The sequence below is a fragment of the Schistocerca serialis genome, chromosome 5, assembly GCF_023864345.2.
Source record: "Schistocerca serialis cubense isolate TAMUIC-IGC-003099 chromosome 5, iqSchSeri2.2, whole genome shotgun sequence".
In the NCBI taxonomy this organism is placed as follows: Eukaryota; Metazoa; Arthropoda; class Insecta; order Orthoptera; family Acrididae; genus Schistocerca; species Schistocerca serialis.
The window spans coordinates 460,498,626-460,570,714 of NC_064642.1; the positions used below are offsets into that span (position 1 = coordinate 460,498,626).

The window sequence follows — 72,089 nt, forward strand, 5'->3', positions numbered from 1 at the left end:
CCTTGGTGCCAATGATGGTCGTATGCGTGTTTGGCGCCGTGCAGGTGAGCGCCACAATCAGGACTGCATACGACCGAGGCACACAGGGCCAACACCCGGCATCATGGTGTGGGGAGCGATCTCCTACACTGGCCGTACACCACTGGTGATCGTCGAGGGGACACTGAATAGTGCACGGTACTTCCAAACCGTCATCGAACCCATCGTTCTACCATTCCTAGACCGGCGAGGGAACTTGCTGTTCCAACAGGACAATGCACGTCCGCATGTATCCCGTGCCACCCAACGTGCTCTAGAAGGTGTAAGTCAACTACCCTGGCCAGCAAGATCTCCGGATCTGTCCCCCATTGAGCATGTTTGGGACTGGATGAAGCGTCGTCTCACGCGGTCTGCACGTCCAGCACGAACGCTGGTCCAACTGAGGCGCCAGGTGGAAATGGCATGGCAAGCCGTTCCACAGGACTACATCCAGCATCTCTACGATCGTCTCCATGGGAGAATAGCAGCCTGCATTGCTGCGAAAGGTGGATTTACACTGTACTAGTGCCGACATTGTGCATGCTCTGTTGCCTGTGTCTATGTGCCTGTGGTTCTGTCAGTGTGATCATGTCATGTATCTGACCCCAGGAATGTGTCAATAAAGTTTCCCCTTTCTGGGACAATGAATTCACGGTGTTCTTATTTCAATTTCTCATCGCTGAAGACGACACGTCTCCATTCGTCCCTCCATTCACGCCTGTCGCGACACCACTGGAGGCGGGCTGCACGATGTTGGGGCGTGAGCGGAAGACGGCCTAACGGTGTGCGGGACCGTAGCCCAGCTTCATGGAGACGGTTGCGAATGGTCCTCGCCGATACCCCAGGAGCAACAGTGTCCCTAATTTGCTGGGAAGTGGCGGTGCGGTCCCCTACGGCACTGCGTAGGATCCTACGGTCTTGGCGTGCATCCGTGCGTCGCTGCGGTCCGGTCCCAGGTCGACGGGCACGTGCACCTTCCGCCGACCACTGGCGACAACATCGATGTACTGTGGAGACCTCACGCCCCACGTGTTGAGCAATTCGGCGGTACGTCCACCCGGCCTCCCGCATGCCCACTATACGCCCTCGCTCAAAGTCCGTCAACTGCACATACGGTTCACGTCCACGCTGTCGCGACATGCTACCAGTGTTAAAGACTGCGATCGAGCTCCGTATGCCACGGCAAACTGGCTGACACTGACGGCGGCGGTGCACAAATGCTGCGCAGCTAGCGCCATTCGACGGCAACACCGCGGTTCCTGGTGTGTCCGCTGTGCCGTGCGTGTGATCATTGCTTGTACAGCCCTCTCGCAGTGTCCGGAGCAAGTATGGTGGGTCTGACACACCGGTGTCAATGTGTTCTTTTTTCCATTTCCAGGAGTGCATATGTACTATATCTGCGACATATTTATACTATCCTCTTGATAATTTCTTATAGTTGTAGTGTAGTCAAGGGGACGTGTACATGGTTGTTACTTAAAGAACGTTCGAAAAACGACTATAAGAACACACGGAGAACTACATAAGGTGAGAAACATACGGATCCGCTGTTGTGGAACGTGCTTTGTAGTCAGCAGACCACCAGATTCGTTTCGATAAGACTCAGCTAATGGTAGCCACAAGCGGACATTATGCAAGGCTAGACAGGGCACAGACGTTACTAAACATCCACTAATTTTAATCGGAAGGAGGAGGATGTTTAGGTAGACTAAATCTGGATTCCGGTGCTGAAGGAGATGTGTACCAGTCTTTCACCATCGGATGATAATAATAACTGACAACAGCAACCGACAACGGCCAATTCCGATCGAGTATTCAAAGGCTGTGATATCACGCGTCAGCACAGGAGCACACTGAAACGAAATTTTACTTCAGTTAGAAGCGACTCAGGGTGTGAATCGGTATTTCGAAAAAGATATAACCCTCCAGTGAAGGTGTCCTCCGCAGAGGAGGACGAATTGCTGGGTGTGAACAAGAAATTCATTTGACCATGGTGTAACACCCAGAATACGCTATCGGAAAGAAAGTTAATACACCTGGAAAGACGAAGTCGATTTTGTTCGGATGGCTTCATAAGCCACCTGGAGGATAATAGATGTACTGATAACTGTTTCAATCTCGTCCGCGAATACATAGCGTAGTGGCAGAGCTACCAGAGTGCCATCTGTGTGTATCCTTTAATAGGGAATGTTACACCCAGAAGGTCCAGTGTTGTGCAGACATGTGAAGCAAGCAGGCAGCCATGCCACGTAGACGTATTCTTGCTTCCGACAGCCGGTAGCGAGTTTGAAAGGGGTCAAATTGTGGCCTACCGAGTGGAGAGATGGTTCTTTTTGGAGAAATGCCACAGATTTGGTCGTGCTGCGTCAGTTGTGCAACGATACTAGTGTCAGTGGTCACGTGAGCACTCTCAAACATGTAGACGAGGGTCTGTACGTCCACCCAGCAGACTCTCACCAGGGTAATCGTAAGAACAGCAGTGGCAGATCAGACAGCTACTACAGCACAGATAGGAGGGCTTGTGAGTCCAGACATGTCAACACGAACTGTTACGAACCGGTTATTAACAGTGGGGCTTCAGGAAAGCACACTTCTAGCTCGTCATCCACTCACGCCACAGCGTCGAGCTGCACAACACAACTTGTACCATCAGATCACTTGGAAGCTGAAATAACGCACCGTGTTTTTCAGTGACAAAAGCCCATTCTACCCGCAAGCAAGTGATGGTCATTTGCATGTGCGATGTATATCCGCTGAGCGCTGCCTCGTAGGGTGCATTCGTCCAATAGAGACTGGCCTTACCAAATGTTCAAATGTGTGTGAAATCTTATGGGACTTAACTGCTAAGGTCATCAGTCCCTAAGCTTACACACTACTTAACCTAAATTATCCTAAGGACAAACATACACACACCCATGCCCGAGGGGGGACGCGAACCTTCGCCAGGACCAGCCGCACAGTCCATGACTGCAGCGCCCCTGACCGTTCGGCTAATCCCGCGCGGCCTGGCCTTACCCCAGGCGCTACAGTCTGGGATGCTCGAAGCAAAAACTTGTCGTTTCACTTTTGGTGTTTCTAGAATGCATTTGTCCAAGAGAGACTGGCCTCATCCTAGGTGATGCAGTCTGGGATGCGACAAGCAAAAACTCTTGTTTCACCTTTGGTGTTTCTGGAGGCGATGCTGACCAGCGCTCGGTACGTGTAGAATGTCTCTGCACCTGTTCTTTTGCCGTTTTTGCAACAAGAAGGTGAAGTGCCGTTCCAGCAGCATAATGCTCACTTAGACAATTACCGTGAAACTGAAAGTGCTCTGCAAGACGTGCAGCTACTCACTTGGCCATCACGATCTCCAGACCTGTATCCAATCGAGCACGTGTAGGATATGATGGGACGAGAAGTGATTTTCAGTCAGGAACCACGCGACCGCTACGGTCGCAGGTTCGAATCCTGCCTGGGGCATGGATGTGTGTGGTGTCCTTAGGTTAGTTAGTTTTAAGTAGTTCTAAGTTCTAGGGGACTGATGACCTCAGATGTTAAGTCCCATAGTGCTCAGAGCCATTTGAACCATTTGAGAAGTGACTCATGTCACTTGTCAACCAAAACCTATTATAGAACTAGACGAATAGGCTGTGAAGGGGTGGAATAATGTATCCCAGGACAGGATTCGCCATTGGTACGATCGACTGAATGCCAGGGTGAGCGCCTGCATTGTCGCCCGTGCGGGCTACACCACGTGTTTATACAGGTGTTTCAGCATGGGTTAATACCTGGTACCTCACAACCGCTTGTGCTATTGATTTGTAAATACAGTCGTTTCATGTACTCCATATGCCCTGTTGCAATAATACACTACGAGCCATTAAAATTGCTACACCAAGAAGAAATGCAGATGATAAACGGGTATTCAGTGGACAAATACATTATACTAGAACTGACATGTGATTACATTTTCACGCAATTTGGGTGCATAGATCCTGAGAAATCAGCACCCAGAACAACCACCTCTGGCCATAATAACGGCCTTGATACGCCTGGGCATTGAGTCAAACAGAGCTTGGATGGCGTGTACAGGGGTACAGCTGCCCATGCAGCTTCAACACGATACCACAGTTCATCAAGAGTAGTGACTGGCGTATTGTGACGAGCCACTTGCTCGGCCACCATTGACCAGACGTTTTCAGTTGGTGAGAGATCTGGAGAATGTGCTGGCCAGGGCAGCCTTACACGAGGCATTACAACAACGTTTCACGAGGCAACGCCAGTCAACTGCTGTTTTTGTATGAGAAGTCGGTTGGAAACTTTCCTCAAGTCAGCACGTTGTAGGTGTCGCCACCGGCGCCAACCTTGCGTGAATGCTCTGAAACGCTAATCATTTGCATATCACAGCAACTTCTTCCTGTCGGTTAAATTTCGAGCTAGTAGATAGTGTCGGAGGGTCCATGCGGCTTTTCGCCGATATGCTGTAGTATACAGAGAGGTTGCAGCATTAGAAAATTGTAGCGAAATGCAGGAAGGTCTGCAGCGGATAGGCACTTGGTGCAGGGAGTGGCAACTGACCCTTAAGACAGACAAATGTAATGTATTGCGAATACATAGAAAGAAGGATCCTTTATTGTATGATTACATGATAGCGGAACAAACACTGGTAGCAGTTACTTCTGTAAAATATCTGGGAGTATGCATGCGGAACGATTTGAAGTGGAATGATCATATAAAATTAATTGTTGGTAAGGCGGGTACCAGGTTGAGATTCATTGGGAGAGTCCTTAGAAAATGTAGTACATCAACAAAGGAGGTGGCTTACAAAACACTCGTTCGACCTATACTTGAGTATTGCTCATCAGTGTGGGATCCGTACTAGGTCGGGTTGACAGGGGCTATAGAGAAGATCCAAAGAAGAGTGGCGCGTTTCGTCACAGGGTTATTTGGTAAGCGTGATAGCGCTACGGTGATGTTTAGCAAACTCAAGTGGCAGACTCTGCAAGAGAGGCGCTCTGCATCGCGGTGTAGCTTGCTGTCCTGGTTTCGAGAGGGTGCGTTTCTGGATGAGGTATCGAATATATTGCTTGCCCCTAATTATACCTCCCGAGGAGATCACGAATGTAAAATTAGAGAGATTCGAGCATGCACAGAGGCTTTCCGGCAGTCGTTCTTCCCGCGAACCATACGTGACTGGAACAGGAAAGGGAGGTAATGACAGTGGCAAGTAAAGTGCCCTCCGCCACACACCGTTGTGTGGCTTGCGGAGTATGAATGTAGATGTAGATGTAGATGTAGGTCATCTTCGTGGTGTACCAATTTTAATGCCCAGTAGTGTAAATCTGGAGTGAACTGGAAACCTGTAAAAGGGAGTACTATTTTTTTTCCCGCAGTCTAATAAGTGATTTCAGCAGGAGTTCCACGGCTAGAAAAACTCCCACACGTGGAGCTCAGTGGTTCGATGCTGCATCACGTAAACAATGCCAGGTATAGTGATTCCCCATCCTTCCATAACGCCTGCGCCTTTCCTCCGCCAGCAGACGCGGCGTAATTCCGGCTGACGTAAGGCGGTGGAAGCTCTCAACGGCGCAGTGGCGCAACCGCGGTGACCGCTGCCGCCTAAACCCGAGGCATGCAGGGCGCCTGGCTGGGGCTATGCACGGCGGGGCGCTGAGCCACTGGAAGTCCTTGGGCGGGCGGGGAAGCCAGCCCAGGGCGGACGACCGCGCCGCGCCGGCTACATACATCCCACGACGGCCGCCCCGCTGGAGCAGTCAGACACCGACAGCCGCCGAGAGGACAGCCGCAGGACGCACCGGCACTACCAGCGACGTCTCTCGCCATGGACGCGTCTTCTCCGCTCAGAACGCTGACACTCGTAAGTAGTGCTCCCGTCTACATCTACACGTCGACACGGTACATTCTGTGCCAGGAGATTCTTCTGGCACTGCTATCAGTCCCCCTTTTCCGTGTTCCATTCGCGAATGGAATCTTGGAGCAATGTCGGTAGATAAACTCCCTTAAGAGCTACAGCTTCTCTGAGTTTCATATATATCACTTCTACATCTACACTGCATTTATACTCCGCAAGCCACCCAAAGGAGCGTGGCGGAGGGCACTTAACGTGCCACTGTCATTACCTCCCTTTCGTGTTCCGGTCGCGTATGGTTCGCGGGAAGAACGACTGCCGGAAAGCCTTCGTGCGCGCTCGAATCTCTCTAATTTTACATTCGTGATCTCCGCGGAAGGTCTAAGTAGGGGGAAGCAATATATTCGATACCTCATCCAGAAACGCACCTTCTCGAAACCTGGACAGCAAGCTACACAGCGATGCAGAGCGCCTCTCTTGTAGAGTCTCCCACTTGAGTTTGCTAAACATCTCCGTAACGCTATCACGCTCACCAAATAACACCGTGACGAAACGCGCCGCTCTTCTATGGATCTTCTCTATCTCTTCAGTCAACCCAACCTGGTACGGATCCCAAACTGATGAGCAATACTCAAGTATAGGTCGAACGAGTGTTTTGTAAGCCACCTCCTTTGTTGATGGAGGAAGTAATACGTTGCTGACTCATTTAGGAACGCACGCTTTCGGAAATGCAACAGTAACTCTCTCTGTGATACGCAACACCTCTCTTGTAGCGTCTGCCACTGGACTTCTTTGAGCTTCTTCGTAACTTTGTCGCGCAAAGTAAACGATTCCACGATGAAAAAGCTTCGCTTTTCGACGGGTCTTCACTATATTTTCTACCAATCCAAAGTGCTCAGGTATCCAGACCATTGAGTAATACTCAAGAATCGCTCTTAAAAATATCTTGTAAACCCCTTTTTTCATGGATGAATTAAATTTCCTTAAGGGGGTAGGACGTCAAACGGGCCGACTTGGAGCAGGAGAGGCACCACAGGACATTTCAATTTCCACTGTCTATACTTTTACAAATAAATTCATAAAACTTTGTCAGCATGACCAGGAAGAATTCCGAATTCACACTCATAGCAGTCGACGTTCGAAAACATAACGAAGTAATTTTATTTACATGTGAAATTTCATCATTTTCTTTTCACTTACTAATGGCAGCATTTGTTGCTATAGGTACACTTTTCTTCATAAGTAAGAGAGATGGTTCGATGAATTTTGCACAGCATATAAACCATACTTAAAGGTGTATTAAATTATAGAATTTTCCAAATCTGTTAAAAACTGTGGTAAAAATTGAGGTAATTAACTAAAAAAATTGTGTTTTTTTCTAAAGATGAAGTTTAAAATACAACAGATCATTTGTTTTTTCATAAATTAAATAAATTCTAGAGTTTCATACACTTGTAAGCATGGATTGTATGCTGTGCAAAATTCATCGAAGAATCTCTCTAACTTATGAAGAAAAGTGCACCTATAGGAACAAATGTAGCTATTAGTAAGTGAAAAAAATGATGAAATTCCACACGTAAAAAAATTATTTTGTTATGTTTTCGAACTTCCAGTGCAATGAGTGTGAATTCTGAATCCTTCCTGGTGACGCTGACAAAATTTTATGAATTTATTTGTAAAAGTATAGACAGTGGAAATTAAAATGTCCTGTGCTGCCTCTCCTGCTCCAAGTCGGCCCGTTTGACGTCCTACCCCACTTAACGATACATAAAAAAAAAATAGTTCAAATGGCTCTGAGCACTTTGGGACTTAACATCTGTGGTCATCAGTCCCTAACCTAAGGACATCACACACATCCATTCTCCAGGCAGGATTCGAACCTGCGACTGTAGCAGTCGCACAGTTCCGGACTGAGCTCCTAGAACCGCTAGACCACCGCGGCCGGTCCTTAACGATCCTCCAGTGAATTCTTGCCTTGCATCTGGATTTCCGACAGTAAGCTTAAACCGGTCATCCCACTTCGGATCGTTCTGGAGGGGTACGCGACGTTTCTTACGAGTGTCACTGTTTCCAATGATTCATCGCCACCAGTGAAATCGAACAGTATGGGGTCGCCTCGCTCATTTATGCACAATATATTTCATACTGCAATTTCAAAAAATGACCGGGTCTGGAGAACGTATCATCTCAACCCTTGCGTGCTACAAGCGCACTTTAAGAAGGTAAAGTATGATTACGGTTCAAGATCCTGTCACCGACCTGATCACGAACTAGGACTGCGAAAGGGCGGAGAAAGAAATCATTCGTGTCCTTCGCAACGAAATTTTCTCGCCCTTAGGCGATTTAGGTAAACCACTGGAAGCCCAAGTTTCGGTAACAGGACGGGGATTTGAACCTCTGCCCTCCCAAAAGCGGGTCCTATGCCGTATTACAGCGTCCCTTCGCTCCTTATGGCTGCAGGGAACATAATGACATTGGCCTGTACTGACTGCTTTCCGGTGGCCAACAATTTCAGTTAGCAAAACAAGTGTTTAACGCATATAGTGTACATCGATCAACTGTACTCCGCTAGCTGCTGTACTGTGCTTTCGAAAATTATGGAATAAACAGTGCTCGGCAGAGTTCGACAGTGTCAGACTACATACACCATTAACGGCAATCTTTTGGAGACCGCCATATCGTTTAAATTCGTTCGGCTAGCACTACGAAACAATACGAAATGGAACGAACAACTGGAATCGGTTGTAGGAATTTCTCTTTTTTAGAATTAGTGGTAAATGCAGTGTGTGTGTGTGTGGGGGGGGGGGGGGGGTGTATGCGTTGAGGAAACCGCATACAGAACTATAGCGTGACTAATATTTCCTATATGGCAGTCACTTTAGACGCCTTTTATACTGACGGAAGAAAATCGCAACATGCTCGTCCCCGGTAGCTGACTGGTCAGCGCGACAGAATGTCAATCCTAAGAACCTAGGTTCGATTCCCGGCTGAGTCAGAGATTTTCTCCGCTCAGGGACTGGGTGTTGTGATGTCGTAATCATCATCATTTAATCCCCATCGACGCGCAAGTAGCCGAAGTGGCGTCAAATCGAAAGACTTGCATCCGGTGAACGGTCTACCCGACGGGAGGCCCTAGTCACACGACATTTATTTATTTATCGCAACATCAATAAATAATTAATGTAGAGTAAATACATTTCAAGAATATATTTTTATAGGTAACATATTTCAGTGATTAACTTTGCAAGATCACAGATTAGTGCAAGCGCAAGAAAAGCCATTGCAAATGTGAGATAGTGGTATAGGAAAAACCGGTCTAACCGTGAATATGTCGAATGCAAGCGTGAAAACATATATGCACTGTGTAGTACAGGTGCCAGATGTCAGTCTGTGGGATGCAGTTCAATGGCTGTTCTACCTGGACGGTCAATGCAAGGACGATTAATGCACTCAGTTCTACCTGGTCGGTCAATGCAAGGACGATTAATGCACTCTGGGGATGACGCACAAATTAGCATCCGATGTAGTTCCGTATTTGATCGCTTGGAGACAGATCTGGTGATCTAGCAGGCCAAGGCAACATGTCGACACTTTACAGCGCGTGCTGGGCTACAACAGCGGCATGTGGACGAGGGTTAGCCTGTTGGGAAACATCTCCTCCAATGCAGTTAATGAATGACAGCAAAACAAGTCGAACCACCTGAATGACGTTACAAATTTGCAGCAAGTGTACGTGGGGTAGCCACGAGTATTCCTACTGCCGTACGAAGTCGAACCCCAGACGATACCGCCAGGTGTAGGTCCAGTATATCTAGCACTCAGACAGGTTGGTTCCAGGCGCTCAACTAGCCTCCTCCTAACCAACACACGGCCATCAGTGGCAGAATCAACTTTCATCAGAAAACACAACAGACCTGCAACCTCTCCTCCAATAAGTTCTCTTTTGAGACCTGTGAAGTCACAAATGGCCGCGGGTTAGGGTCAGTGGAACGCACGCTACAGGGCATCTGGCTCGGAGCTGTTCTTGACCGATCTTTATCGGTTCCTTGTGTCGCTGTGTTACCAACTGCTACTCAGGTCATTGCTGTAGCTGCAGTTGCACCAAAGAAGTACGCCGAACACGATGGTCTTCCCCCTCGGTTGTACCCCGAGGCCGCCTAGAGGCTGCTCTTCTTGGAAGCGTGTCATCATTGCCAGCCTGTAAAGTGGCTACTTTCCTGCAAAGTCTTTCTGCAGTATCGGAGAAGGAACATCCTATCACACGACCTCGTTCAAACTCAATGAGATGTAGATAATGGCGTTTTTGACGCCTTAAAGACATTCATGACCACGTCAAGTGCCAGAGATAACTAACGCTCGTGACTGTCACGTCGTGCATTTAAAGTAAACCTGATTTGCATTCTCATAGTGACGCTGGTGGCGCTGTTGTTATGCCAATGGCCCAAAACTTGAACAGACATCATCTTTCAGATGCATAAACACGATTACCAATTTTATTTTGTGTCTAACACCCCCTTCTTGGTGTTGCATTTTTTCTCCAGCAGTGCATTTATGACAAGATACATCCTTTTCGACAGATGGCTGAAAGCAATAAGACATCCATTTTATTCCACCCACGATTAGGCTACTCATGCAATTACGAGGCGATTTTCAAACTTCTTATCAGATGTCGTAGTCTAAAATCGAACCACAGTGTGCCAAAGTATTGGACGCCGTGAAAGGTTATGGCAGAACACAAATTCGTCACAAGAGGCTTCCATTTATCGATCCTGTGTACAGCCACGAAATTTGGCGCTGTCGGATAGTTTGGCTATTGCTTTGGATATCAGATCATGAGATGTGCTAAGACGGTTCTGATTCCCCTCAGGATGGTACACAGGCCGACATGGAATGAAGTGGACATGGGTTACATTCATGAGAATATTAATAGCTCAACCACGCTTTTAGTATGTCTACATAGAAACATGCGTTTCGGTAGAGCATAGTCGCACTATCAGACACAAACCATCACAAGAATCAAAATGTTGCATCGAACAAAATCTGCAGACCGATTCATAAACATGAAAAATTCGGAACACGGTTGTCTGCGTTTACTTTTGGCACTTGTCTTCTCGGCCACTGCCTTCGCCGAACAATACAGTATGTTGAACTGTGCAGCGTCGTTCGTCAAGGCTATCACAAGCTTGTCATCCTACACGATCAAAAACCATATACGACTTGTATAGGCTGGTTATAATTAAACTTCCGCTACTTGAGCCAGTATAGTTTTCTGCCCAGAAAACTATTTACCACATGAGAACCCAATTTTATAGGATGCTCAGACTGAATGCAGTAGGATTTGCGTTGTTAGTAGTGTTAGTCTCATTACTCGCCGTTGGGCACCAGTACTGGTGCGACGGTGCAGGGCTGAAACAAAAGCATTGGTGTGCATTACAGTTGCAGACAGTCTACATGGGTCTGGACAGGGCGAGAATGGCTTTACTCGTAAAGCAATTTTATCAAAACAACATCAAAAGTGTTTGCTCTCCCTGAGTATCGACACATTAACTCGATACGGAGACGTCCTCTTTCCGCAATGCGGTAGAGTACCTGATTCGGAAGTTCTAATTGACTGGCTATTTGGAAATTTCTCCTGCGCCAAAAGTTGTTGAAGTTACTGTAGCCATGGCTAAGCATGCTGCACGCAATGTGTGATCTTCAAGCAGTGCACGGCCTGTGTCACAACAGCTGAACATTCCATGGTCCACCGTTCGAAAAGTACGGCGATCAGCTGTGAAATGATATCCGTACAAATGGGATCCGTACAAATTTCTAAGCTCTCGTCGATGCAGATGGCCATCACATTGAGAACGCTTGTAACATGGGACATAACCATGGTGCGCCATTAACAAATGTTACCTTGTCATGTGGAAATTAAAATGTATTTCTTTCAATGGGTGACTCGTTATCTTTTTTGCGTATGTCTTTAAAAACGTTCCCACAAAGTCTCGTTGTTCTACGATCACCAGTATTTCATGAGCGCTCTCTCAAATACCGATAGTTTAATTACGAATATAACGCACATATACGGTTCTTCAAATCTTCTGAGAAAATTTGTTGTAGTTGTCGTGGTCTTCATTCCGAAAACTGGTGTGAAGTATCTCTCCATGAATCGCTATCCCGTGCGGGCTTCTTCATCTGCGAACTACTGCAAATTACAGCCTTCTGAATGTGATTACTGTATTCATCTCTTGGTCTCCCTCTGCAATTTTTACTCCCCACATACCCCTCCAGTATTGGTAATCCCTTGATGTCTGAGAATGTGTCCCATCAACCGATCCCTTATTTTAATGAGTTGTGAAGCAAATTTGTCTCCCCAGTTCTATTCAGTACTCATTTATTAAGTGGTTTAACCATATAATCTTCCACATTCTCCTGTTGCTCTACCTTTCGAAAACTTCTGTTCTGTTCTTGTCTAAACTGTTATCGTTCATGTTTCACTTCCTTACCTGGCTACACTTCATACAAATACTTTCAGAGAAGACTTCCTAAAACTTAGATCTGTATTCCATGTTAACAAATTTCTGTTCTTCAGAAGTGCTTTACTTGCCATTCCCGGCCTACGTTTTATACTCTCTCTACGTCGGCCATTATCAGTTATTTTGCTGCCCAAATAACAAAACTCACTTACTGTCTCGTTTCCTGATCTAATTACCTCAGCATCACCTGATTTAATTCGACTACATGTTGACGTTGATTTTATATTCTCCTCTTAAGGCACTCTCCTATCCTTTAGATGCTCTTCCTAGTTCTTTCGCTGTCATCGGCAAACTACGAAGATTTTGCTTCTTCTCACTGCACATCAATTGCGAATCTAGACGTTTCTGGCATGTGTCTTACCTGCCATTTGCTTTATGTGGTCGTTTGACTTTAAATCGCTCCGTACGCGTGCACGTAGACATTTTATGGATGCGACTGCTTCCAATGATTGTTCTGCATTCGTGTAATCATATAATAATGAGTCTTTCTGCCCAATACGTTACATTTATGTTGAGGACTAACTGCCAATCGCTGCACCAAGCATCGACCTCTTGCAGGTTTTCTTGCATTTCGCTACAATTTTCTAGCGTTGCAACTTCTATGTATACAACAGCACCATCCGCGAAGAACCTTTTGGAACTTTCAACCTTATTCACTAGGTCGTTTATATACGTTGTAAAAGTATTGGTTCTCTAACACTTCCAAGGTGTACTCCCGAAGTTACTTTTACGTCTAAAGATTTCTCTCTGTTGATAATGATATCCAGTGTTCATTCTGCTACAAACTCTTCAGTCCGATCACACAGGTGGTCTGATATTTCATTCGCCTGTATTTTGTTCATTATACGGGAGTGCGGATAGAAGACTGAAGAGATACGGAAGATCCAACGAAGAGCGGCGCATTTCGTCACGGAATCGTTTAGTCGGCGTGAGAGCATTACAGAGATGCTAAACAAACTCCCAACACCAGACTGTTTCACTTAATACTCTCAAATGCTACACAGGCATCGACAGTACTACTGCCAGCCAAAGATCACATTGCTTGTACTCAGAACCAGTGTGGTGTAACATATCGACTATTAAAAGCTTCCGTCTGAAAAATATCTAGTATACATGAGGGAAGTATGACTCATCGAATAAAACTAGAAATCACATCACTCTTATCGAATACAAAGAATAATCTAGAGATCTTACAATTAAACAGCACTAAAGTGACAATATTGCCTCTTACATGTTGTATTGCGATAACCTGGACCATACTATATTTGACTAATTGCTGGTTCTTCCCGGTGTCCACAGATGTTGGCGATCTTGCTGCTTGTCGTGTTACTGTCGTTTGCATCCGATGCTGAAGCGTACATGGAAGTGGCAGCTACTAGGATTAGGTAAGTAAATCATTCAATAGCTATATCTGTCTCAAAAATCTGCAGTACCGTTCAATATTACAATTATGCCTATATCAGAAAACCCAGTATATAAATCACCTTCAAAGTCTACAAACTGAAACTAAAGATTACCTGTGCTGTGATTTAAGATAATAATAGATACCAGACACTTTGCATCTAATCGTGCAATCACACCATAATCAGTAACATGCATACTTCGGATACTGAGCGTCAGATAGTGACATTAGGGCTAAAGTATGAGTCACAACGCAAAGCACACATAGACAGAGCTGAAGAATGTAGTTTCTCTTATTTTGTTTCCCCTCTGAAAACGACTGTTTCTCTGGGTGACCCCCTCGCCCACACCAAAACAGTGACCTCTCTTATCATAACACAGACGTTTGGAAGTACCTCGAGCTCTGTCCTCTCACCAGTTATGTAGCATGTGATGGCAATGATGTATGTATTGCACCAACTCTTAAATAAACTACGCTACTTTAACGTTACTACGCGGACAGACGCATCCACTGCATACACCTTTTATTTCGTGAACGTGAGTCATTCCTTGCGTCCCTGTATCGGAGCTCCCATGGCGTTGTAGCCGCGGCCAAAACCTTCACGTACTATTGAAGATGTGCGGCCCTCGTGACATTACGCGACGCAGTGCTCCGCTGATTTAACTGAACGTGTGGGTGGATACTTGTCTTGCTCTGAAAAAGCCAGTTTCTTTGTGTGGTGTGCGTACTGTAAGATCTTCGGTACACACACCATCAGATTATTTGACTTGTCGCTCTAACGAAGTAGGCGAGTGTCAGCAATATGTCTCGAGGTCTTATCGTGGCGTGTTTATCTTCTGCCGTTAGGTCTGACGATAGAAATGTCACTTGCACACTTAGAGTAGCAGATTGACAGTGACAACTTTAAACAGAACTTGATTGATTTTCACACACATTTATTAAAATAATAAGCATAAAAATAACTTAACTTGGTTCTGGATGCTATTTACAATTGACAATCTGAAGTTCCTTTGGTCTTGGTATGTTAATCTTATTCTCACATATCTCTGATACTTGAGGAAGTGTCTATTCATTTATTTTCATGGCTATGTATAGGAATATGGTAATCTTATTAGGCGCAGACTGAAACTTGACTACAGACTAATGCAGACTGACTAATCGGAGGTCTGTACACCCGTTATAGTACCTCACGCATTCGGGTATCACTGCGCGAGTGTGATCCGTGAGGAGAAAAGGTTCTACGTTAGCAGCGATCTCATTGGCTGCGTTACACATTAATACGCGGATCGGCGGAAGCAGAATTTGGTCCGTCTCTAAAACAGCGCCATCACGTAGTGCGGAGATGGACGAGCGCTGCGCCTGCGCTGTCGTGCGTAGCGGGACGCGCTCTATTGGGAAAGTTGTGTACGCGCTGACTACGCGGGACTATGTACACGACACTTTGACACAAGATATCTGACACGGCTGTTCTACCTTGCAGGGACGACCAAACAGCGTCAGTCCTATAGGGCGTTAATCAGGTAGGGCCTTTGAGAACCCGGATGGCGTTGTCTATGCCCCCGCGAACCCACCGATTCCAAATTCACATTAAAGTCGTGGGACCTGGACCAACGCGAGCACCAGGACCGCGGATGATAAACCGAAGTCTGTATAAATTTTGTACTGAACAACAAATTATCTCGCTCATTTGTGTATACCTAATTATAGATCGTTGATTGATACACGTTGCATGTTCTGGCTTTCCTTGAGCGTCTACTCTTCTTCCTTTCACATCCGTGGGTGCATTCGTTACACACCTGACTTGAGGCAACGGCGAGAAGAAATTCGTCTGTCGACATACTGTATAAGATTTTCCTGAACGATTCCCAAACTCTTTGTCTCTGTCATTAGCCATGGACGTAATAGATGTACTGCGACTTAGTTCAATCACAGTGTCGTCTCTGCAGAACTGGGACACGGAGGCAGCAAATTACTTTCTCCTTCTAACCTTATCTGAGTAACAAGATCACACACACACACACACACACACACACACACACACACACTATACGCATGCGCACCCCCACAGCCATATGAGAATGCCTGTGATCAAGGTTATTGGGAGCCATGACGTAATTTTGTTTTTACAAAGCCTACTAACAGGAAGGAAAGTCGTTTTTTCATTAGATCCCACTGCCAATTTCCGTCTAACCGCTACACGAAAAGGCTTCGGGCACTTTCTATGGAATCGTGTATACAGCGAGATATTCGTTATGACGATGTAAAAGCGGTGGGAAATTCGTCCTTTGTTCTCTTCCAGACATAACGACGCTATCGCGTCATTAGCTCCAGGAAGCACTCTGCCCTTTTTTATTACGCCTGCCATTAACGCCAGGCCAGGCATTAAGGTCAGCCACATGTGTGGCCAGGTGCCGGGCGCACTGCAGCTCACAGCTTGAACGACGACGGAATGCGAAGTAAATTATGAATCAAATTAAGCCGGCCGAAGTGGCCGTGCGGTTAAAGGCGCTGCAGTCTGGAACCGCAAGACCGCTACGGTCGCAGGTTCGAATCCTGCATCGGGCATGGATGTTTGTGATGTCCTTAGGTTAGTTAGGTTTAACTAGTTCTAAGTTCTAGGGGACTAATGACCTCAGCAGTTGAGTCCCATAGTGCTCAGAGCCATTTGAACCATTTGAATCAAATTAATTCTCATTTGTGAAGAACAGCATAGTTCATAAAGTGGGAGATAATGACCTTATAATGAGATCCAGGATGAACCTTTCACATTACAGTTGAGTGAATGCTGTTTTGAAACTGTCTGGTAGTAGAACATTGAATGTCGGACTGGAACTCAAGCCGAGAGACTTACCTCTTCTAGGCAATACTCTTACCAGATGAGCTATCCTGGCACTCCTCACAGACCAGGTGTAAAATTCGTCGTGCCTTTTCCTCACACGATATTCGTCAACCATGAATGAAGCGCAACAGGTAGATTCCGTCTTCCTAGATTTCAGGAAAACATTTCACACAGTGCCACACTACAAATAGTCAACCGTGGTTCGAGTATATGGAACAGATTCTCATATGTGTGAGTCGCATGAAGACTTTGTAAGTAATAAAGCCCGGTACGTTACTCTGGATGGAGAGTGTGTATCAAAGACAAAGGTATCGGCAGGAGCGCCTGAGGGGAAAAAGGGACCAATCTTGTTCTTGACACGGAATAATTTTGCTAAATGGGGAAAAAAACTGCAGGAAACTATACCTGAGAGGATAATGAACGACAAAGGTCATATGGACATATGGTCAGAGATGTGTTACGATGGAATCACCCATTTTAAGATGGAGGTAAGATATCTTTGACAGTGATCCAGTTATCAGCACCAGGCAGGCGGTTAGCCAGCATCAGGTAAGCCAGACGACAGTATGGGACATTCTCTAAGACGACAGCCACTATCTGTATCACATAAAGAAATGTATACATTTGAGTGGTGTATGTCCTATAATACATGTCCGTCAGTCTACCTTTGGCACTGAAGTAGCGCAGACCTCTTGTTTATGTCCTCACTGCAGTAGGTTGGAAACTTGAGTCGGTCAGGAACCGTGTCAGGATGGCCGAAGTGGTAAACGCAACTGCTCATGAGAAGTGGCAAATCAGGATTCGAGTCCTAGTCCAGCACAAACTTTTAATTCTCGGCATTGCATTACCACAGTGCTCGATGTGGCTGGTAGTACCTGTGTTTCTCTTATTACATTTGTTTTGTTGCTGGTTCATTGCACAGGCCACCATGCTGCCACGATTGCTCTTACCCAACCTATCCGCAGACGAGGCTACCTTTATATGGGTTGCATCATAACCTTCACAACAGTCACATGTGAGCTACAGAGAATTTCCTGTAGTGCTAGGAGTTAACCATCAGCCGTGGAGCAGTCTCAATGTGTGGCGGGAGATTATTGGCGACTGCCTTGTGGGGCCACTCATGCTACCATAATGCCTCACAGGTGAGGCATGTCTACAGTTTCTGTGGCTGAACTTGCCTCTCCTGCTGGAAGACATGTACTTGGTGGTCAGGTAGCTGTAACATGATGGCGTGCTCCAGTTCCCTAGCCTCTTGAATGTGAAAGTAAAACAATACAGACAGAATAGCCCCTCTTATCCGTGGTTTCCACATGTGCTACAGATCATTGTAACACAGGCTGTGAAAGATGCTTTAGCACCAGCTTCAAATGGGTGACCTCCTTTGCAGTGCATTTTCGACTATATGCCCATGTGACCTTTTTTGCTCTCATCATTTCAGGAATCGTTTTCTGGTGTTTGTTTCCATTTAGCAAGATCACCTTGTGGTCTAGAACAATCTGACGGATAGGATAAGTAGCAACACGTGACTGTTTGCTGATGACGCTTTACTGTGTGGAAAAGTGTCATCACTGAGTTACTGTAGAAGAATACGGGATATTTTGGACAGAATTTCTATTTGGTGTGATGAATGGCAGCTTGCTCTTAATGTATAAACATGTAAGTTAAAGTAAATGAGTAGGAAAAGCAATTCTGTAATAATCGAATACAATATTAGTTCAGTGCTGCTTGATACAGTCACGTCCATTAAATATCTGGGCGTAACGCTGTATAGCAATATGAAATGGATGAATACGTTAAGATCAATTGTAGGGAACAAGAATTATCAACTTCAGTTTATTGGTAGAATTCGAGGCAAGTGTGCCTCATCTGTATGTAGAGAGACTGTGCGACCCGTTATGAAGTACTGCTCTCGCGTTTGGGATCCCCGCCAGGCCGAATTCAAGGAGGACATCGAAGAAATTCAGAGGCGTGCTGCTAAATTTGTACCGGTAGTTTAAAACAGCACAAGAATATTACAGGAATGATCCGTGAACAGGACTGGAACCGCTGGGGGAAGATGATGTTCTTTTCGCGAAACACTATTGATAAGTACAATTAAGATTTTCACGACTGCATATCCTGATTGCTGATGAATTTTCTGGCCTGTATGGACATGTTCGAAGAAACTTTCCGGTTCCTCATGTTGTTATCGTTGACAGGTGACAATTGACACTTAAGTTTTATCTCTGACTAGTATAATCTCTGCTGATCACGTGGAAACTCGACCATTCCCTCTTTGCGCAATATTTATGTCGCTCTCCGACGTCTGACCCGTCAGTCAGCAAGACTCAGCTTTCTCATAAGCACCTCGGAAGATGTCCAGCGCAGCTCTAAAAGGAACGCCAGGAACCTAAAGTTTCTTCGACCACGGAGTACAGCCCGGAAGACTCATCAGCAACTATTGAGAGAGTTTAGAGAACAGACGTTTGCAACAGAATGCAGGACGATTCTACTGCCTCCAGCATGTATCACACATTAGGACCACGAAGCCAAGATGAGAGAGAGCAGGGCTCATATGGAAGTAACAGGGCGCGACGAAAAGTAATGCCTACAAATCTTCATGTGAAAAGTCTTAAGGCTTTTTAGATAAAACAAGCGTTATTAACATTCTACAGCTTTATTCTTCGTATCTACATATTTATTGCTCGGTTAGTCATTCTAGAGACGAAAACCTTTATCCCAAGTGTACACCAATTTATTGACACCGTCGCTAGAGAATGGCTGGCTTCGTTGATGAAGTCACAACTTTACCTTCGCTTGCACTGCTTCATCACTGTCAAAGTGAAGTGTTCGAAGGTGTTCTTTAAGTTTTGGAAACAGATGAAACTCGGATGCAGCGAAGTCGAGACTGTACGGAGGATAATCTATGACACCGAACCCAAGGCGTCGGATTGTTCCAGATGTCTCAGCGCTCGAGTGCGGTCTGGCCTTTGCATGCTGAAGGAGAGGGTGTTCTATGTGTGGTCGAATATTTCGCATTCGAAACTCGATTACAACACCTGTTTCTCACTCTCCGACATAGTTACGTTACACACCACCATCCTACACGCTACTATTCGGAGCTGTCTCTCGGCACAGAGTTGCAACTGGCGTCAGGCGAAAAGTGGGCCGAGTAATATGCATGACAGCCCGCCCAGTTGGACGTGCGGTCTATCGCGCGACTCTCCGGACGGGAAGGAGCGCCGGTCCCCGGCACGAATCCACCCGGCGGATTTGTGTCGAGGTCCGGTGAGCTGGCCAGGGTGTGGATGGTTTTTAGGCGGTTTTCCATCTGCCTCGGCAAATGCGGGCTGGTTCCCCTTATTCCGCCTCAGCTACACTACGTCGGCGATTGCTGCGCAAACAGGTTCTCCACGTACGCGTACACCACCATTCCACTACCACGCAAACATAGGGGTTACACTCGTCTGGTGTGAGACGTTCCCTGGGGGGGGGGGGGGGGGGGGTCCACCGGAGGCCGAACCGCACAACAATCCTGGGTTCGGTGTGGGGCGGCAGAGGGGTGAAGTGAACTGCTGTAGTCGTCGTGGGGCTGCGGACCACTGTGGCTGCGGCGGGGACGGAGCCTCTCCGTCGTTTCTAGGTCGCCAGTTAACATAACATAACATAACACAATATGCATGACACGTAATATCTCAACCGATATTGAGAACAGAATAAAAAATTCGGAAGCGTTACTTTTCAGCACATCCTTGTAATAGAGGTGATCCAAAAGTTTCTGTTTGAGGGCGTTGCTGCAGCACATATACGACACCGCTACTCCGATTCGCTTGTGTAAAGGCATCGACACGTAAGCAAGGGGTTGGTGTGGTATTCGAACAAGATCATTTTGATCGTCGCTTATATGGGGTGATTGAGGTGCTCCTACCGATGGGCTTTATGCTACGTGTAATGCCTTCAAAGACTATGGGCAAGATTTTCATATTCTCTCGCACGCTTTTATTCCTACAGAAAAGTGAAGAGGACATTTTTGTAGGAAATTTAATACTGTTAAATTTTGTTCTAGGATACGTTTACGCCAGAGGCCCCAGTTTTCGTGTTAGTCAAGAAAAACGTGTTTGAAGATCATTTCTTTTTTCTTGAACAACTCGAAAATTATGTGTTCTAGCGAGAATGTGTGCCAGTACAAAATTTAACTATATTAAATTTCGTGCAAAAGGATCCTGTTCATTTTTCCTGTAGGACTAATTGTTCACACGTAGCAAGTGAGACAATATGAAAATCTTACGCTAGGTTTTTGAAGACATTGCGGGTTGCATAAAACCTGTCGGTAGCGGCAGGTGATTCACCCTGTATGCAGACGGTTGTCTTTCCCTCGTTCCATTTGCTAGTGGAACAGAAAAGAGAATGACTATCAGCGTTACACCTTATGGTGACTTGTGGAGTATGTATGTAGCAGTGGATGTGAACCAGCCTTCACAGCTTCATGTTTGCCAGTGCTCCTCTTAGGAAAGCTGGAAGCTCCGCGAATAGGAGAGACGTACTGGTGGAGGTGAAGCTATAACTGTGAGGACAGGTCCTAAGGCGTGACTGGACGGGCTAGGCTTGTGGTTCCAGTCTTCATCCAGAACATGTTTTTAAGATGTCTGTGAATTGATACCTGTACACACAGCTCACTACTTTTCGCGTCAATATTGAATTATTAAAGTGATTTCTGGCAGCCTTTCATTTCTAAGGACGTAGCAATGATCGCTTACAAGAAAAAATACGGTTCTCCTCAATATCAATTTAAAAATATATGAGAAATGTAACTAAATTGAAAGCCCAATATTATGAAAAGGATACATTGCCACTCACTGAATAGTGGGGATGCTGAGTCGCAGAGAGGCACAACAAAAAGTCTGCTAAGCAAGTAAACTTTCAGCCAAAAGGCCTTCCTCTGAAATGGACAAGACGCACACACATTGACGCAAACATGGCTCACACACACATGACCACTGACTAGACTCTGATCTGGTCTTGGCGGCCAGAGACAGTGATCATAAGTATGTGAGTCGTGTTTGCGTCAATGTGTGTATGTGTGTGTGTGTGTGTGTGTGTGTTTTGTCTATTTCAGAAGAGTGGGTTTGGTTGAAGGCTTACTTTGCTTTGCCTGTCTGCGACTCACCATGTCGGCTATATGGTGAGTAGCAATCTACCCTTTTCATATTATTATCATTATTCCATCCTGGATTTCCATCGTTAAATTTAAAAGCCTAAATCTGACATTTCCCTTTATGAGACACTCATATGCACACGCTACCGGAGATGTAAATTATTTTTCTTCAGTCTTAAGGTACTGTAACTATCGCTAACGTACGTAGCGAATTGGTACATTTCCGCGATTTCCCAAAATTCTAGGATGGTTACGTTGAAAACGTTACTGCCAATTCGTCGCGCTATCCTTGTTCAATGCGAGTTTCCATTTAGTCTCCAATGACCGTGATAGGACGCTAAAGTATATTTTCCCTTTGTTCTGTAACGGCCGCTCTGTGTTCCATCGAATGTGTTGTCGTGATGACACATACCTGTCACATTTATCAGAGACCATCGAATTAATCAACTTGAATTCTATATTTATTCATTTAATTTAATTTTATGCAATTACTTATTTATTCCATGTGCTGACATTATGGTCTCTGTATTTGGGGATACGACTCGGCTGGTTATCGACTCCCAATCAGAGATTATCTCTGTAGTGATAAGTTGTAACAGCACATAAGTCACCTGGACTCACTGAGGAAATATTGGGGAGATATTTCAGCTATGCAGCAGTGAAACCAGAACTCCCTTGCCTGATGCTTCTCTGGTTTGCAGTTGCAGTCAGTTTCATTATGAAAATAATAGAATCATACTTAGAAGCTGATTCGTATCTCTTTCTATGGCCTGACGGCATAGGAAAATTTCAAAGCCTGAAGATGACATAAAGGGAAGATGAGAGATCCAGCAAAATTCAGTCGCTTTAGAAGTCCAACAGCATGAAACAAATTTTCCGGAGAAATAAATAACTCTAAAGTTAGTAAACAGCTAGCTGTTGAATCACTCCGAAACGTACTTACTGAAGACATAGATAAAATATGGTTGAGAAAATAATCCGAAAATGTGGGAAAGACGAAAGAAAAAGCCAATAAAATATATAATGTTTTTCCTTTATAAAAAGCTTGTTGCCGACTCTATGGAAATTATGAATAGAATCTTAAGTATCACTTGCCAACGTCACATGCGAGCCACTATCAATAGGTAATGCAACAATGTTGCCACATATAGACTGGTGGTAGAAACGTCGTTTCGGTTTCCAGACGAGGAGTAAAACGAGAATTTAGTGAAGAACGTGACAAAAATATATCATTGTACTAGAATTATTTTAATAATAATAGTAATAATAACAATATTAAGTAAGATCCAGTAACTTTGTTGCATGATGCACTCCTGTAAAGAAACTTGGAAAGATCTGGACGTGTGTCCAACAGAAAAAGGAAATTTGTAAAGATGGATGTCATGAATATATATATATATATATATATATATATATATATATTGTTGGTTCTCTGTCAAAATCTTTCATTTGCTAACTATGACTATCAGTAGTTAGTGCCTTTAGTATTTAGAATCTTTTATTTAGCTGGCAGTATTTGTGAGGTGATTCACAAAAGGTATAAGTTGTTATTAGTCAGGGCCATTATTTTGTAAGCATTATTGAAAGTCAGATTGCGTTGAGCTAAAAAATATTGTGTGTCAGTTTAGTGATGATCATAATAAGTAAAGAGAAAACTGTTTGAGGACGTTGTGTTTTGCTCAGATGTTTCTGTAGCAAATAGCGTGGAAGTTTACCAGCCCAGTCATTCTTAATTTTTCTAAGGGGACGTTTCAGAGCTTAGACTATTAAAGGAAGGCTTCTTCTCGTTTTCTGTGGGGTGGTGAGGCATTTAACAGTTTATCATTTATTTAATAAAAATAGTTTTTTATGCTGTGTACTATTTGGTATAAAAGAGACTCGTTGCTCTGTATGGATGAAAAATAAACTATCCAACCCATTAGGTAATGCTGCCTTTTAACTGGAGAACGACAGGGACATGCCAGATTATAGCGACACTGTGCAGTACATAGTGCTGCACTTCTCTGGGAAATAACACGTTCATGACGTAAAATATATTTACATGCCATCTACATACATTAAGCGAAGAAATGCGTCAGAACATGTTATCTGGCGTAATACAGCAGGTTATGGACTACGTAAGCTAACTAATTTTTCTTCTGGGGCTCTCAAAATAACAAGAAGCCTGCATTTCTTATAACGAGACATTATAAAGATGTTTTCTTAAGTTGTTGCCCACTATTTATTTGAATGGGTGTTTGCTTGAATAGTACAGAAAATTGACATTAAACGGTCACTAACTTTTGGTTAGAGATGTGTGAAAACTAGCGCGATGAATGTCTGAGGAGTTCTAAGACCCTGCGCTGTAGTACTTCCGCTTTCGTAGATATTCCTCTGCACTGAAAGCACATCATTTTAAGTCTGCTCTCTCGCGACTAATGTTAGAACGATCACTATTAGCCGCTGCGTACTACAGAAGATGCAGCTCCTGAGCACTGAGACATACATAAATTGTAAGAGAAACAGCGATAAATAAAATAAAATTGCTTCATTCATCATTGCGGTGGTGAGGGTACAAAGATGCTTTAAGCTTTGTTCGTTATCTCCTTACGGTGGAAATCTGACTTCGGATTCACATACTTCCAGCTGTATCAAACTCTGTGTGCCTGTGTGCCTGTATGCATACTTTCATAACTTAGTTACAGTAATGCTTTAACCATCAATATGACGTTTCCCGTCATTTTATTACAATAAATCACACAACTGACGATGAGTTTTCGAGAGTGCTTGGGAATGGCATTTATATCACATACACATGTGGAAAATATCACAACACTGGACTCGCATTCGAGAGGACGACGGTTCAAACACGCGTTCGTCCATCATGATTTAGGTTTTCCGCGATTTTCTTAAATCACTTGAGGTAAATGCCGGGATCATTCTTATGAAAGGACATGGACGACTTCTTTTCCCATCCTTCTCTAATCCGATGCAACCAATGACCTCGCTGTTTGGTCCCCTCCCACGAATCAACTAACCAGCCAACCAAAATATCGCACCCCGCGAGTCTGTACTGAAGAGAGGTGGCGTCATGTGACATAGATGGTGTCCTTGCAACTCACTGATTTACGTTCAAACGAGCGTTCAGAATGTCTGACATGCTAGATATTGCGCCGCACGTTCGGAAAGACTCTTCAAAGTGCTTTATCCAAGCTACGACGTCAAAACCTCGGCACGCTCAATGCTCGCGTTCGAAAGCACTATTCGTGTACCGACTGCTTTAGAGATGACGAAGTTAAATATTACGTGTTTGCAGAAAATATTAGTTTACATACTTATCCTACCATTTCCATAAGTCATGAAAAAATTATCAGTGCCGACAGGAACTGGTTAAAAAGTTGTTTTAATTTTTGGACATACACTACTGGCCATTAAAATTGCTACACCACGAAGGTGACGTGCAAAAGACGCGAAATTTAACCGACAGGAAGAAGATGCTGTGATATGCAAATGATTAGCTTTTCAGAGCATTCACACAAGGTTGGCGCCGGTGGTGACACCTACAACGTGCTGACATGAGGAAAGTTTCCAACCGATTTCTCATACACAAACAGCAGTTGACCGGTGTTGCCTGGTGATCCGTTGTTGTGATTCCTCGGGTAAGGAGGAGAAATGTGTACCATCACGTTTCCGACTTTGATAAAGGTCGGATTGTAGCCTATCGCGATTGCGGTTTATCGATCGCGACATTGCGGTGGTCGTGATCCAATGACTGTTAGCAGAATATGGAATCGGTGGGTTCAGGAGGGTCATACGGAACGCCGTGCTGGATCCCAACGGCCTCTTATCACTAGCAGTCGAGGTGACAGGCATCTTATCCGCATGGCTGCAACAGATCCTGCAGCCACGTCTCTATCCCTGAGTCAACAGATGGGGGCGTTTACAAGACAATAACCATCTGCACGAACAGTTCGACGACGTTTTCATGGCATATCAGCTCGGAGACCACGGCTACGGTTACCCTTGACGCTGCACCACAGACAGGAACGCCTGCGATGGTGTACTCAACGACGAACCTCGGTGCACGAATGGCAAAACGTCATTTTTTCGGTTGAATCCAGGTTCTGTCTACAGAATCATGATGGTCGCATCCGTGTTTGGAGACATCGCGGTGAACGCACATTGGAAGAGTGTATCCGTCATCTCTATACTGGCGTATCACCCGGCGTGATGGTATAGGGTGCCATTGGTTACACGTCTCGGTCACCTCTTGTTCTCATTCACGGCACTTTGAACAGCGGACGTTACATTTCAGATGTGTTACGACCCGTGGATCTACCCTTCATTCGATCCCTGTGAAACCATACCTTTTAGCAGAATAATGCACGACCGCATGTTGCAGGTCCTGTACGGGCCTTTCTGGATACTGAAAATGTTTGACTGCTGTCCTGGCCAGCATAATCTCCAGATCTCTCAACAATTGAAAACGTCTGGTCAATGGTGGCCGAGCAACTGACTCGTCACAATACGCCAGTCACTACTCTTGATGAACTGTGGTATCGTGTTGAAGCTGCATGGGCAGCTGTACCTGTACACGCCATCCAAGCTCTGTTTGACTCAATGCCCAGGCGTATCAAGGATGTTATTACGGCCAGAGGTGGTTGTTCTGGGTACTGATTTCTCAGGATCTACGCACCCAAATTGCGTCAAAATGTAATCACAAATCAGTTCTAGTTCAAATGGCTCTGAGCACCATGAGACTCAACTGCTGAGGTCATTAGTCCCCTAGAACTTAGAACTAGTTAAACCTAACTAACCTAAGGACATCACAAACATTCATGCCCGAGGCAGGATTCGAACCTGCGACCGTAGCGGTCTTGCGGTTACAGACTGCAGCGCCTTTAACCGCACGGCCACTTCGGCCGGCAAATCAGTTGTAGTATAATATCTTTGTCCGATGAATACCCGTTTATCATCTGCATTTCTTCTTAGTGCAGCAATTTTAGTAGCCAGTAATGTATTAAGAAATTATTACCTGAAGAACTATTGTGAAAGTATTTAAATCCTTTTGGCAAAATCTGTTAAACATACTCACCGTGCTACTGCGTTGTTATGTCAGCTGCTGTACTCGGAGTCTGGGAAAAAAAGAATGTGGCGGATCATAGAGAAGCCACTATGTGCTAGGTCTTATTTCGAGAACAGTCTTTCACTTGCGGTAGTCTGGGAGATTGAGCATGAGGTTGTGATATAACACCCGGCAAAAATGAGCAACAAATGGAGTGGCTGCCGGCGCTGTTTGCCGTTACGCGGCAGGTTTCCAGCGGATGCTGGGATGGGAAAACCAAACAAGTAATCTGCGGATGCGCTGACGTAGGCGAGAGGAGCGCCGGGTAATGACCAGGATCTGCCGCTAGCCAAACAAGCCGTGTTGTGTTGCGGGCGAATTTACGCAGCTGACCTTCAGGCTGTGGAAAACTACTCCCTGCATAACGTTTTTTTGTCGCACGAGTAATTCAAAGTGCTTCAGTTTCCTTGAGCAATCTGCCTTCATCCATCGTCATGCCAACGCAGACCTTGGCAGTGTTCGTGCATACCACTCCTTTCGTTTCTTGTTTCCTTTTCACGTTAGACCAGTCAGGCCTCCTGTTTGCAACTGTTCTTTTGTGTTTGTGTCGCTAATGGTAGTTCGTGTCATCTTCATATTCAGCTGTTTCAGGAGAGAGTGCAGGCAGTATGCAGACAAATGACGTATCGGTCTGATTATTGTTAGTGACCTTCTTTTACCCCAGTCGTGTTTCATCCGTACTTCAGCTTGTAGTGTTACATTCAGCTGTCTACGAGCGAAGAATTTCTGTTAAAAAGATCCTCCATAGATTTTCACAATCTGTAATCGCGTCAACGCTGGCAAAAGCTTCCTCTAAGTCTACAAATGCTATAAATGTTGGTTTGCCTTTCCTTAATCTTTCTTCTAAGAGAAGTCACTAATTTCTCACGTGATCCTATGTTTCTTCGGAATTCAAAGTGATCTTCCTCTAGGTTAATCTCTGTCGTACTATTATACATCAAAAGAAGTTTTGCATCACCATGGTTCCAGAACGTTGACTGTGGATATTGTATCACCGACACAGTCCCTTTGACTGTTCAGAGATGTCACTAAAGGCACCCAAAGACGTAAACAACCATGCATGAGCAGCGCCTATTGTACGGAGGAAGTCCGACAGCCGATCAGTTTCAGTCGTTCCACCTAGAAGGAGGTACACTGCTCGTGTTGTCTTAGTTCAACCATGTCTAGACGTTCAATACCGCGGTTCGACCGCGTCCGCATTGTTGCTTTGTGCCAGGAAGGACTCTCAACAAGGAAGTGTCCAGGCGTCTCGGAGTGAACCAACGCGATGTTGTTCGGACACGGAAGAGATACAGAGACACACGAACTGTCGATGACATGGCTCGCTCAAACCGCCCAAGGGCTACTACCGCAGTGGATGACCGCTACCTTCGGATTATGGCTCGGAGGAACCCTGACAGCAACACAACCATGTTGAATAATGCTTTCCGTGCAGCCACAGGACGTCATGTTACGACTCAAATGTGCACAATATGCTGCATGATCCGCAACTTAACCCCCGACGTCCATGGCGAGGTCCATCTTTGCAACCACGACACCATGCAATGCGGCACAGATGGACCCATCAACATACCGAATGGACCGCTCAGGATTGGCATCACGTTCTCTTCACCGATGAGTGTCGCGTATGCTATCAACCAGACAATCGTCGGAGATGTGTCTGGAGGCAAACCGATCAGGCTGAACGCATTAGACACACTATCTAGTGAGTGCAGCAAAGTGTAGGTTCCCTGATGTTTTGGGGTGTCATTACGTCGGGCCGACGTACGCCGCTGGTGGTCATGGAAGGCGCCGTAACGGCTCTACGATACGTGAACGCCATCCTCCGACCGATAGTTTAACCATATTGGCAGCATATTGGCGAGGCATTTGTCTTCACGGACGACAATTCGCGCCCCCATCGTGCACACCCTGTGAATGACTTCCTTCAGGGTAACGACACCACTCGACTAGAGTGGCCTGGATGTTCTGCAGGTATGAACCCTATCGAACATGCCTGGGATAGATTGAAAAGGGCTGTTTGTGGACGACGTGACCAGCTAAACACTCTGAGGTATCTAGTCCGAATCGCCGTTGAGGAGTGAGACTATCTGGACCAACAGTGCCTTAATGAACTTGTGGATAGTATGCCACGACGGATACAGGTGTCCGCAGCTCGTGGTCGTGCGGTAGCGTTCTCGCTTCCCACGCACGGGTTCCCGGGTTCGATTCCCGGCGGGATCAGGGATTTTCTCTGCCTCGTGATGACTGGGTGTTGTGTGATGTCCTTAGGTTAGTTAGGTTTATGTAGTTCTAAGTTCTAGAGGACTGATGACCATAGATGTTAAGTCCCATAGTGCTCAGAGCCATTTGAACCATTTTTTGGATACAGGTATGCATGCATGCAAGAGGTACTGGTGTGTACAACAATGTGGACCACCATCTCTGAAGGTCTCACTGTTTGACGGCATAACATGCAATGTGTGGTTTTCGTGAGCAGTGAAAAGGGCAGAAATGATGTTTTGTTGATCTCTATTCAAATTTCCTGCACAGGTTCCGGATCTCTCGGAACCGAGGTAACGCAAAACTTTTTTTGATGTGTACATAATCAATCTAAAAAATTCTGGTGTGAGCAGGTCTCTTTCATTTATACAATCTTCTTATATGATTCTTAAGGGGAGCCGGAGGTAGTCAAATCCAAAAAATTACGATTTTTTTTTTGCTACCGAAAATTAATTGGAACATTCCTCTTTAATGTAAACTTTGAATTATTGTTCTACTCGCCCTAGAAGCGGAGTTATTACCATTTTCCCCCACGCCTGCAGAGAAAATGGGCGGCCGCTGAATGCATCTAACACCCTCTCGTGAATTCCTGGCGAACTGCTTGGGATTTTCTCGGTCTGTTACGCATACAGCGCCGTATGTTACGCATACAGCGAGTGTGCAAGGGTTGGCTACATTGTTTTTTGTGACAAATGAAGCGCTAAGAGCGCGGAACATCGTCTCTTTGCAGTTTACCGTTTCGAATTAGTTCAGTATTGCGCCTGTTGTTGGTAGTATTACACTTCTTGTGTAAAGCGTTGTTCTGGTTACGATGCCACATTTTAGTAACCGTGTATATAAGAAGAGGAAGAACGTAGGGAAAAGAAAATTAACACTGATACGAAGTTGCGATACTACAATTACTGAAACAGTGCGTTCTTCTGCTAAGCAACACATAGCCGGCCATAGCCCTGTGACATCTTCTAGCAAGAAGCTGACTGGTGGAAGTGACAGATTTCGTGAATATGTTAGTGACAGTGATGATATTAACTAAGTACTGAATATTGGATTATTATCTTCTGTGCTGAAAGAAAGTGTTCTGTGCAAAATGTGTTCAAGTGTACGAGTGGGACTAGAGATAACAAAGCACTTTGGTTTAGCTTGTGAGATGAAGATAATCTGTGCATGTTGCAAGTATCAAGTGACTTTCTACAATTCACATGCCAGTCTCTTTGGTTAAAATGGACGATCTAGAGTGTTTGATGTGAATGTTCGACTTGTGTATGGTCTTCGATCCATTGAAGAAGGGTCTGCTGCTGGTAAACTGTTTTATGGTATTATGAACTTGCCATTGCCTCCAAGCAAATTTGGGTACTACTGTGAACTGGTAGGATCCTCTGTTGAAGATGTGGCTTTGAAAACCATGAAGGAAGCAGTGGAGGAATCTGTAGAAATAAACGGTGGTTCTAGGAATTTGGTAGTGGCATTAGATGGTTCCTGGCAAAAGAGGGGTCATAAATCCCTGAATGGGGTTGTAATTGCTACTTGTGGTGATAGTGCAAAAGTGATAGATTTTGCAATATTATCAAAACATTGTAGGTGCAAAAATAAAATCAAAGGAGAGCACAGTGGAACCTGTGAGGCAAATTTTAGTGGATCAAGTGGAGCAATGGAAGTGGATGGAGTGAAACAAATATTTGAACGTTCAGTTCCCAGATACAACGTTAGGTACAAATACTACCTTGGGGATGGTGACTCCAAAGGTTTCAAGACTATAGAGGAACTGAAACCATATGGAAATGAATTTGCAGTTGAAAAGTTGGAATGCATTGGGCATGTGCAAAAGTGTATGGGGGCACGGCTTCGAAGGCTCAAACAAACTTTGGGTTCAAGTAATCTCAGTGATGGAAAGACAGTAGGAGGGAGAGGCAGGCTTACTGATGAGGTGATTGAACGTCTACAGAGATACTATGGGTATGCTGTAAGGCAAAATACTAGTAATGTTAGTGACATGCGAAAAGCAGTGTGGGCATTGTTCCTTCATACTGCCTCTTCCAATGAATACCCTCAACACAGCCTGTGCCCAAAAGATTCCTGGTGCAAATATAATGCAAAAAAGGACTATGATCACAAACATGGTTTGCCAGCAGCTGTGATAAATGCAATTAAACCAATTTTTCATGACTTAGCACAGCCAGAATTGTTACACAAATGTCTACACGGAAAGATGCAGAATCCTAATGAGAGCGTAAACAATTTGATTCGGAAAGGATTCCTAAAAGGGTGTTTGTAAGCATAAAAACACTGCACTTTGGCATTTATGATGCAATAGCAACCTACAACCAAGGGATCAGTGTGAAGTGTGAAGTTCTGAAGGCATTAGGATTTACAGCTGGGGTGAACACTGTACGAACACTTAGAAATATTGACAGAGAAAGGATAAGAGGAGCAGAAAGAAGAGAAAGGCATATGAAGTATGATGGAACAACAGGCCAGAAATGAAGACAGTAGAGGAAGCTTTTGGAGGATGAAGAAGAAGACCCTGATAATCCATCCTATAGTGCAGGAATGTATTGAGAAACTTTGATAGCCATTTCCCGTAAATTATAATTTTTCGAATATAAGGAACATTTCCTCAAAATCCACTCAAGCTAGAGAGATGAAATTTTTATACAGCACGCCTAGTGGTCGAACTTACATTGTAACACAGCCATTTGGCAATATGTTCAGTAGTTTCATTTCAGTTTAATTACAAAGCAATTATTTGTAAAAAAAATTGGGTCATTAGTAAAAAAATAATTGGAAGGAAACTAGAAAAGATACTCGAAAATCCCTCTGTCATAACTGAAATATTAAACCACTCTATTTGTGAAAAAAAATTCAAATTTTTCTATTTGGTAGTTTATTCATAAATGTTCCTCAAACTTAGTGATTTTAACATGGGCAGCATAGGCACCTCCAGCTCCCCTTAAACAAAGTGTTTGCGATAGTTAAATTATGCTCTCTGCAACAAGGTGGCTTCCTATTTCATTTATTTCCCCCAGGCCATATTCATCAATTGTTTTTCGTTCTTTCCCTTTTCCTACTGTCAACCATCACAATTAAACCTTCGACTCCCTTAACTGTCTGCATAATTTCTTTTATCGTATATTTCTTCGACCTCTTCATCAGATGCGGAGCTATTTGGTGGATGAACTTATACTAATGTGGTGCGTAATGAATGCATGCCTCCCTGCAATAATACGTTCACTATGTTGTTCACAGCAGCTACCGACTTTCGTATTTTCTTATTCATTATTAGACCTATTCCTGAATTACCCCTAACTGAGGCTCTAATCATAACTCTGTATTCACCTGCCCAGAAGTCTTTTGCTACTGTCATCGAACTTCGCTAGTTCCCACTACGTCCAGTTTCAACCTATCCATTCAATTTTTTTTTTAGTTGTTTTTGTTTCCCTGACAACGACATCCTCCTGAGTTGTCCCCGACTAGAGATCCGTTTAGGAGATTATTTCACCTCCCAAAAATTTTACTCAAGAGGATGCCATGATCATTCAGCAATACAGCAGAGCTGCAATGCCCTCGGAAAAATTAAGCTTGTAGTTTCCTCTTACTTTCATCCGTTCGCAGTACCAGCACAGCAAGGCTTTGATAGTCGTTGGTTGGTATTGAACAGCCATATCAGTCAGCCACCGAGATCGTTTTCCCTGCAAGTATTGCAAAGGCTGCTGCCCCTCTTCAGGAACCATACATTTGGCTGACCTCTCATCAGATACCCCTCCATAGAGTTTGCACCTATGGTACAGTCGTCTGTATCGTTGAAGCACAAAAGCTACACTACCGCGGCGAGATCCATGGTTCGTGGGGGAGAATATTCGTTTTATCGATTTGCGTTAACAGAGACAGTAAAACAGGAAGAATAACCAGTATTCCAGCGGCGACTCGCAAGCCAGCCTTTCCCGTGTTGTCTGCTACCGCCATTCGACACTGCTTATCATTATTCAGTTGCTGCTGAAGTATTGGTTATTGTTTCTGTTTTACTGCCCTTGTTAATACATATCGATAAAACGAATATCGCGCTAGATTAATTTGGGACCGCTTTGTCGAATGGAAACATACGAGGCTTGGAACATTGATAGTGGTTTGTTGGTTTGTGGGGGTTGAGGGGACCAGACTCCAAAGGCCATCGGTTCCGAACTTTGATAGTGGTAACTATTTATTTACAGCTCGTACAAAATAGATATGTGTTTCAAAGTTTTACTGATCTTCAAAGTAGTCACCAGCATTGTGGATAATCAGTTGCCAGCGATGTGGAAGTCGAAGGATACCCTTAGCAGTGCCAGTTGTGTTGACAGTTCGAGTGGCGCGGTCTATTGCCTGACGAATTCGTAGCAGTTCTGAAGCGAATGCCGTGAAGTGTTTCCTTCAGTTTAGAAATCGAGTTGAACTCACAAGGGTTTAAGTCAGGGGAGTGCAATAGGTGGTACAGCACTTGACGGCTCCATCAGTCAAACAAATCAGTAACAGCGTGCACTGCATGTGTTTGAGCATTGTCCTGCAAAATGATGGTCAGGTCCCGCAGCAAGTCTCATCACCTGTGTCTCTATGCTGGTCGTAGGTTGTGTTCCAAAAATGAACAGCATAGAGACAGAAGTGATGACACTTTCTGCAGGACCTGACCATTTTGCAGGACAATGCTCAAACACGTACAGTGCAAGCTGTTAGTGATTTGTTTGACTAATGGAGCTGCTAAGTGCTATCACACCTACCGCACTCCCCTGATTTCGTCGGGCATTAGACCGCGCCGCTCGAATTGTCAACACAACTGGCACTGCTAAGAGTATTCTACGGCTTCCACATCGCTGGCAACGGGTTGTACACAATGCTGGTTACTACTTTGAAGGTCAGTAAAACTTTGAAACACGTATTTTGTACGGGGTGTAAATACATAGTTGCCACTATTACAGTTCCAACCGTCGAAAAATTCGTCTTTAAAAATCTTTCATTTGTCACGAGAAAGAAACCAACGCTTTTCAGTGACACTAGTTGTCACACGAAATATCTGATGAACAGTATATGTTTGGATCTGCTCCAATTACGCATTGCATAAGGAAAATTGATAATGTTTGCCCAAACAGTAGAGAGAAAGCACCTGATGACTCTTAGGGGAGAGGCCGGCCGGAGTGGCCGAGCGGTTAAAGACGCTACAGTCTGGAACCGCACGACCGCTACGGTCGCAGGTTCGAATCCTGCCTCGGGCATGGATGTGTGTGATGTCTTTAGGTTAGTTAGGTTTAAGTAGTTCTAAGTTCTAGGGGACTTATGACCACAGCAGTTGAGTCCCATAGTGCTCAGAGCCATTTGAACCATTTTGAACTCTTAGGGGAGACCGTATGCACATTACATACATCATTATTCGAGGTATCTAATATGACTATCACAGTTGTCTTAAGCTACAGATTTAGTCTAATTATTTATGTAACGTCTACGGCTGAATCCTGAATACGCTAAGAAATGCCGAGATTTTAACGGAGACATCAATAATAATATAAACTATTTGGTAGCTCTTACAGAAAAACGTGTACAAAAATCTCAGTTTCGTTCGAAACCTCGAAGGAATACAGTAACTCAAGGTAGAAATGGGAAACATACTGAGAGCTCAGATTAAATGCTGATATATTCGCCATCGATTTCTGTTATGCAATTCAAGTAAAGCCTGAATGCTGTTTATTACCTATCCGTCACTGTACTCCACTCAATCTATGATACTTTCTTATCTAATTAAGCAAAAGTTACAAAGAGCAGGGCACTCGAAACACTAAGAAATAAATTCTCGCAACTTTCCTGGATTTTAAGAGTGTGAGAGCAAAAATAATAATGCCTTTTCGCGCCGAATGACGAAAGAAAGATATAGAAAAATGCGAAGACGTGTTTTATATTATCTGAAAAACTATAGCTCTTCTGACGTGCTCAGCTAAAGTTGGCACTACATTCCAGACACTTTAACATTATTAAACGGTCAAATCACTGTTCTAAAGCGCAATCTCGGAACACGGGTATCTTCTAAACAGCCAAGTCACAGAATGCGTGATGTAAAATCACAAATGAGGTAGCATTACACTTATCATTTCAAAGGAATAGTTGCATAACTACGCAACACACCGTAGGTAGTTTATGCGGTGTAGTTTGTTTAACATCACATTCCTGTTGGAGATTCGCTTATAACAAAAACGAGTATATAAACATTAAGTACATGGAACATTAGTCATCAACTGTGGCACACTATTCAAATCAAATTATTAACACTTCTTAAAGACGCCTTTTTGATGTGTTTCAGGGACCGTCTGAAAGTGCACGTCGGTTTTCCGTCGAGGTAGTTGGAGGCGTGGATCACCAACCATGAAACCTCTCACCAACCACCAGCCAACCACTGACGCCAGAGATCTGTCCACTGTCCAGTACAGACAACAGTGAATCAGCTGACGCTTCAGACACATTATCCAATGAACTGGACTTCATTGCATGTTGTACAACATGTCAGAAAAATATTTAAGTTCCTGAGTTTTCTTCAGAGCCTGAAATACTGGACGAACCATTGATTTCAGGTGTTGCCTCGATGGATTTTGTCACCGATGTTTCACTGTGTGTTAGTAATAGGGCTGCTTTCAGTGTGAAAATTTAGCATTTCATTTCCTGTTAACTAACAGAAAACTCGAAAAGAAGCGCTAAGTTAATGTGACTTACAGTTCCTCAATGGCAAATGGCCAGTAGTGTCAAATAATCATGTGATTAGGTCAAGGTTCACAGTCACAAAAGAAATCTGATCTCATCGCGTATCCTCATCGGTGTCTTGCTCACAGTATAAGTTTACTAAGTGATCAAGTAACTGTGAATATTAATTATCCTGTAGAGAATGGGATGGTACAAGCTGAAGATTACGGATCTATACTTGTCCACTATAATCTCAAATACTGAAAAAATATGACACTATGAATACAAGGATCATGAGATGGAAATGTGAATGGCTGTCAACATAGAGAAAATAACATATTTCATGAATTAATTAATTATCTTAGTGTTTAGCTGTAGAATATTACATTCCTTTACAAAAAGAAGAAAGTACTATTATCTAGAAACCTCCATCGCGGAGTAAAACCTCCTATCTCCAAATACAGAAACAATGATTCCAGTTAGTTAGCGGATGCCTTTTTCCTATCAGTTCCAGCAAGAATAAGAGTTCTTTGGGAATGATACCTACTGTCCATCGCTTCAAGCTTCTCTAGCTGCACCAAGAATATTTACCCGCATGTCGCACCTTATGCTATGGAATGGCAACAATTCCGTTTCCTGATTTCAAGTGTTATTTCTCAGTAATTAACGACAGACATTGGTATTAAAGCTCCGAAATAAGCTTTCAAATAAAACGAGTGGTGCAACAGTGGAAAGAAGATTGGAGGAAATTGTGAGACTGCACGAATATTAAGTGATACTAATGTATCAGAATGACTGTATTTTATGTTCTGCTGTTATATTTCTCCACACACGTTAGCTCTTTCACACTTTTATCATCATTACAAATTTCAGTATGTGTTTTACAAATGAATCAAGTTTTTCAGTTTGAGTGAAGTACTTTACAATTGATAGTAGCGTACGAGTGACTGATAAAAAATAGAACTTTTTTTTAAATCTTTAAATATTTGTAGAATATGCTTTGCATCTACCTGAAAATTACAGGAAATGTATGTCACATCATTATTTATTCAGAATTCTTGAAGCATTTGCAATGTGGTGTGTTTATGTGTTGGTGATAACTTTCGCATATATAAATGCTTATTTTGTACTTTTTTAATAAAAATATTTCATATCAGCCTTTGTTATGTCTCTTTTTTTATCTATTTGATCCCTTCTACAAACATAGCAAAATGAAAATACTGAAAAAGTGGCACAAACTGCTCGTTAAACAGAAATAAATTTTAATTTTCATGAAAAAGAAGACCACAAAAACCATATCTTTTTCACTTCCGCACGTAACTCTAAGAGAACCAATTTGAATTTTGCCATAGTATTTCATTTGCCACTCGAAATGCGATTCAAACTGCGTATTCACGTTTGGTAAACGTCTGCAAATAGAATATCAAATACATCAGAAAGGTAAGTGTTAATATGGTAACTTACTGCCCGTATTCTATTAGTCTAAATGAGTCACACTTGTCTACTTATCCTGGGTGTAGCTACAGCATCGTAAGACTATGATTAACTGTTTAGATTAGATTAGATTAGATTCAGTTTTCGTTCCATAGACCCAAAAAAATGAGATTATTCTCGTGGGTGCGGAACGTGTCAGAAAGTATGACATAAAAACATAAAACATTTGAATATGATACTTACTACCCTGATCATTTGTCAGGAGGTAGTCGAAAATAAGCCAATACAATGCAGTAAACTGAGACAGCTAATATTTACAGAATTAACACACTGTCAGAATGAAACACTGTTATCTACCATTAACAAATTTATCATACGCAAAATACCTAATCTTGTCTGTTGTGACAAAGTGTTGTCAAAACTGAAATCTAACAGATAATTTTACTTAAGTTGACTTAACAGTCTCTGTTAAGATATTCATCTGTGGAGTAGAAGGAGTTGCCTATCAAAAAATCTTTCAAACTCTGTTTAAACCGTGCTTTATCTGAAACCAAGTTTTAAATGGATGCTGGCAATTTATTAAAAATGCGTGTTCCTTAATACTGAACCCCTCTTTGGACCAAGGTAAGTGATTTTAGGCCTTTATGTAGATTCTTCTTATCCCTAGTATTGATACTGTGTACTGAGCTATTGGTTGGAAATACAGATGTATTACTTGCAACAAATTCCATTAAGGAATAAATATACTGAGAAGTAGTGGTTAGAATACAAAGTTCCTTGAATAGGTTTCTGCAAGATCTTCTTCAATTTACGCCACAAATGATTCTTATCACACGCTTTTGCACGCTAAAAACTTTTGCTCGGTTTGATGAGTTGCCCCAGAATATGATCCCATACGACATAATAGAATGAAAGTAAGCAAAGTATGCAAGTTTTTTTATATTTGTATCTCCTACATCAGACATTATTCTCACGGCGCTTAAGCAATTCTGTGGTGTGCCCTTCCCAACAGAATTTATTACCGATTTGTAATCCTGTGTCATATTTATCCAAAATTTATACGTATTAATTATATTTCCACATCCAAAATACGCAACACACACACACACACACACACACACACACACACACACACACACACGCTGGGATGTTTTGGAAACCAGCCTTATGAAAACACAATTAGTTGATTTTTACATTTACCCAGACGTGTTTCGACACTTATGTGTCATGTCCTGTGGGTCAAATCACTGGATTAACAGGTGACCATCGACAATAACACAACACCTCCCACTGAGTAGTATGTTGTCATAAGTGTCTGCTCAGGTCACATTTCGCCACATTTTGCGAAAGTACATGTGAGGTGATGTAGTGTGTAGAAAACACGAACCAGAAACGGGAAACAGAACGAAAAATTTTGAAGATGACATGCTGTCAAAAAACGACGAAAACGAGCACTAAAATCGGTGTATAATAATACAGTTCAGTCAGCGATGTAATTTTAAGAAATAAAAATTTGACCCACAGAATATGACACATAGGTGTCGAAATATGACTAGGTAGATATAAAAATAAACTAATTGTACTTGCATAAGGCTGATTTTCAAAACAACCCAGTTTTTAAATCGCAAACACGGAAGAACCAAAAGAGGAGCGACAGGCCTTCGTAAAATGAGTAAAACACACATACATATATGCACTACGTTTATGAAATTAGCTTACAGATTAAACAGCACTACGAAGTGTTTTTTGTTGCTTGTTAAGTGTTGCAAACTTAATTCAACGACTAAACTGTCTGTAAAAATGTCGGTAGCACAACGCTATTTTCTTATCTTTCCAAATTAAACAAATACGTCAGAGCACATACAAAATTTTCGTTAGGTGCTATAACGGTATCTCGTTATCTAAAACACGTAAAAGGTGTTAACATTTCAACAGCATCTGAGTTTTTACAACTTTTCAGTAATACTTCACCTTTGTTGTTGTTGTGGTCTTCAGTCCAGAGACTGGTTTGATGCAGCTCTCGATGCTACTCTATCCCGTGCAAGCTTCTTCATCTCCCAGCACCTACTGCAACCTACATCCTTCTGAATCTGTTTAGTGTATTCATCTCTTGGTCTCCTTCTACGATTTTTACCCTCCACGCTGCCCTCCAATACTAAATTGGTCATCCCTTGATGCCGCAGAATATGCCCTAACAACCGATCCCTTCTCCTAGTCAAGTTGTGCCACAAATTTCTCTTCTCTCCAATTCCATTCAATACTTCCTCATTAGTTATGTGATCTACCTATCAAATCTTCAGCATTCTTCTGTAGCACCACATTTCGAAAGCTTCTATTCTTTTCTTTTCTAAACTATTTATCGTCCACGTTTCACTTCCATACATGGCTACGCTCCGTACAAATGCTTTCAGAAACCATTTCCTGATTCTCAAATCTAAACTCGATGTTAACAAATATCTCTTCTTCAGAAACGCTTTCCTTGCCATTGCCAGTCTACATTTTATATCCTCTCTACTTCGACCATCATCAGTTATTTTGCTCCCCAAATAGCAAAACTCATTTACTACTTTAAGCCTCTCATTTCCTAATATAATTCCCTCAGCGTCACCCAATTTAATTCGTCTACATTCCATTATCCTCGTTTTGCTTTTGTTGATGTTCATCTTATATCCTCCTTTCAAGGCACGTCGTTAAACCATTCTTCATCTGGAATAACACTTTTTTTCTGTACAGAAAATAGTGAGAAAAGCTCGCATATAGGGAAATATTCATTGACATCCCACAGGCATTAAGGTTCTGTAGCATCAGTCTGGCGGCATTCGGTCAAGGTGTTGATGGTGTAACACTTGCCAGAGTACTAGTCACTTTTGAAATAGAACCAATTTCAGTTACCACAGTCCTGCATTCGTTTCTTCTCTGGACAAAACCTATCTGGAAGTCCTTGTCGGTGAGTCTGCAAAAAACCATCTTTGGTTTCCAGTGCTGGGTAAGAACACGTTTGCTTTCATCTGCTCGTCCATAGCCACATAATTAACGAAACTAGTCACAACGGAAGGACCACAATTCAAGCAAGAAAAACATTCACGCGCTAGTAGGCGCCGGTAAGACGCTCTATAGTAAAACTCGTACATCGAACCAAAGAGCTTGGAGCCAGATACCCCTCTTGTCATTTGCTAATCCCATCTCTACTTCGTAATGGATTGAAGAGTTACGTTACTGTAGATTTTCTATATTCGGAGCGATGTAATTGGAGAAATGGTGATATCTGCTTCATACTACAGCTCATGCACAACCCCCAACCAGCTGAACTGTGCAGCTTTAAGTCGCAGGGTATTAGAATGGAAGCGTGTAATGTTAACAATAGCGAAAACCAGACTGAAGTGTTGTGATGATTCTGCCTTTAGGACGCTCAACAGCAAGGCCTTCAATGATCTTTCTGGACGATCTCCGACCTAAGAGTACGGATTAGCAGATTTCTTCATAATGTTTGGCTATGTCGACACAAATATGTGGTTCGTATCTATTATAATCCTTCTTTCGTTTGGGAAAACGTATTTATGACACACTGCCTGTTATGTGGCTGGGTGGATACCTAAATAAAACGGAGGGGCCGAGTCATCCACTCGAGGTCACTGAATTACTTTCCCCAACACTTTAGGCAGGAGGCATAATACTCCACAAAATTTTAAAGTGCTTGTTGTACTGCTGTCGTTGTCAGACAGAATGGGAGCAGTGGTTCAGATCGTTAAAATTCTATGTCTTCTGGTCCTGCAAAACACTCGGATACTTTATTCTTCAAATTGTACATATGTCACTCATCCTAACTCCAATGTGTATTCAAGGACATGAGTGGATGAAACTGATTTGTTGACACATTTAGATACACAGATTTCTTAAAGGATCTCAAGCGACTAATTTTCCCTTCTATCCCAATCACAGTCATCTTTTTTGCACAACATTGTTAACATTTTCCCAAAGAATACCTTTGTTTGAAATATTCCGTGGAGCGACGTACGACGTTGGGGTCTCTGCTACACCTTTGTTGACGTCAGAGCATCTGTCGCTGCCTCCACTGCACCTGTCGAAGTCCAACGAATACCTCAAACAGAAATTAAGAAATACAAGCAGAAACTTGGTCTAGTACGTGTGACGTAAATAAATCAGTGATTACCACAATCGAAAACTTACTTAATGGTTAGACATGTTACTTCAAAATTTCTATACAGAACGTATAATCCTTCATATTTAATGGCGAGAGTACAGAAATTTTAAATCAAAGAAGATATTCATGGTAATCTTCAGAATCGAAAAATCCGAAATTTCTGTTTCCTCACATGTTGCACATGACTCCAGCCATACAGACATTTACCCCCATACCATCATATGAAACACAAGTAGCTGTAATGTTTATTATCGGAAGTAGTATACCACATGCTTCACGTATTGGTGGATCATCCCGACGAAGGAGGGAACACATTTCTGTGGATAGTGTCCTGTTCTTAATCAGAGTATCACTTCCTTACATCGATATGGATGGCACGATGTTCACCACATTTGGGTAGAACATCTAACATATACGTACCCTCATACAAACTGTTTCTTACGTGTGAACACATGACAGATTTATTACAACAGGCGCTAATTATTATCATTGTAAATGTACTGCATCGCACTGTCACGCGTTACCTCACATACTGATGATTGTAACAAGAATTACACCTTCGTAACAGTTTACACGTCCCAGTGCAGGATTTGTGTCCACCAATTACACTAGTCTTTTGTAATTTTTTAATTTTAGGAATGCTGTATTTTATAAGAGAATTGCTTCTTCAGTGCATGCCCACTTTTGTAACTACATAGAGATTTACTTACAAACATATACGTCAGGTGTAAAATGCTCAGAAGTGATAGGTATAGAATGTCCAACGCATTGTCAAAAATATTAAGAAAAACAGGTCACTGGGATGAGCAGTACCGATTTTTAGTCCGATGGTACTGCGAATAATCGTCAATAACAAATACTGTAAGAGTCCGAAGCCCACAAGACATCAGTGGAAGGAAATAAGCAAATTACGTCAACTTATTTACTTCTGTATCTCCTAAGTTGGCAATTATTCTCAGTGTAAAAGCAGCCGAAGATGTCTTATACGTTTCTTTCCAGTTTACGTTTTCGTCAATGCACACACCTAAGAAACTATAATTTTCTATCCTGTTTAATTATTCTTGTTAGTATACTATCTTAATAGGAGGAGGGAAGGTTCTGACAGTACAAAACAGGATGCACTGCGTTTTTTCAGAGTTTGAAAATAGCCTATTTGTGCAAAACTATTCAGCAACTTTCACAAAAACATCATTTATTATTTTCTCTGCTGATGCTTTTTGAGCAGCTTCACAAGAATGCTTGCGTCATCTGCGAACAAGACTAATTCTACGAACTTCCAGCATGCTGCAGCTGAAAAATAGGTCCGGAAATAGTCTTGTAATTGAAATAAATGGTTGCAGCTTCGTCACATGTTGCATTGAATGGTATCTAGTTTTTTTTTTAATTTCTTGATGGTGACTAGTTTCTGACAACTGTGTCCATTTTCTAACTATCCGTTCTGTAAGTGCGACAAATACAGGCGATATCCCATGTACAGAAACTGCCCCTTCAGTAATCAAAGCGGTATATGGCCGGCTTAACAGCAGCACGTTACACCCCATAGGACTGACATTACAGTTCTCGGCACTTATTTGATTATCCGATCTGTCAATTTTAGACATGTTGTCCATACTCCTCGAACTTTTTACAGTTTTTCTTATTATTTATAGCACTGTTTATAATAATAAAGTATTTCTGGGTCATTGCGTTTGCTGGCTATTTTGTAGATGTCCTCTTTTCGTTGTAAAAGGACTCTGATAACTGTAATAATCCAAGGTTTTTATAATGAATTTTCTTAGGCTGTTTCCGAAGTGTACATGGTGGAAAGTTATGTAATGTCACAACTCTACGTCATGATTTGACAATCCGTTTAACACAGGATAGACAGGAGTCTCTTTAACTACTGATGGTTGAATGGTACCTAGAGTAATTCGCATCACCCGTAGGGAAGTTTATGACTGACGCCAAATTGTAAGTCGCTAAAAGTACTTCTAAATTACTTTTCATGACAGATTCCTTCAAGAAATTTACTATAAATTGCCAAAAATTAATAATCCCTTCCTGAAAGAGAACACTATAATTCATCAGTATTTTTCATGAAAATTTTACTTTTGCACAGTAGAGACCTGTAACAATGACAGATACCACATTTCTCAATAGTAAGTTACAAACACATGCTTCTATATCTTGCTGCACCCTAGAATGATATTCGGAGCGGATGTGATATGATCTTAAACTTTTTCCCGGTCGGCGGCAGCTTTAGAGTTGAAGCCAAGGCAAGCTAACACGCAATATCTAGATTGGAGTGGAAACAGGGAACATCAGCCGATATCGCATATTGCATGGGCACACAAACGAGTTTGCCGCCACACCACCGGAGCTAGAGTACCAAAGTGCCGATGGAGCAGGACGTCAAAGAGTGACCTGATATCATGAAGCCAGTGCATATAGGCCACATCCGGTCAATTTTGCCGCAAGATAAGGTTATTGGCATGGACTGTCTGATATAAATAGTCTGACTTCCGAAGCCCGGTTTTCGGTTTCCAGCTAAGCAGCCCCGAAGTGGGACCTGTGACGCTCCATCAGCCGTCCACCTAGATGTCTTCATCTACATCTACATCTACGTGATTAATCTGTTATTCACAATAAAGTGCCTGGCACACGGTTCAATGAACCACCTTCAGGCTGTCTCTCTACCGTTCCCCTCTCGAACGGTGCGCGGGAAAATCGAGCACTTAAATTTTTCTGTGCGAGCCCTGATTTCTCTGATTTTATCGTGATGATCAGTGCTCCGTATGTAGGAGGGTGCCAACAGAATGTTTTCACAATCGAAGGAGACAACTGGTGATTGAAATTTCATGAGAAGATCCCGTCGCAACGAAAAACGCCTTTGTTTCAATGATTGCCACTTCAATTCACTATGTCTGTGGCACTATCTCCCATATTTCGTGATAATACAAAACTAGCTGCCCTTCATTGAACTTTCTCTATGTAATCCGTCAGTCCCACCTGATGAGGATCCCACACCGCACAGCAATACGCCAAGTTAGGTGTAAGCAATCTCTTTAGTAGACCTGTTGCATCTTCTAATGTTCTGCCGATGGCCTTTGGTTTTCTCTACCAACAACATTAAATTAATAGTTTATTCCGATTGTCAAGTTAACCTCTACCCATACTGTTGTGGACTGGCAAGACAGCCAATCCACTATGACAGGAAGCCGAAAGGCACACGTTTGAGCTCACGCAGGCTGGCGTGAGGTATGTTTTACAGCATCAATAGTAACTGGTAATGGCGCTTTGCTAGGTCGTAGCAAATGACGTAGCTGAAGGCTAAGCTAACTATCGTCTCGGCAAATGAGAGCGTAATTTGTCAGTGAACCATCGCTAGCAAAGTCGGCTGTCTAACTGGTGCAAGTGCTAGGAAGTCTCTCTAGACCTGCCGTGTGGCGGCGCTCGGTCTGCAATCACTGATAGTGGCGACACGCGGGTCCGACGTATACTAACAGACCGCGGCCGATTTAAAGGCTACCACCTAGCAAGTGTGGTGTCTGGCGGTGACACCACACATACTATTTCGCAGGAAGTATCTACTTCAATTTCACTACAAGGTAAACTCCACCACCCACTGAATTAAATCTATCCTTTCTGAACATTGTTAGGTCGTTTGAAAAAAATTCTGCTGAACTTATTTCCGGCTTTAGCCAGCTTTCTGCACCTATAACTATTTGGGTTTCAGTGATTTCTATTAGGGCTTGGAGATCTTGTTCTTTCCGAACACAGCTACGACAATTTACAGCTACAATACCGATTGTTGCTAAAACTTCCTTGTTATGTTTTACCTGGCCACTTTTAAAGGGACACCCTATCTGTGGCTTCCTTAGACCCTCTAACCTGCAAAACCACCCAGTCCCTTCCACACAATCCCTGCTACCTGTGAAGCCCGCTTCCTGTGTGTAGTGGACTACTGACGTATTAAGCGGAACCCAGAAACCCGATGGTGCAAGTCAAGGAATCTGCAGCCTGCAGGCTCACAGATCTCCCTGAGCCTCTGATTCAAACCCTCCACTCGGCTCTCCACGACCACAGTCGGTTCTATCGATGATGCTGCAGATGGTGAGCTCCATCTTAACCCCGCAAGCAAGATGGGCAGGCTTTACCATTTCTGCTAGCTGCCCGAAACCAGAGAGTATCTCCTCCGATCCAAAGTGACACAGGTCATTAGTACCGACATGAGGCACCACCTCAGTTGGCTGCACTCTGTACTCTTCATGGCATCTGGAAGTATCATCCCAGTATGCACACAGAGTGAACACTGGCTTCCTTCCCTCCTTGGCAGCCGTGTTTCTAAGGGGCCTCATTACACCTTGGAGTCCCCAACTACCAGCAAACCTACCTTCTGTGAATGCCCAGACCTTGTGGCTGAGGAGCGTCCCCTGGAACAGGATGGACGACTGCATCTGGCTTTGAGACTTCCTCAGCCACAGATAACGCCCGATACCTGTTAGTCAAATGAACTGGAGAGGCACTATGATCAGCCCCTTGGAAAGTCTTTCGCTGCCTGCCTGACTTTGCAATGATCTTCCTCGACCATTGGTGAAGGGTCAAAACCAGTGCAGGCAGTACCCGGGGCAGCCACAGCAGTGTACCGATCGGGGGGGGGGGGGGGGGGGGGGGGACTTTTGGGATATGCTCGATGTCCTTTGTATCTCTGCGTCTGGCGCCACACAGTGATGCCCCTTGGCAGCAGCCTCAAGCTGTGTGACAGAAGACAACACCGCCTGGAGCTGCGAGGGAAGGTCACCTACTCAGCTCACATCTGCACTCAACTATCACAGTTTCTATCCGTTACTGAAGTCGCTCCTGTTTGCAGTTCGTAAAAATATGTAAGAAACGAATGGTGAACTCTGCTTTTTAGCAGCAGGAACTGGAGGTGCTCTCTCACTGATGGTCTAACCGACACGTCAATCTATGATGCAACAGCCAGCCAAATCTGAAGAAATTGGCCATCTTTGCCTTCGCTGATGAGAAGACTTCAGGCCCCTTGGAGGCCTATCAGATTGTACCTGGTGAGCTGTTGAACTGCCATAATCCCAGAATAGCCCAGTAGCTGCCACCCCTCACTAAGCATCTGCGAACACTTAAGCCGCTGGCTATTCTCTCATTGAGACATGACGATCTCAACGAGAGCGTCATGGTAACATGCTAGCTGTGCTGCTGGCCAACAGGACACGTGAGGCAGTGCATCCGGGCAATAACCGTCTGTAATGTAGCTGTCCGCTGTGTATGCAGTGCTGTCACCGTAGCAGCCGAAACTGCTGGTCGTGCAGGCGTCGTTTCATGCCGGTGTGGCTACCACTTTTGAACTCACCCGGCTACTGGCAGCAGCGAAAGGAGACAACTTTGTACCAGTTAGTAATAATCATGTATTATCAATATCTTACTAGCGGCTTCTGGCGTTCAACAGATCCTCACCACTGCACCCCAGTCCATGCCACTGTGGCAGTCACAGAAGCCACAGCTCTCGCCCTCTATAATCCTGATCTATACAGAACCGGCCTAAATTAAAATAGTAGTGAAATATTTATCACACGTATACAAATGATCATTCAGATCTACATGAGCACAGTTCTCATGACTTCAACCATAGCAAATTTGGCTTTGAAAAATCTACTTTGAAGACTTCATTGGTCATACAATATCGTTTGCATAAGGGCCAGAGGTGGACCAACGCATTACTGACTGGCTCAATTTGTGAAGCCTGATCCTTTCAATAAATGAACCAATTTTTCTGAAACTTTAATTGTAATCACATTTACTAATTTCCATCCCACTCATATCATTCATTCATAATGTGTATTTTTCTTTTTGTCGTAGAATGCATGATTTTACAGCATCCACATAGCAGTACACTTATTGTTGTCTTGGGACATGTGCTCCACTAGCATAGAACACCACTGTAGTTGGTGCCCGAAGCATGGATTTGTAAGTGCCTCGGCATTGTGAACCAGGCACAAACAACATGGGCAAATCCGGCTGCCGTTGCTCCAAGCAGAGGCGCCCACTTCACCAGCAGGTCGTGTCCACTTCGCTAATACGAGGTGCGGCCATTGTGACACTACTTCTATTTGTAATGTCACATGGCCACAAGCACATCGTGCTGTATCCATTTGCCGACATTGTATTTAGGGTGTCACACTTCCACAACACGGACAGTGGCAAGCCAATCCTCCATCCTGGACACCATCGCCTTCAGAGTTTTTCTATGAGCTACCAGCAGTTTCTATTGGTTATGAACTGTAGATTAAAATTGAAGAAACTGCAAAAAGGTGGGAATTTAAGGAGATGGGACCTGGATAAACTGAAAGAACCAGAGGTGGTACTGAGTTTCAGGGAGAGCATAAGGGAACAATTGACAGGAATGGGGGAAAGAAATACAGTAGAAGAAGAATGGGTAGCTCTGAGGAATGAAATAGTGAAGGCAGCAGAGGATCAAGTAGGTAAAAAGACGAGCGCTAGTAGAAATCCTTGGGTAACAGAAGAGATACTGAATTTAATTGATGAAAGGAGAAAATACAAAAATGCAGTAAGTGAAGCAGGCAAAGAGGAATACAAAAATATCAAAAATGAGATCGACAGGAAGTGCAAAATGGCTAAGCAGGGATGGCTAGAGGACAAATGTAAGGATGTAGAGGCTAATCTTACGAGGGGTAAGATAGATACTGCCTACAGGAAAATTAAAGAGACCTTTGAGAAAAGAGAACCACTTGCATGAATATCAAGAGCTCAGATGGAAACCCAGTTCTAAGCAAAGAAGGGAAAGCAGAAAGGTGGAAGGAGTATATAGAAGGTCTATACAGGGGCGATGTTCTTGAGGAAAATATTAGGGAAATGGAAGAGGTTGTAGATGAAGATGAAATGGGAGATATGATACTGCGTGAAGAGTTTGACAGAGCACTGAAAGACCTAAGTCGAAACAACGCCCCGGGAATAGACAACATCAAAATTTACCCATTATAAGAACGAAATGTGCAATCACCATTACATATTCTTCACTGGGCACTACGACTGTAAAGACAGATCTGTACACTTCAAGCGTATGCGTGACTTTAAACTTTCACAAAGTCATTTTTTGTTGTTGTTATTTCTTCTTCTTAATGGAGAGTCTCTTCCTATCCCTCTCCCTTATTCAACTTTCTGTGGTTTGATGCTCCTGTCTGTGAATCCACAAGCCGTGTCGTATTTCTTGTCGGTGAGAGGTGCGGTTAGCCTGTCAGTGGTTGCCTAGAATGGTCTGCGCACGCAAACCTATCCATGTGGGCTAGAAGCTGAGAAGTATCCTGTGTTTAAACATAGTTTGCAATTTTCTGGAATTATTTTCCAATACTCACATTACTGGATTCCATGCGACTTTATTCCCCATAAGTTATCTGAGAAATTCGGAAATTCTTCTTCCTGCTTAAGTGCCTCGTCCTCCAAAACTCTGGCCACAGCTAACATGAGATGGTGTTTCGTCATTCTTTTCTGACCGACGGTTCTGTGCTCAGTCCAGATCACTGACTTAGTTCTTCAGCCAGGGCAACCCTGTACCTCCTGGGCTACGTCTGCCTTCAGTCTTTCCTTGAAGCTTTAGTTGCAAAGTGTTGTATTTCACGCATTACATGGCCAAATTGTTAGACTTTTCTTCTCAACACGCCATTGAGAGTCTGTAGATGTTTGCTCATATGTCGTCTTATTGCCACATTTGTGAGTCTATCTGTCCACGGCATCCGTAATATCCTTCGATACGCCCAGATTTGAAATGCGTCCAGTTTGTTACCTACTACTGCGGTAAATGTCCATGATTCAACTTCATAGAGTAGGGTACTGAACACGTAGTATCGAAGCAATCGAGCAGGAAGCTTTATCATCACGGTGACTCAGTGCTCCCATTTTCTGGAAAGAACTTATGGTATTTTCAATTTATTTAGAGAAGTCCGAGTTATCATTGGTCTGACAGTCAAAATATTTACATGATGAAACTCTTTAGATATTATCATTACTGGACGCGAGGGTGCCCTGTTTGCTGCAGAAGCCTTGAACTTATTCTTAGTTCGAATATAATAAATTTTCTTGAGATTGAGAAGCTTATGTCCACGAATCAGCATGATTTTAGAAGGTATCGCTCGTGTGAAACTGAGCTTGCCCTTTTTCTCACATGATATACTGAGAACTATGGATGAAGTGAAACAAGCTGATGCCATATTTCTAGATTTCCGGAAAGCATATGACATGGTGCCTCATTGCAGACTATTAACGAAAATAGGAGCATATAGAATAAGTTCACAGATATGTAAGTGGCTCGAAGACTTCTTAAATAATAGAACTCGATGGCGAGTGTTCACCAGAGACAAGGATATCGTCAGGAGTCCCCCAGGAAAGTGTGACAGCACCACTGTTGTTCTCGATTTGGCGGACAGGGTGGGCAGCAGGCTGAGGTTGTTTGTTGATGATGCCGTGGTGAAGTTGAGTGACTGTAGGAAAACGCAAGACGACTTAGACAAAATTTCCGGTTGGTGAGATGGATGGCAGCTAGCCGTAAATGTGAAGAACGCAAGTTAATGCGCATGAGTACGAAGATCAACCCTGTAACTTTCGGATATAGTATTACTAGTGGCCTGCTTGACAGAGTCAAGTGTTTTAAATACCTGGGCGTAGCGTTGCAGAGCGATATGAGACGGAACGAGCACGTGAGAACTGTGGCAGGGAAGGCGAGTGGTCGATTTCTGCTTATTTGCAGAATTTTAGGAAAGAGTGGTTCACTTGTAAAGGACACCGCATGTAGGACGCTGGTGCGACCTGCTCTTGAGTGCTGCTCGTGTGTTTGGAATCCGTACCATGTCGGATTGAAGGAAGACATCATAGCAATTCAGAGACAGGCTACTACATTCGTTACCGGTAGGTTCGAACAGCACATAAGTGTTACGGAGTTGCTTCAGGAACTCAAATGGGAATCCCTGGAGGGAAGGCAACGTTCTTTTCGAGAAATACTATTGAGAAAACGTAGAGAACCGGCAACTGAAGATGGGGACGTTTGCAAGACAACAACCATCTGCACGAACAGTTCGACGACGTTTGCAGCAGCATGGATTATCAGGTCGGAGACCATGGCTGCGTCTACCCTCGACGATGCTTCACAGACAGGAGCGCCTGTGACGGTGTACTCAACGACGAACCTGGGTGCATGAATGGCAAAACGTCATTTTTTCGGATGAATCCAGGTTATGTTTACAGCATCATGATGGTCACATCCGTGTTTCGCGACATCGCGGTGAACGCACATTGGACGCGTGTATTCGTCATCGCCACACTGCCGTATCACCCGGCGTGATGGTATGGGGTGCCACTGGTTACACGTCTCGGTCACCTCTTGTTCGCATTGACGGCACTTTGAACAGTTGACGCTACATTTCAGATGTGTTACGACCCGTGGCTCTACCCTTCATTCCATCCCTGCAGAACCCTACATTTCAGCAGGATAATGCACGACCGCATGTTGCAGGTCCTGTACAGGTCTTTCTGGATACAGAAAATGTTCGACTGCTGCCCCGGCCAGCACATTCTCAAGATCTCTCACCAACTGAAAACGCCTGGTCAGAGGTGGCTGAGCAACTGGCTCGTCACAATACGCCAGTCTCTACTGTTGATGAACTGTGGTATCGTGTTGAAGCTGCATTGGCAGCTGTACCTGTACACGTCATCGAAGCTCTATTTGACTTAATGCCTAGGCGTATCAATGTCGTTATTACGGCGAGAGGTGGTTGTTCTATGTACTGATTTCTCAGGATCTATGTACCCAAATTGCGTGAAAATGTAATCACATGTCAGTTCAGTACAATATATTTGTCCAATGAATACCCGTTTATCATCTGCATTTCTTCTTGGTGAAGCAGTTTCAATGGCCAGTAGTGTACTTACGTGTAGCAGATGGTGCTCCAGTATAATTTTGCTAGCATGTTGAGTAACACACGAAAGTGCTAATCGTCGAGCAGGGGTGTTAGCGCGCAGTCAGCTAAGGCTAAGGCAGCAATCTAGTAGTCTGCCCGCTCCGCGTTAGTCTCTCGCTAATTTTAGGTTTCCGTACCTCACTCGGTAAAAACGGAACCGTCGTAGGAGCACTTTGTTCTTGTTCATCTGTGCCCGTTTGCCCGTCGTTTGTCCGACAGTTAAGACCGATTTTTCTCAAGAACGGGTAAACTTAACAAGCTGATATTTATGTTACATACTGAGGTGTACCCTCCCTTCGTGGTGTAGAAATTGAAGCTTTCAAATCAATGCACTCAAAAGATACGGCTCTTTATGTCACATATTTCGATACTCGCAGGCAAATCCGATGTAATATTGCATCGTACTTCTTCCAATCACAGGCACTGCAATTTCGTATTTGTTGGCTGATACCGGTCCTGCGACCTATAAATAAAATGTCTCCCCTGTACTGGAATGACATTAATGAGATGTACGATTACAGGGATGACGCATGGAAGACGACATATGGAAGTTTGGGTCTGGCCGTTAGTGGAAATCACGTAGCCAAGGCGGTTAAGGCGACGACTCACGTAAAGAGGGTTAGAGTCCCAATCCGGCACAAATTTTCACTGTCGTCAGTTCATCATACAGCCGAAAGTGGTTTATATTCGCATCTGCGAAACAATTCACCCGTTTGAGAGTATCTGTGTGATAGCTGTCGAGCTGCAGTTCGTCTCCCCAGTGCATCCTAAATATCCTCTGCAGCATTCAGGTATCGCTGGCACAGGCCACATACAGTTCTCAAAACCCATAAGCTTGTGGTCGTGTACTTTGGTATTGATTCAAATTTTAATTGATACTCGTGGCTTAAGACAAAGTAGACGTCCTGCGAACACTCGACGGGAGTTATTAGAACAGGTTCTGCTGCTGCCAACATAAACTGCGTGTAAGGACCACGAAGATAAGCTACGAGAAAATAGGGCTCATACACAGGCATATAGACAGTCGTTTTTCCCTCGATCTACTTACGAATGGAACGTGAAAGAAAATTACCAATAGTGATACAGGATACCCTCCGCCACGCACCGTACGGCGGCTTGCGGAGTACCTGTGTAGGTGTAGATGTAGATATACTCGTAGATCTCTGATTATGCTGACAATCATCCATCTTGTCTTCTTGACGTTTAAATGTAACTCTATTCAGTAACAGTGTTTACTAGTTGCATGTCCTGCAGGTCATTCAGCCTGGTTGCAACTAAGACAGTGCCATCAGCGTATCTGATGTCATTGACGATAACCCCATTAACAACCACTCTCTGATGATTGGCATCAAAAGTTCGTTGGAAAATTGTTTCAGAGTAGATGTTGAAAAATAAAAGGGACAGAATGTCGCCCTTGCATAACGGACACTTCTTCTCAGAACTGACCACAGAGAGGCACACCGCCGGCCGGTGTGGCCGAGCGGTTCTAGGCGCTTGAGCCTGGAACCGAGCGACCGCTACGGTTGCAGGTTAGAATCCTGCCTCGGGCATGGATGTGTGTGATGTCCTCCCGTTAGTTAGGTTTAAGTAGTTCTAAGTTCTAGGGGAATGATGACCTCAAGTGTTAAGTCCCATAGTGCTCAGAGCCATTTGAACCATTTGGATGCGGTACAGATTTCCAGTCAGTCAGGTGTCACAGCCATCCCGATGTTGTTCATCTAAGACATACATCAGCTTGTCATGGTGGCAAGTGCCAAAGGTTTGTTCATAATCGATGAAAGAAGCGACATCAGCATCACAACATCGTTGAATTAATACCTGAGGACTAAGTAACGCCTCCCGAACCCTGACACCATTCCCGAATTCAAAGAGAGTCTCCAATTCTCTTCTTACATGGACAATTAATACATGTAAAAATACAGGGTATCCCAGGAGAAACATTCAGTATTCAGGGATATGACAGGAACGATCACTGAAGTAAAAAGCATAGTATGGACGTAGGTCCTATACCATACGGTTTCCGAGCCAGAACACATTTAATGTTAATTGTTATTTATTTTCTACATTTTAAAGTTTCGCACTCTACTTTTAAAGTCTGTGTGAGTGTATCTAGCTAGGAACATTTAAATGATAACGGATAACGACTTTACATAGGATAGTATGGATGTGTCACACGAATTTCTTTGTGATAGAATTGTCTATAAATTTTCTGTAAATTTCATCAGACTAAGAGAGAGAACAACTTTCTGTCGATGAGAGCCTAAAATGTGGCTCCTCTTTATCAGTCCCTGATACTCTCAGGGAAGGTAGGTGGACAAGCATACTGATATGGGACTGATGAAATTAAAAGACAGGTCTATAACAGACTTGAATTTATTAGCATTTATGACCAGCACATATAATTCGCCTGCCTTTTGGGGTGCGCAACTCTGAATAATACAGTGGAAGATTAAATTCGCCCTACGGCGCTACTAAAATTAATTGAATAAATGTGTACGTGATTTCATGGGCAACAAATATATGGAAATCTGAGGATTATAGGATTATCTGATTTCATAATCACAAGTCGACACTCATGTTCCCCGGTTTCCATAACACTATGGGAGAAAATGTTCTAAACACAGGAGGAGGAATCGCAAACGCGCTAGCAGGAAACTGCCACCACGAGAATAGATAAATTGTATACAGGGAGAAACACTACGAGTAGTACCACGTAACTGGGCGTACTTCAAATCAGTAACAAATCAACGAAGACTCGTCTTATTCAACACCACGTGGTGATCGTTACAGCTTGCACAAAAATAATCTTAACGGCAGTTCCTGTCCAGGTACGACGCTGCACTACAGACAAAGAACAAACCCCCCAAAATAATTTTAACGTCTCACCAAGGCCACATCTCACTTTGTTGTGGACAGTAGTTTAATTTAGTCCACACTTTTTATACTGAATCATTACATATTTTACTCCCCATCATTGTGTGGTAGGGAGACACATTCTTATCATCTAAACACTTGCCGTCCCGTCGTAGTGATCATCAGATAATGAATATTGATGCCAAGAGAATGCAACGTAATATCAAATACTGCTGGTGCATCTCAATATTCCATAGGTTGACTCACAAACCACCCAACGGAGATGTACCCGCTTCTTACAGACTACACCCGTGATGGTAGTAAACCACCAATCTTATAAACTCCATCCTGGATTATCTTTATCATAATATCCTATTAAATCAACACAGGCTTTCCTAAATTATTAATTAAACTGAAACTTATAAAATAGCTCTAAAGTAGGATCGGAACCCACATGGGTCAACGGTCGGCCCTACACAAAGTGAGTCCATAAGTCGGTCTGAAATTTACTTAAAATAACTCAATGATAGAAATCGAACATGAATACGCAAATAAAATCACCGATCCCATTACTCGCAATATAATCTAGGTATTTATGACCCCTTTGTAAAGTGAAGGTACGCAAGTTAAACAGAGCACCAAGAGCACTGTGACCTCCCTTCCTGTATGTCCTCTATCAGCCTCGCTTCCCGAAAGGGAAGGGCGGAAATTCTTACCTGGTACCAAGCACGGAGTACATCACCTGTTCCTGCAAAGTCTCAGATTTCTCCTGCAGTTGTTAAGCTACTAAATTTGTAGCACAACCCACCGCCTTTCCACTCTGCCTGAGAAGGAGCGATCTTTATATTGTTGCTGTATGTTGTATGTCAACCGTGGACCTAGAAACGGGGGTAGAGGCTCCGTCCCCGCCAGTGCCGCAATGGTTCACAATCCCACGACGACCACCGCAGTCCACTTCACCCCTCTGCCGCCCCACACCGAACCCAGGGTTACTGTACGGTTTGACCCCCGGTGGACCCCCCCCCCCACCCCCACACCCAGGGAACGTCTCACATCAGACGTGTGTAACCCCTATGTTTGCGTAGTAGAGTAATGGTGGTGTACGCGTACGTGGAGAACTTGTTTGCGCAGCAATCACCGACATAGTGTAGCAGAGGCAAAATGAGGGGAACCAGCCCGCATTCGCCGATGCAGTTGGAAAACCTCCTAAAAACCATTCACAAACAGGCCGACTCACCGGACATCGACACAAGTCCGCTGGGCGGCTTCGTGCCGGGGACCAGGTGCTCTTTCCCGCTCCGGAAAGCCGTGCGTTAGACCGCACGGCCAACCGGGCGGGCTGATCTTTATATGAGTTAGACTTCTGCAATTACTCCATATCCATGCCAGGAGGTGAAAAGATAATGTAAGGGGACGAATCTCCAGCATAGTTGAAGAAATAACACAACATTTGCATTCTTCCTTATCCGAGGCTCTAAGTTTTCAGTAACACATGAAAGAAAACACAGTTATGAGAGATATTCAACGCCACTGATGGCTGTAAGTTATATTGTTATACAAATTAAACGAGATATGAGACGATAAAGCCTATAGTTTAAATGAGAGCAGCTGTAATTGACCCGTTTCATACTGTATAACACATTGTCACCTTTACACATTTACACATGTACAACACACGTATTTTTAACACATTCATGTATAAGCATTGTCCTACAAGTCACACTACCGCTGCTGTACCGTTCACAATAAACTTTCGAATATATCACCGTCAACTTAAATGCTTTTGAGCGCTCTTGGTACAATTTGTACATGTTGTGTTGGTGTCTGAGAGCCTTTGCATATTCCCTGATGAAGGGGGTAGCGCCTATGATGTGACCAAGCAGTTCATCTCGCATATTCGGCTTTCGTTTCTTAAAATCAGACTTCTTCCAACCCCGTAAACAAAAGGCTAGTGGCGTATGGTCTGCTGATCTCGGCGGCCAGTTGATTGTACTACCAAGACTAGTCCAGCGACTAGGGTAAAAGCGGTTGAAATACACTATGTGATCAAAAGTATCCGGACACCTGGCTGAAAATGACTTACAAGTTCGTGGCGCCCTCCATCGGTAATGCTGGAATTCAATATGGTGGTGACCCACATTTAGCCTTGATGATAGCTTCCACTCTCGCAGGCATACGTTCAATCAGGTGCTGGGAGGTTTCTTGGGAAATGACAGCCCATTCTTCATGGAGTGCTGCACCGAGGGGACATATCGATGTCTGTCGGTGAGGCCAGGAACGAAGCCGGCGTTCCAAAACGTCCCAAAGGTGTTCTATAGGATTCAGACCAGGACTCTGTGCAGGCCACTCCATTGCAGGGATGTTATTGCCGTGTAACCACTCCGCCACAGGTCGTGCATTATGAGCAGGTGGTAGATCGTGTTGAACGATGCAATCGCCATCCCCGAATTGCTCTTCAACAGCAGGAGGCAATAAGGCGCTTAAAACCTCAATGTAGGCCAGTGCTGTGATAAGTGCCCCCCCCCCCCCCCCCCGCATGAAAACCACGACCACACCGTAACACCACCGCCTCCGAATTTTATGTTTGGCACTACACACGCTGATAGATAACGTTCACCGGGCATTCGCCATACCCACACCCTGCCATCGGATCGCCACGTTGTGTACCGTGACTCATCACTCCACACATCGTTTCTCCACTGTTCAATCGTCCAATGTTTACGCTCCTTACACCAAGCGAGGCGTCCTTTGGCATTTGCCGGTGTGATGTGTGGCTTATGAGCAGCCACTCGACAATTAAATCCAAGTTTTCTCACCTCCCGCCTACGTATCATAATACTTGGGTGGATCCTGAAGCAGTCTGGAATTCCTGTGTGATGGTCTGGATAGATGTCTGCCTAATGCACAGTACGATCCTCTTCAAACGTCGGCGGTCTCTGTCAGTCAGCAGACGAAGTCGGACTGTAAGCTTCTGTGCTGTATGAGTCCCTTCACGTTTCCACTTCTCTATCACATCGTAAACAGTGGACCTAGGAATGTTTAGGAGTATGAAAATCTCGCGCACAGACGTATGACAGAAGTGGCACCCAATCACCTGACCGCGTTCGAAAGTTCCGCGGAGCGTTCCATTCTGCTCTGTCACGATGTCTAATGACAACTGAGGCCGCTGGTATGGACTACCTGGCAGTAGGTGGCAGCACGACGCACCTAACATTAACAACGTATGTTTTTGGGAGTGTCCGGATACTTTTGATCACATAGTGTATTCCCTCACGCGTCTGGTGAAATGTACATTAAATGTTTTTGTCTCGAAAGCCATTCGGGATAGGTCATATGTCCGTATGAAATGAGCGTTACTGTCATATTCCTGGGTACTGACTATTTCCCTGGGACACCCTGCATAAACACTTTTACTAAAATAGTGATTGAGTGAGTGTCGTAACACACACACTCCCGCCTCCCCCCCCCCCCCCCCCCCCCCCACACACACACCTCCCTGCTCACTGAGGAACTGTTTCTGGAAATAAATCTTTTTTACACCATTGCATTGCAACCTCACTGTAATTCGATAATGTAAGACATAACAGTTGTGAAATTTGAGCCATACACTGGTACGGAAGGGAAAGCCGTCTAACTAATATGAAGTAGTCTCCGCTAAAGCATGGTCTTACTCTCTGCCGGGAAGGACTTGGCAACGCGTGGCGGTGTACGTACAAGAACGTCTTTGTCGATGCAGCGGCGAGTGCGAGTGGTTTCACTGCGAGCGGCGGCGTCCAGTGAAACGCGACACGGCGGGCTGCCCTTGCCGACCGATCGCGAATTGCCCATACAGGGCAGGCGCGCCGCGAAAGCGAGCGCCGGCTTCCTTCCGGGTGCGTGAGGCGGCCGCGCGTGCGCAAGGCACACGCCGCCGACCGCGGGCAGCCCCTCTGCCGCCTGCCATATTTTCGCAATCCGCTCTGCTCGAAGACCGCACCTAACAGGCACTGCACGCCGTGGCGAAGCAGTTAAACACTTTGGGCTCGAATTCAGTGAACCGGGTTCCGGCACCTCTTCTGGCAATTAAGATATATCACATGGCATCCTAACATGCGAGGCAATACTGCCCCTACGACTTATCTTAGAAGCTAGATTAAGGAAAGGCAAACCTACGTTTCTAGCATTTGTAGAGAAAGCTTTTGACAATGTTGACTGGAATACTCTCTTTCAAATTCTGAAGGTGGCAGGGGTAAAATACAGGGAGCGACAGCCTATTTACAATTTGTACAGAAACCAGATAGCAGTTATAGGAGTCGAGGGACATGAAAGGTAATCAGTGGTTGGGAAGGAAGTGAGACAGGGTTGTAGCCTCTTCCCGATGTTATTCAATCTGTATATTGAGCAAGAAGTGAAGGAAACAAAAGAGAAATTCGGAGTAGGTATTAAAATCCATCGAGAAGAAATAAAAACTTTGACGTTCACCGATGACAAAAAATGGTTCAAATGGCTCTGAGCACTATAGGACTTAACTTCTGAGGTCATCAGTCCCCTAGAACTTAGAACTACTTAAACCTAACTAACCTACGGACATCACACACACCCATGCCCGAGGCAGGATTCGAACCTGCGACCGTAGCGGTCGCGCGGTTCCTGACTGTATCGCCGATGACATTGTAATTGTGTCAGAGACAGCAAAGGACTTGGAAGAGCAGTTGAACGGAATGGATAGTGTCTTCAAAGGAGGATATAAAATGAACATCAACAAAAGCAAAACAAGGATAATGGAATGTAGTCGAATTAAGTCGGGTGATGCTGAGAGAATTAGATTAAGAAACGAGACATTTAAAGTAGTAACTGATGATGGTCGAAGTAGAGAGGGTATAAAATGTAGACTGGGAATGGCAAGGAAAGCGTTTCTGAAGAAGAGAAATTTTTTAACATCGAGTATAAATTTAAGTGTCAGGAAATCGTTTCTGAAAGTATTTGTATGGAATGTACCAATGTATGGAAGTGAAAGATGGACGATAAACAGTTTGGACAAGGAAAGAATAGAATCTTTCGAAATGTGGTGCTACAGAAGAATGCTGAAGATGAGATGGGTAGATCACATAACTAATGAGGAGGTACTGAACAGGATTGGGGAGAAGAGAAGTTTGTGGCACAACTTGACTAGAAGAAGGGATCGGTTGGTAAGACATGTTCTGAGGCATCAAGGGATGACCAATTTAGTATTGGAGGGCATCGTGGAGGGTAAAAATCGTAGAGGGAGACCAAGAGATGAATACACTAACCAGATTCAGAAGCATGTAGGCTGCAGTACGTACTGGGAGATGAAGAAGCTTGCACAGGATAGAGTAGCATGGAGAGCTGCATAAAACCAGTCTCAGGACTGAAGACCACAACAACAACAACAACAACTATCAAAATCCATCTGCCTGTATATTCACATCACTCTTACATTAGTATTACAATTAGAAGGATATAGGTTGTAGTAGGTACTGGGAGACGAAGAAGCATGTACAGGATAGAGCAGCATGGAGAGCTGCATCAAACCAGTCTCAGGAATGAAGACCACAACAACAACAACAACAACAACAACAACATCCTGAAAGCCACAGGTTAAGGCACTCAGCATTTGCAGTAGTTCTTGACTTCAGAACAACATTCGACTGCGGAAGCACAACAGTGCTTGCTAATGAAGCTGCTATTACACAGGATGATTGAGCTACCCCTACCTACGTGTTTTATGCAACCCACAACGCCTTCAAAACCCATACGCGAGATTTTCATATTCTCTCGCTCACTACGCACAATCTATTACTCCCACAGAAGAAAAGGAACAGGACCTTTTTGTAGGAAATTTAATGTAGTTAAATTCTGCACTTGTTACGTTTTCGCTGGAGGCCACGGTTTTCGATTAATTCAAGACAAACACGTTTGAAGGTCAGTTTTTTAAGTTTTTCTCGAATAGCTCGGAAGCTATTGCTTCCAGCGAAAACGTATACTAGTACAAAATTTAACACAGTAAATTTCCTAAAAATATCCCTTTATTTTTTTCTTTAGGGCTAAAAGTATGCACATAGTGAGTGAGAGAATATCAAAATCTTGCGAGTGGTATTGTGGATTGCATAAAACCCACGGGTAGTGGCAGTTTAATCACCCCGTATGTGATATCAAACGAAATTAGAACTGAGAATTTTTTGGAAGAGAGGATGAAGCATGATTTCTTGGATGAAGTGTCATCAACTGAAGTGGAAGTAACCTCTGTCATGCTCCACACATCCAGTGATTCTCCATGTGGACACATCGAGAGAATAAGTTGATTTTCATGTATGAACCGATATGAATTTTCACTAGTTGGTTGGTAAACAAATACCAGCGTTGGAACTTCAATACAAAAGAGTTACAGGTTTACACCTGTTACTGTCCTTCACAGTAGTAACCAGCGTTGTGTAGAACTCGTTGCAAGCGATGTGGAAGGAGCAGTGTACCGTTAGCAGAGCCTGTTTTGTTGATGGTGCTAATGGAGCGGTCTACGGCCTGTCGAATCTCTGGAACAGTTCTGAAGCGAATGCTACGACGTGGTTGCTTCATCTTCGGAGTTAAATCAAAGTCATGAGGACGTAAGTCCCATTGACCGAACAGAGCAGTCATAGCTTGCGCTGTATGTGCCCGCGTATTGTCGTGCAAAATGATGGGTGGGTTGCGCAGAAAGTGGCGTCGCTTCCTTCTCAAAGCTGGTCGCAGGTGATGCTCCATAAAAGGATAGTAATACTGTGCATTGACGGTCTGCCGTGGAGGAACGTAATGCTTTAGGATAACACCATCACAGCCCTACACGAGAATCACCAAAACTTTCACCATTCTGACGCACTTTCAACTTTCACGGCGACCCATAATGACGCCATTAGTTGGATTGGCGTTTAAGTTTTGGCTCGTACGATGTGGCCCATGTCTCATCCAGTGTTACGATACGGCGTAAGAAAGCCTCTCCGTCGTGCTCATAACACTCCAAGTGTATCTAAGCAGCGTCGTAATGCATCCATTTCTGGATTTCCATCAGATCATGCGGAACACGTCGTGATGCAATTTTTCCCATGCCCAGTTTCAGGATGCGAAGCACAGTCGCTTGCGCTAATGCGGTTTCGTGAGCGAGCTCACGAATCGTACGGCGTCGATCACTGTCCTCAAGCGGCAACAGCATGCACTTCTTCTTCAGAGACGCTAGGACGACCTGCCCGATGCATGTCTGCCACAGTTTACCGCCCTTCGTTGAAGGCTTTTAGCCAACGTGCCACTGTTCTGTACGGCAATGCCGATTCCCTGCACGCCTCTTGAAGACCTAAGATGACACTGTCGTGCTGTACGACCTGTGGCACATTCAGTCTTGATCCAACTCCGTTGTTCCTGTTTCGGAAACATAGTGACACAGTTACTTTGGACCGGTCGTTCACAAGTGACTGTGTTTCCCTCGATTGTGTGCACGCTGGTGACGTGGGACGGAGGTAAGGTAGATACGCCAACAAAGTGTGCTATCAGCGACAATAGTAGATTCCATTGCATAGTGTCTCCACACCAGTGTTACCGCCATTTAAGTTCCAACCTTAATCTATATTGTACGTCTTTGTGCCACACGTATTATCAATGTTCTGTTCCTGTTTCATACAGATCATGCTATTGTTTATGAGTATTTCTACATGTGGGCTGATGGACTGATTTTCGTTTCACACCTGTTGCATAAGGTTCATTGAACGTTGTATCACAATGGCTAAGAAGCTCGAAATTGGCAGGCAACAAATAAGTTGAAAATTGTACTGACAAGGTTTTCTTTCGAAAAGTTTGTCGTGGCTGTGGAATTACCAGCGAAATTTGTCGAAACGCTTGCTATTCATACTGTAATTATATTTGTGACCTAGCAGAGACTGTCAATAGTAACCTCAGAGATTAGCAAATGAGGCAGTTATGTACATGGTGTTAAACTTAAATTAGGCCCCCATCACTTAATTTATTCTTTAGGCAATATTTTATTAGCAAACTTATGTCATAAGTTATTATAAATTACTGCACGTCGTGGAAATTTTGTCTATCCATTTCTATGCACGTCTGACCATGTTCCTGCCTGCTCTTGTTAGCTACACACTGTCTGTTCCATTGATGGCTTTCGTTATGTTTGCCTTCAGTTCCTGCAGGGTATGTGGCTTGATCCTGTAAACAGTATCTCTTAAGTGGCCTCACAGATAGAAGTCCGAACTACTAAGATCAGGGGATCGTGGCGGCCACAATCCCGTCAAAATGATTCTATCACCAATAAAATCCTGTACCATCTCCACAGTAGTGCGAACTGTATGGCAAGTGACGCCAACTTGTTGCAACCAGCAGTCACGCTAATCCTCTTGCAGTAAGTCAGTGAACTGTTGGATAATGTCTTGTCAGACAGTAGGATCCACAGTTGTCTCAAAAACAAAGGTCCTATTACTCGTCGCCTTGAAACCTCATATCATACGCCAATTTTTTGTGGTTGTAGGGGAGACTACGTAAAAGTGTGTGGTTTGTCAGTACCCCAGGTCTGGTGCTTCTGGCTGTTAGCATACCTAGCCGGCCGCTGTAGCCGAGCGGTTCTAGGAGCTTCAGTCCGAAACCGCGCTGCTGCTACGGTCGCAGGTTCGATCCTGCCTCGGGCATGGATGTGTGTAATGTCCTTAGGTTAGTTAGGTTTGAGTAGTTGTAAGTCTAGGGGACTGATGACCTCAGATGTTAAGTCCCGTAGTGCTCAGAGCCATTTGAACCATTTTTGACAAGTTGTGTGTGCAGGCAACAAACAGTACTCCCGCTCCATCTCCAGTCGCACTGGCAATATGAACATTATTTCGCTCACCTCACACCAATATACGGATACCAATAACAATATTCATTTAGTATAAACTACCTGAAACATGGGGTTTCTTTTAAGTTGAACACTCTGTATAATAAAGGAATATCTAAAAGAAACTGCACAAATATTCAGTCAGTTACAAGTCTTGTAAAGTTTGGCAAATCAATTTAAATTTTCAGAAATGTAAAACTGTGCACTCCTCAAATCCTAAAATCGTAATATCTTACGCCTACAGTATAAGTGACTCACAGCTGAAATCAGTCGACTCATACAAATACCTGAGTGTAACAATTTGTAGGCTCATGAAATGGAATGATCACGTAAAACCAGATGCAGAATTTGACTCATTGGTAGGATATTAGGAAAATGCAATCAGTCTACAAAGGAGATTACTTGCAGCACTCATGCCACATATCCTGTAATATTTCAAACTGTTTGGACGCATACCAAATAACATTAGTAGGGGATATTGAACATACCGAAAGAAGGGCACTAGGCATGGTCAGTCAATCCAATTTTCCACCCAATTTAGGATAACTACTTTCCAATGTTGAAGAACTTAAAAGTTTGCCAACTATTTATTTCATCGGCTTAAATTGATTTTATTTCATTTTTCACGTTGATAATTGCAATATGAACGATGCCAGTGCAGTATGTAGTTCTGTGAGTGAGCCGACAGACGAGACACGGCATAATTTGATATCCACTTAGTGTTCCCTCCTTGTTGGTTGTATGCGTGGTTGTATGGTGTGTCCTGCTTTTCGTTGCAAGTTAGCTTAAAGGTTAAGGTACGATCAGCGGTAAAATAACGAATTGTTTTACTCGTTCTCCTGCAACTAAGAAGCTAAAACTTCACAATAATTCTTCTGCAAGGGAAAAGCCACGTATTTCGACGTTGTCGGGGTATGATAAAAGAGAAAATTTACACCTGGACAATAAACTCAAATGTGGTTGGTCATCCATTGCAATTGTTTCAACTTAAGCCTTATGTACACACTTAGCTGATGAAAGGCATCTTTCTACTGGTACCTAGAGTACAGTGTAAGAGACGGTCAAATTAAAACGAAATAGGTGAAAAAAGCTACATAAACTGCTTATTAATTCTAACGTAATCATCATATCTGTTAATATACTTATCTGACTGCGATACAAGACGGTTGATGCTTTCATGGAAAAATGTTTACGGTTACAGAACCATGATTGTACCCAGGAATCCACCTCATTGTCCGAAGCAAATCTTGGGCCAAGAATGTCTCTTTTCAGGGCTCCAAAAATATGCAAATCGTATGGGGAGAGATCGGGACAGTATGGGGGATGCGTAACGACATCCAAGTGAAACTTCTGCAGCGTGCTCGAAACGACCTCGGTAACTCGTAGTGCTTCGGTCGATGAGGTGCACAGCTGGGTACAATCATGGTTCCATAGGCAACCACAAACATCTTTCCATGAAGGCAGTGTCCGTTCTGTCTCACAGTTGGATAAATGTATCGGTAGTTACGGTGGATGCCTTTGAAATAATAAACAGGTTTCTTATCCTTCTCGCCGACCGCTGTGACAGAGCGGTTCTAGGAGCTTCAGTCCGGAACCGCGCCACTGCTACGGTCACAGGTTCGCATCCTGCCTCGGGCATGGATGTGTGTGATGTCCTTAGGTTAGTTAGGTTTAAGTAGTTCTAAGTTCTAGGGGAATGATGACCTCACATGTTAAGTCCCATAATGCTCAGAGTCATTTGAACCATTTCTTATCCTTCTCCATCTCTTTCGTTTTCATTTAGCTTTCCCTTATAAGAAAGCGTGAAGACTACAGCAGCCATGAACTGATGTAAATTTGTGAACTATTGTAATGATAGGTAATGTTAATTACAATGTAGTTTTGTAGTTAAATAAATAATCACCAATATTAAGAATTTCAGTAACTGCCCGAAATACAAGTGCCTGTATATGCATGCCTGAAGGGACATTCCATCGTATTTCCGAAAAACACAGGCACTGCTATTTCGTATTTATTCGCCAGTACGAGCCCATAGATTCTCCACAAATATTCGTGTGTCCCTCCTGGACGGGAATATACGAGGGCTATTCGGAAAGTACAGAACAATCGGTCGCGATGTGGAAACCACCCTGATGGTCTAAATAGTTTTATTTTCATCTGATTCTGTACATAGTCGCCCTCCGATTTAGACATTTATCGTAGCGTTGTGCTAACTTTCCAGTATCCTCGTCATAGAAAGCAACCACGTGTACATCCCGCGCATTCTCTAATCTAGTCTATACCTCGCTGTCTGTGCCAAAATGTAGGCTTCGTAGCCAGCAGTTCACAAGAGCAGAGATGAAACTCAAATGGAAGGGAACCACATCCGCGCTGTATGGTGCGCAATTAAAGACTTCCCATCGAAAACGCTGGAGGAAAGATTCGTTGCCCGTATTGTGTGCTGCCGAGAATTTTCATGAAGAAGGAACTGCACGACAGTTACATTATGCAAACTGCATGAAATCAGGTGAAATGTCTTGGCAGGCACCCATACTTGTCGGGAGACACTGTTTTCTAGATATATTTACGTGCTCACTATGCACTCAGAACTGCAAATAGCGACGTGACGCTATTGACTGACATAGTGCAAAGCATCATCGGAGTTTCAGTGTTTCCATTTTGCACCCGATAGGACATTCCTTCCCTCAGCATTCGTCGGGTGATGCTGAGGGAATTAGATTAGGAAATGAGACACTTAAAGTAGTGAAGGAGTTTTGGTATTTGGGGAGCAAAATAACTGATGATGGTCGAAGTAGAGAGGATATAAAATGTAGACAGGCAATGGCAAGGAAAGCGTTTCTGAAGAAGAGGAATTTGTTAACAGCGAGAATAAATATAAGTGTCAGGAAGCCGTTTCTGAAAGTATTTGTATGGAGTGTAGCCATGTATGGAAGTGAAACATGGACGATAAATAGTTTAGAAAAGAAAAGAATAGAAGCTTTCGAAATGTGGTGCTACAGAAGACTGCTGAAGATTAGATGGGTAGATCACATAACTAATGAGGAGGTATGGAATAGAATTGGGGAGAAGAGGAGTTTGTGGCACAACTTGACAAGAAGAAGGAACCGGTTGGTAGGACACGTTCTGAGGCATCAAGGGATCACAAATTTAGCATTGGAGGGCATCGTGGAAGGTAAAACTCGTAGAGGGAGACCAAGAGATGAATACACTAAGCAGATTCAGAAGGATGTATGTTGCAGTAAGTACTGGGAGATGAAGAAGCTTGCACAGGATAGAGTAGCATGTAGAGCTGCATCAAACCAGTCTCGGGACTGAAGACCACAACAACAACAAAAGGACAGTACTTTCAGAAGAGCCCTCGTAGGTAACATACGAGCGCAGGTTGTGACACATGGACGACGATATATGGAAATTTGGATCTGGCCGTGACTATTGCACGGAAAACAGAAGCGATTGACTATATGCGTAAAGCGGAAAATATGTGTTCGAGTCCAGGTCAGGCACAAATTTTCGTTGTCGTCGTTCCAGAATGGTTCAAATGGCTCTGAGCACTATGGGACTTAACATCTGAGGTCATCAGTTCCCTAGAATTAGAACTACTTAAACCTAACCAACCTAAGGACATCACACACATCCATGCCCGAGGCAGGATTCGAACCTGCTACCGACCTGGTCGCGTGGTTGCAGACTGAAGCGCCTAGAACCGCTCGGCCACATCGGCCGGCTGTCGTCATTCCAATACACAGCCGATGGTGGTTAATATGCGCAGCTGCGAACACATTTTCTGTTATCAGTAACTGTTGCTGCATTATATGTAGTGTCTTAGGTTTGTCTGACCCGTGACAGAGCGTCACTGAGGTCACGAAAAACCTGAATTGTAAGACAGCAAAGCCTACTTCAAAAGTCTGAAGAACCAGTACTCACAGAGAAATCTAGCAATGTTGAACAATGAGATCAGACTATTGCAGCACGCACAGATGTAAGCAATTTTTCTTCGCGTTCTCTATACCTGAGAGGAACGGGATGAAGCACTAAAAACAGTGGAAAGTACCCCTTACCATGCACTTCGAAATTTTTTTTCTGAGTGTAGGTGTAGATTTTTACTGCGTCATTAGTGTCGGACGGACAGAATCGATTGTGTTTGGAATTAAATTAACTTTTGGATCTTTACCCGGATTTTTAATGCTAAACACCATCGACTACCCGGTTTACAGAAATTGTCAATGAATCACGTATCTATCTTAGTTTATGTTAGTTTTATGTCCCTGTTGTCCGCCTGTAGTGTTATTGATGTGCTTCGTGTGGCTGTGGTTTTCTGTCCATATTCTGATATTCTGTGCATCCATTTGCACACGTGGTTGAAGTTTGCATACAAATGAACAAATCACCACAGAAACATGAACCTGGAGCACATAACACGAGCAATAAAGAAACAATTACGGTTTCAGACCAGTAGATACTCGTTACTGTTCAGAAGCTGACCTCGGCGTCGTTGTGCAAACGACCCACATCTAGGTTGCAGGTGTTCTCACCTTCAGTCCGCATACACATGTAGGCGACCATGAACGTAGCGTGTCAGCAAAATATAGCCGTCTCGCACCAGCGGTTCATTTACAAAAAGCGTCTGATTGTTGAAATTTAAAGTGTCAAAGTGGCTGTAGCATGGCCTGTTTGTGCTTCCAGGTACATTTCATAAATACAAACAACAAAGTCTTAAAACATTTTAGTATACGCCACACAGTTTATCCCATACATTAAGGTGTATGTTTCGCCACTACATTGTATCACTGACGACAACGTAGTGACATGACGCCGTTGCAATCATGCGTCGAGCGATTCTGCCTCGCCCGCATCTCGTGGTCGTGCGGTAGCGTTCTCGCTTCCCACGCCCGGGTTCCCGGGTTCGATTCCCGGCGGGGTCAGGGATTTTCTCTGCCTCGTGATGGCTGGGTGTTGTGTGCTGTCCTTAGGTTAGTTACGTTTAAGTAGTTCTAAGTTCTAGGGGACTGATGACCATAGATGTTAAGTCCCGTAGTGCTCAGAGCCATTTGAACCATTTGATTCTGCCTCGCAAATTGAATGTAACACAGGTACAAAACAGATGATATGGCGTACCGTTCTCAACATCTGATCACGAAATAAGCAAAACGGTTGATGATTATGACGGTGTTTAACGTAAAAATAATTTAACCGTTTAGTAATGATTTGGTGTTGACGTGCCGGCTACAGCGATGAATACTCGCTCCACTGAAGACAGAGAAACAACGCAGTGGCCAAATTGAATATGTCAGAAAACGTTTGTTTTCCTCTTGATGAAATCTATCAGCAAACAAAATTGCAGATCGCTATTGCCACTTTTAAACTGAAGAAATTAAATGTGTATTGTAAACAAACTCCTGGGAAACGGCTATAATTTTGCAGCGACTCTTCATGGTCAACCACTTGTCTTTTTCTTCCTGCACGTTTCCCGTGCCATCGTTCAGACTGAGGCTCTCCTTTTTAGATGCAGTAAGTACTTTGTGGAGAAACGCATTATGATACTGAATGGTTGTTTTCATAGGATATTTCATTACAGTTCTGAATTTATCTTTGCTCGCATGTAGCTGCCACTGTGTGCCAAAAACCAAACACCGTCCGTACTGGTCTTGAAAGCCCAACTGTACTGACCGGCTACCGTCTCATCCTCAGCCCTTAGGCGTCATCGGATGCGGATACGGAGCGGCACTGGTCAGCACATCGCTCCCCGGCCGTTTTCAGTTTTCGCGAGCGGTGCCGTTACTTCTCAGTCAAATAGCTCCACAAATGGCCTCACAAGGGCTGAGTGCTCCTCCCTTGCCAACAGCATCCAAGCGCTATCCAAGACCGGCAGCGCTTAACTTCGATGATCTTATGGGAAATAGGGTTACCATTGCGGCAAGGCCGATGCCCATAGATAGCCAGATCTGAGAAAACAGCGAGGAAAAAGTTTCTGTTACTGTCGGAAAATCTTTTAAACACAGAAGGTGATTGGTTGTGTTGCAGTAGTGCGGTAGCAGTAGGAAGATATACATAGCTGTTAATTCGTTTCCTCACTCAGCGCTTAAATGGTTTAAATCATACCTAACTGGAAGAGTGCAGAAAGTTGAAATAAGCAGTTCACATAATATACAAAAAAACTGGTGATTTCTCAAACTGGGGAACAATTAAGAATGGGTTGCCGCAAGGTTCGATCTTGGGTCCTCTGCTGTTCTTAATATATATTAATGACTTGCCATTCTATATTCACGAAGATGCAAAGCTGATACTTTTTGTCGATGATACAAGTATAGCTGTCACACCCAACAGACAATAATTAACTGGTGAAATTGTAAACGATGTTTTTCAGAAAATCATTAAGTGGTTCTCTGCAAATGGGCTCTCATTAAACTTTGACAAAACATAATACATACAGTTCCACACAGTAAATGAAATGACACCATTAATAAATATAGACTTCGATCAGAAATCGGTAGCTAAGGTAGAATGTTCAAAATTTCTAGGTGTATGCATTGATGAGGGGTTGAACTGGAAAAAACACACTGAAGATGTGCTGAAACGTTTGAGTTCAGCTACTTATGCTATTAGGGTCATTGCTAATTTTTATGATATACATCTCAGTAAATTAGCTTACCACGCCTATTTTCATTCTCTGCTTTCGTATGGCATCATATTCTGGGGTAACTCATCATTGAGTAATAGAGTGTTCATTGCAAAAAAGCGTGTAATCAGAATAATTGCTGGAGCTCATCCAAGATCATCCTGCAGACAATTATTTAAAGAGCTAGGGATCTTCACTGTAGCCTCACAATATATATATATATATATATATATACACTCACTTATGAAATTTGTTAGTAACAATCCGAACGAATTCAAAAGTAATAGCAGTGTACGTGGCTACAACACTAGGAGAAAAGATGATCTTCACTACTCAAAGTTAAATCTATCTTTGGCTCAGAAGGGGGTAAATTATGCTGCCACAAAAGTCTTTGGTCACTTACCTAATAGCATCAAAAGTATGACAGATAGCCATATAGCATTTAAAAGGAAATTAAAAGAATTTCTTAATGGCAACTCCTTCTACACATTAGATGAATTTTTGGATGTAGTAAGTGGGTAATTTCCCCAAGCCCCACAAAAAATATTAACTGTCATGTAATATTTTGTGTAATGTAATATCTTGTATAGACACCTTTTATTAACCTGACATGTTCCACATCATTGCAAAGTGTCGTATTCATGATCTATGGAAAAAGTACTAATCTAATCTAATCTAAATGTATTTCACCGGAGCAGGCGTCTTAGGTTGAGAGCGTGGGCTACACGATTTTTTGAGATGATTAACGGAAACATATTACGGTATTTATATGGAACCTGCCATAATATCTACCTTAATATAGCTGTAATAAAGTGAAACAAAAAATGGATCTGAGCACTATGGGACTTAACTTCTGAGGCCATCATTCCAAAGTGAAACGTACGGCCGCAGTAGTCCAAAGGTCGCTCGCACGGTAACTCAGCGTTTTCGATAAGAGAGCTGGCTGCCATCTGTAATAATAAAAAGAAAGGACCCTGAGAGAAGTATTCAAGAATCGACTTCAAGGGATGTCATGTGACGTTCGTCCACATCAAATGCCGAGATTCAGTCCCGCGGAGGCGCCGGGATTTTTCCTCGTTGCAGTCTACCCAGCAATGCCCCGGTGCTATTAGCCTCCTGTCAGTCAAGTACTGGGGATTTTTCTCCGGGATAAAAGGCGACCGGGACGCCGCGCCCTCCACCGTCCCCCTCCCAGCACAGCGGCCAACAGAAGGCGGCACTCTATCTGCAATCTGGCTAATAGTCTGATTGCTGCTTGGTCTTACGTTTTTTTTTTTACATGTAAAGAGCAGAGCGAAGAATGAAATAAAAAGATAGGGAAAATGGGAGACAGGAGTTGAAATGGGTAACATTTTCGAGACTGAAGACTAAGTCGTAATTGGGCTTAGTGGAAAGTAAGGAATCAGCTGCTATTTCTAGAGACATTAGTTTATTTCTGTTTCTGACGAATCGCTTCACTTTTCTGACATCACAATGCAGGCTACACCGTCATCGAGTACTTGCAACGCAAGAGGGGTTGGCATAAACACTTGATGCACGCAGACAATTCACAGTGGTACCTAACTGCACGACGGCTGCCAATGGTTTATTATAGTGACCGAAACGATAAGTTAACCTCGATATAAGTTGATGGTTGTCTGACTGTCGCTGCACTTCAAGTTAACGACGAATTGTCTGAAACACTACTGGCAGTTTAATCTGCGTTCATATGATATTTCTGAAATGAAATAAGTATGCGGAGCGTATTACTCAGTAGAATTATTAAAAGAATCATAAAATGTTCTTAATAGCTCTAATCGTTTACTGATGCTCCAAGGGAAACTTTCTACTATTTAAAGAGCAACAGTCTTCATTTCGCTATTATATAACGTTCATAGAAGTAGTAGCATCATAGCATCATACAAGAGAAGAGCGTACATGTGGCGGTACGAACACCCTGTTGCATAAAGAATCAGCATTCATCACCATCAAGAGTCCGAACCTAGGTCATATGGTGTAGTGGCATTAGTGATCCCAGTGTTTACAGCTGTGCTGGTTCTTGATACATCCCCTCACTCGATACGCCATCAAAATGTTATATCTCAAACGGACGGTAACCTATGAGCCAAAGCTATATTAAAATTAAACTTTAACCTTATCGAAAGATATATGAATTTACTTGAGTAAGAACATATGAAAGAATACAGACCGAAACAAATGCGCCTCAGATTCATGAACAAATCCAAGCTAAACAGCACAGGGCGTTAGGGGTACAGATGCAGATATTTCGTTTATGGATGAGGACTGTGCACTGAACAACATTACGTCACTATTCACTCCGTTAGCAGACTTCCCATTATAGGTATTACGAGTAGTACGCTTTTAGATTGGTTAGTACCTCCAGGTAGTAGCGGCATCGGCAAACC

The 72,089-nt window shown here is 43.7% G+C and overlaps 1 long non-coding RNA gene across 1 annotated transcript; it reads left to right on the top strand.

Annotated features, from left to right (window-relative positions):
* Positions 1–5,719: 5,719 nt before the first annotated feature.
* LOC126481248 (uncharacterized) lies at positions 5,720–36,971 on the top strand. The gene is made up of 3 exons (XR_007587539.1): positions 5,720–5,875; positions 13,684–13,769; positions 35,442–36,971. It is a non-coding gene; the product is annotated as an uncharacterized LOC126481248 (long non-coding RNA).
* Positions 36,972–72,089: the final 35,118 nt, after the last annotated feature.